We start from the raw sequence: 72,089 nt of genomic DNA, 5'->3' as shown, positions 1-72,089 counted from the left end.
AGTAACAAATGCATGTGTCGCTGTATTTGCGTCGGCGTCACCTTGTCAACATTCGGCAATGGGTCATCCTGTGACTCAAGTCCAACGACACCAGCCACATGACGTAGTGGGATTTCACTGGCCCTACATTCATCAATACTACCACACAAGAAAGACCATAGACACAACACATCTGTGTGAGTCGGAATGTTAAATGCACATTCAGTGGAGTGTTGCATCCGGAGTAGTACCGAGCCATGCAAACCCCAATTTACAATGTTGGCCCTTGGAGGTCCAGCCAGAGTCCTTCAGGGAATGACAAGTCCAAAGATGAGGTACACTTCAGTACGCAGTCTGATTGCTGGGTCATTGGTGATCAAACAGAATATGGCAGTCCACTTCGAGGTCCAATGTGAGTGTCGCAGGGTGCATCGGGGGACAGTGGAAGGTGATGATACAGAGGGCAGAACCAAGCTGAAACAGGCCATATGGCGGAGATGAATACTACTACGTCCTTCTTACCACGATGGTGCTTTCATCCACCTCTCTGTTCTCTGCTGTTCCATGTGCCTCATGTGTGGGTGGTGATGGCCTTTCTGCAGCACTGTGTGGCAGTGACACCTCAGGGGCTGGAGGTGGAATGTCTGCCGTACTGTGTGGCACTGACACTTCAGGGGGCGGAGATGTGGATGTAGTGGTAGCAGCAGCATGCATTAGCGCCTTGTGGCAGCAATGCATGATGATGGTTTTGAGGTCATTGAGGAACCCAGCAACCACTTGCTGGTGTGCAGCTGTGGCAGCTGCTCTTTCTGCATTGGCCCGATCCATGGTCTGCATGACCCTCCGCATGTTTCCCATCTTCCGGGCGAGCTCGATGGAGCCACTCTAACTAGTCAGTCATTCTTGTCTCTGAGTCAGGACTATGGCGATGTCAGCCATGGTTCATTGGAGAACATGGAGCAGACTATGGGTGTCCGTTAGGGACTGTGAGTGGTCCCTAATGGGACTTAGACACCATCATATGGCATCTAGTTTATCTGCCATGCGGTGGAAACCCAACTGCACCTGTTCAGCCAGCTGCTCCTGGCATCCCAACATAAAGCTTTGGGGTCCTGGAAGGCAGCTGTGGTGGTGAGTGCTGCCTGCTGTGTGGTATGTGCAGGGGCGTCTCCTCATAGCAGCTGGGCTGCCCTGCTCCTGGAAGTGGGGTGTGAGGGCTCTCCATGACTTGTTGGAGGGCGTCGGAGTTGAAGCTGTGGTGGTCCTCTTTGTAATCAGAGAAGAGAAGTTCTGGCTGCTTTGCAGGAGGTGTTGATTTTCCCTCTGCAATGTGAAAGAGAAATGCAGTTTAAAAATGTGTTCACATGTGTTGTCGCATTGTACATGTTTACATACAGACTGCATTACTGTGTACATCGTGGCAGTTTGGGAGGAACTGCCTATTTGATAGGGGACAGTGGACATTTCGACAACAGATGTGTGTGTTTGTACTTGTACATTGTCATCTCACATTTCCCTGCAATGCCACTTGTGATTGGCCAGTGTCTACACCCAGTCGCTTCATTTTGGGGGTGTGAACCCTCCTACTATGTTTTGCTGCCCCTTATCCATTTTCTGCAATGTGCCTTTGCCTTCTGTGCTTATACAGTGCTGAGATGTGGCATACTTGGGTACATTGGTCTCTTGGTGGGAGTTGGGGTCTGGGCATGGTTTGTCCACAGATGTGCTCAGCTCAATTGTGCATGTGTGCCATTGTGGCCATCTCCCACCGCCCCTCCAGTCCCTGGTCATTACTCACCCTGTTGCTGTTGTGTCCAGATTTTTTGAGCAGTGTCTGGTCCCCGACTCCAGTCACCGTCTCCCCACTGATGACTGTGGACACAGTTTCCTCCATTTCGTCCAGCTCCTCCTGTGGCACAGGACTCCCAGCTTCAGTCTGCATTGCTGCCTTCTGGTTGTCGCAGAGTTTCAGCTTGGTTTTGCGCTTGACATCATTCCAGCGCCTCTTGACATCTTCCTTTGTCCTCTTCAGCACTCCCACTGCATTCACCTTGTCCACGTTGGACTGTCATAGTCCATTTTTTGTTATCAATGACACAGTGGAGGTGACGAACAGTATTTCGACCACCTCCGTTATCAGGATCCAGTTTTCCTGCAGACTGAAGCGCTTCTTCCTACTCTTCTTCTGCTTGGCCTTCCCTGACCCCGAGGTCCCAGGCAGGTCCTCTGGGGGGCTTGTGGGGTTCTGGTTCTCCTCCATACTTGCTCTGGCAATATCCATTGTGCCTAGCGGTTGTTTGGCATTTGTTTGTCAGGTTTTTCTCTACTTTTATGGTGATTTTTCCCACATGACGTGTGTGAATTGCAGGCCTGTAGCTGGTTTTTGCTGATTTTAGTATCGCGATTGGCAGCTTTTTTGCATTCGCATTTTGCATTTTTGTGGCGTGGCATTGATTTTAATGCGGTCAGTGGGCGCGTTATCTGGAGACTATCGCATGGTACGGCCGTGTTCAGAATGCTTGGTTAACAAGGCGTAAATTTCCTGCGAAACACTGCGATGTTGGAAGTTGCGTTAAGTTACTTTTGCGATGGTATGATATCACACATTCTTGCGAGTGTGGCCCTCATTCTTTATTAGCATTCCACTGGAGGATGTTTGCACCTTTGAATACCTAGAATACACACTCATAGCACATTTTGGCTGTTTTCCCCAGATCGATAAGTGCACACTCCTGCTGGAGCACCGTAAAGGAGGCATTTTGAGAGCTCAGCAGGGCTATAGCTTACGTCCAGTAACCCCTGCCTTGCAAATGTGTAATCTTCAAGACATGGGGGAGCATTATATGGTGGAGAACTCTGGAGCCAAGACAATGTTAATGTTAGAGAATTGGTGGAGAATCACTTTATATGCCTCCTTACCAACCTCCCCACTAGTGCCCCACTTGTCCCACTCCGGTTAGATTTATCTGGAATTTAGATCTCCCGTTCACAGAGTCAGGCTTAGACCCTTGGTGTATTGGAAGATGGTCTGGTCCTCAGTTGATCTAATTCCCTATTGGACAGGACTAGAAAAAATCTTAAAGCTCTCGGGGTGACAGGATCCCATCGCTGGCATAGATTAAACATTGTTTTTCAGAGTTTCGGGTGTCAGAATCTTTGAGTGCACCCTGAGTCTGCATGTAGTATATCAAAGACAACACCTAAGAGTATGTACTGGAGCCATATGAATGATGGCTTCCTTTGGTCTCGGACGTTAGGCTCTTTGACTTCAGACTTTTTGCATTGTGAAGATATTTACCATCTGGAGGGTATATGTTTCAAATTGAGGCTCAATCTGCTAGAACACTGTAGCTTAACTTTTGGATAAGGACTTTGCCTCCCTGATCATCTACTGCAAGATGGAATTGTCCCTATTTCACACTACAAGCTATCCCTATTGCTCAGAAACCAAATAATACAATGGCCATGTCTTGTTCTTCTGCCTGCTATACCACACTCCCAGGAGGTCTTGGCTTCTGCTGTGTGCCATAATCAGGGTGTTAGGGACTTTAGATCTGCTCTAAGAATCTTAAAATCCAATAAATCTCAACTGATTGTCTTTGCGGTCTCCAGCTTCTTACTGACTATATGCAGATGCAGGCAGAAATGGGTTGCTTTGCTGTAACCAGCGTAGGTTTGAGGACTTGAGCAAATCTTATGAATATTATGCATCAGGCTTCAAATATATGAATTAGGTGTTTGTTTGGCATCGTGGACTTGGATTCCCCATTAAAGTATTTATTTTAAGCATTTCTAATCCCGGCCTTGTTAAATGACTACTATCCATTGCTGCTGCTATCACATATTTTATTTTGGATTTCTTAATCATATTTTTTGTGATGTTTTAATGTCTTCATGCATTGATGTATCTGATTTTCTGTGCTTTTATGGCAATGTGTCAAAACAAAGTTTGATTTGATGATGATTATTGCAGCAGGTGCCACCAGCACTGACGTTAGCCCTGCTTACTCACATATATATTTACTACAACACCTAGATGTAACACTACACTTTTTTGATGTTCACTATATCTGAGTGTAAAGTTTCCGCTAATGGTTGATTAATATGACTCGACCCCCTCAAATCAACGGGTGGAGCCATTAAAACTAGCATGAAATTACGACTCTTACACACATAAGTGGTAATATCCACCATCATGGTAGAGATTTCCCTACGGAATTGTATAGGAAGAATTCATTACGTTTATTATTCGTTAACAAATGTTAGAAATATTTTAATGTGAAATGTGAATATAAATTAATTATACCTATTCAATTGTAACCTACAAATCATATTATAAGCTTCTACAGCACATTAATTCATCTAACTAAGGGGACATTACATGATTCATTAATTTAAATACATAAATGTATTTTCTAACATTACAAAATAATTTACAATAAGCAACATTTTTATTGTTAATTCTTATGTAGTAACCATTGTTAAAAAAGACGCTCAAATAAAAGTTTTGATTTTTTTTCAAATTAAGCTTATTTTTAACTACTAAAATATTAATGATGTGTGTGTGTGTATATATATATATATATAATCCAAACAAACGATCCCGAACCTCCAACCAGTGGCGAACAGAGACCAGTGAATCCAGAAGTTAAGGCAAGATGTTTTATTTTCAAGCACCAATCTTCAAATGCATACAGCGGACTGACGCGTTTCGGGCAGATGCCCTTGATCACATTGAAATGCATGTTAAAAAGCCTGATTTATATACGTTGTGAAATACACCATGTGATTAATAGAAGTAAACAAAATACTGCAGGGTCAACTGGGATACTTCATATAAATGTTAAAAACATTTCATTACAGTTGTATAAATATTGCAAAATGGTTCCACAACTTATCACGTAGATAAATATATTTACAAATGGCAAATAATATCTGCATAAATGCATTGTATCTATTCGACTTGAGTGGGCTCATCAATTCCCATATGTATTGGTCAGAGAACATTGAAGTCTAGCAGCAAAAAATGTACTGTGCAAATTACTGCGTTATGTAAACAATATATGTAAAGTGCAACGTGCAAATGTGCAAATCACTGCATTGAGCCAATAGTTTATACAAAGTGCACCGTGCAGAGATGGTCCGGCATGTGTTAAAAAGTACCAAATAAATACCTAAAAAACACATTGAAATATCAAAATTTCTAAAAAAGCCGTTATTTCCATATTCTGAAATGTGCAAAATATCGCAATGTAAACCATTATTATATGCTATGTCTCTGGATTGAAACCTCAAACTCTGTTATGTTGCTCAGTCTATATTAGTATGCATAAATTGCTTGGGGACATCTTATATAGATGGCAACCCCTTCATGTTTATAGGCCCGAACAAAAATAGAAGGACCACCAGATATTAAAGATAAAGTAGTGCCGTGAAACCAGCAACAAAGAAATTCTAGAAGATAGTTCCCATAGACCCTGTCAATGTAAAGTGTGCCCCTACAGTTGGATTTAATAAACCAAAACTGTACCACCATATAGAAATAAAGTAAATGTGTATGTATCCATCCCTAGGTGTAAAACAAAAATTATTTTCCTTTACGAATACAAAATAGATAAGGAAAAACAAAAAAAACAGCATAGATCATTTCAATTAGTAATGTCAATTCGTAGTGCGACATCAGATGTTAAAGGCATAGACTCAAGGAGAGACATCACCACAGCATATACCTCGAGATCAACAAGTCATATCAGATAACTTCCCTTCCATATTCCCTATAGGGCCCTATAGGAAATGGTACAAATCTTCTGTTGTATTAAGCCCATTCGGGACCTTACTGTCCAGTTCTAATATAGTTTTAGATTCCAGTTGGCGTAATCTTTTATCCCTGTCGCCGCCTCTACGCATTTTTGGTACTGCGGTGAGTACATAGTATGAAAGACATTCAAGATTGTTGCCATGTACACTTTTAAAATGTCTTGCGACAGGGTAAGAACTGTCATTATTAACAATTGCCCGGAGATGCTGCAATATTCGGGCGTGCACCTGTAGCCTGGTACTCCCAACATATCTCAGGCCACAGGTGCACCCCAGAACATATACAGCATACTCCGTCTTGCAATTGTAATTGTCCCTGATGGCCACAGGAATGGTACTGAAGGGGGTGCTGTAATGAGTCGTATTAATGCCGAACTTGCAAGCTCTGCAGCTCGAGCATTTGTAAAACCCCGGCCGGGGTTTGAACCAAGATGTACTTTTAGGAAGCTCAGGGAAGGAATTGGATATTAGGGTCCGCATGGAAGGACCTCTACGGAATGCAACATTAGGATTGTTGGGAAGCTGGGGTGCCAGCACTCCGTCTGTTTTCAGAATGGGCCAACTCTTAGTTAGAATCGCCCTGATCTTTCTTTCCTGACAACTAAATGCTGTGATGAACCTGATGTTACATTCAGCTGATTCTGTGTTTGTGGGGGGCTTCTTGAGAAACAGCGATTCTCTAGATTTTTGTTTTGTTTTGTTTATCGCCATATTGAGGATTTTGTCATTGTATCCTCTGGCTTTAAATCTAGTTACTGCATCAGCAGTGCATTTCTCAAACTCCTCCTCACTGCTACAGATACGTTTTAGACGAAGTAATTCGCCATAGAGTATATTATCTATGACGTGGCGCGGATGGGAACTGCTTGCATGTAGCGTTGAGTTCCCAGCTGTTTCCTTTCTGTGGAGGGTAGTAGATAATTGATTGTTACTGGCCGAGACTCTAACATCTAAAAAATCTACAAAGTCTTTGCTGATGTTTGATGTAAACTTTAAATTTACAGAATTAGTATTAAGACTTGTGATGAATGCTCTAGCACTTTCTTCATCCCCTCTCCAGATTAAAAACACATCGTCTATAAAACGAACCCATAAAGTGACATGTTCCAAAAATGTTTGAAAGTGCTCCCCCATGAGGACCCACCTCTCCCACCAGCCTACGTGTAAACACGCATAGCTGGGGGAAAAGCAGGCCCCCATGGCAACACCTCTCTTCTGTAGGTAAACATCCTTGCCAAAGATAAAGTAATTGTGGTGGAGACACCACTTAACACATTCCAAGATCATCTTATTGTGGTTGTAACAATGGAGAGGTCGTGTGCCCAAAAAGTATTCTAAAGCCCTTAGACCTGCTTGGTGTTCTATGCTCGTATAAAGAGCTTCTATATCCAAAGTTATAAGAAGCAGATTTGTTGACCATGGAATGTCCTTGATTTTTGATAAAAAATCACCATCATCCTTGATAAAAGTGGGTAGCTTTATCACCAGTTCCTGTAGGAAATAGTCAATGAATTGCGCCAAGTGTTCTCCCATACTTCCAATGGCAGAGATTATTGGTCTGCCCGGCGTTGGTAGTACACCTTTGTGTACTTTGGGTATTAAATAAAATCTAGGCATGATGGGTTGCTCGACGTTTAGGAATTTGAATTCCTGCATGGATATTAGTCCGTCTCTTTTAAATTTATGTAGCATCTTCTTGAGGGAATCTTTTGCCAGCTCATACTGTTTTGTACTCGAAATCTGGTAACAGGTAGTATCTGATAATTGTCTGTTTGCCTCCTTAATATATTCTGCTTGAGGCCAGATTACTATATTTCCCCCTTTGTCAGAGCTACACACAATGTTCTTATGATCATTCCTAAGTTTTGAGACAAGGGCCCAATATTGCTTTTCTTTAAGACTTTTTATCCTTTTTCGGTGTTTCACTTGGTGGTAAAGCTTTTTCAAATCAGATACAACCACTTCATGAAAGGAATCGATGGAGTCCTTTGGCATCATTGGCATGAAATTTGACCCAGGTTTAAATGGGCTCATGCCTGAACCGGATTGTGGGATGTCAGCTGCCACGAGTTCTTCTTGTGTGGTCAGATTGTAATCATTTTGGCTGTTGTCACTGCCCAATTGTTGCACAGTTAGTAACGTTCTAATATCCCTAGCTTGAAGGGCGCTGGTGGACGGTTCTGTGGTCGTTACTCCACTGTTTTCAAGACCATCCTTAATGTTAAAGAATTTGCGCAGCTTTAGTTTGCGAATAAACTTGAAAATGTCTATTCTGGTAGAAGCATAGTCAAAGTCTGTCAATGGACAATGTGATAAACCTAGGCTAAGTAGCTGTTCTTCAGCTGCAGTAAGAGTCAGCGTCGAAAGATTGACAATTGTTTTGTCTTCTAGTTCTTTTTGCGCCAGTATTGATTTTTCTTTTTGGATTTTTTGTTGTTGTTTCCACTTGTGTTTGCGCCGGCGCTCCTTGCGTCTTCTGTTGATTCTGGCCCTTTTGATTGCTGTTGCTGTCGACGATTCGAAGGGCGCAGAGTTTGAAGGCGCGCGCTCACTAAAAAATCCACTTCTTCGCCCAGGTTGAGCACCATTTGTGGGCCTTCTGTGCCCATATTGGTTGAACTGCTCTCATCAGAATATATGCTACTATTAACTGAGTCTGTGTCGCTATTGCCGGGGGCGGCCTCCGCAAGGGTATTTTGCTGAATGCCCGCTGGACCAGTTGATTTGCTTGGGGGCGCAAGTTTTTGATTCATTTTAATTTGTTTTGCACTTTCAAACTTACGAGCAAAGGTATAGATCTTTCCTTGCTCATAGTCATTTTTGTCACGGGCGAATTTGTAGGCTTTGCGCGCTTTGATCTTTTCTTCATGATGCTTTAATCGTTCATTTATTGCTTTTCTGGAGGACGCTATCAAATCATTTGGTTCGAATTTCAGCAGCTCTGTGTTAATTTCCTCCAGCTCCTTTAGCAATTCGACACGATCAATTTCAGCATACTCTATGAGTAACTTGACCAAATTAGCCGATGCATCCAAATTATGTTGGCCCCATCTTTTGAGCATTTCTGGATGAGGTTTTTCATAGCTAGGTGCCAGAAGAATTCGTAATCCTCGAGGGACGCGCCCTTCCGCTATGTACATTGACAGAGATTTATGTTCCCACCACTTGGTGCATTCGCTGCGCATACACTTTTCCATGCGCTTTAAAAGTTGTTTGATTTGAGCTTCGTCGGTTGTAACATTTGCTCGAGCTGCCGATGGCAAGGCTGTACCCCTGTTGGTCACTTGGGGTAAATTACTGAATAGCTCCTTAGAGGCGGCCTCCCGCCCTCGCACTACGTCTTCCGACATACTGCCGCTGTGTGCTTTGAAGAAGATTGAAATTAGGGTGCGGTGCGATACGCACGTAATGTAAGGGGTTATATCAGCTTGCTTTTGATATCGCCCTATTCGCCTTTAGTCCTCCCTACCGCCTGAAGTTCAATGCTTGTTACACACACCACTTACTTGCCGCTGCGTTTCTCAGCTGCTCACCCGTCCCAAACTGTATTCCAACGAGACTCCGAGCGTTGATCACAGCGCGGCAAACCTGGAGAGTGGGTGTGTGGTTGCAGGCAGGGTCCGTCACAAAAGTTTTGTTTTGCACAAAAACGAAGAACGCTGGTTGATGTCGACGGACTGACTTGACAGGAGTGGATTCACGACGGAAGCAACCACCTTCCGTGAAATGAATAATCCAAACAAACGATCCCGAACCTCCAACCAGTGGCGAACAGAGACCAGTGAATCCAGAAGTTAAGGCAAGATGTTTTATTTTCAAGCACCAATCTTCAAATGCATACAGCGGACTGACGCGTTTCGGGCAGATGCCCTTGATCACATTGAAATGCATGTTAAAAAGCCTGATTTATATACGTTGTGAGATACACCATGTGATTAATAGAAGTAAACAAAATACTGCAGGGTCAACTGGGATACTTCATATAAATGTTAAAAACATTTCATTACAGTTGTATAAATATTGCAAAATGGTTCCACAACTTATCACGTAGATAAATATATTTACAAATGGCAAATAATATCTGCATAAATGCATTGTATCTATTCGACTTGAGTGGGCTCATCAATTCCCATATGTATTGGTCAGAGAACATTGAAGTCTAGCAGCAAAAAATGTACTGTGCAAATTACTGCGTTATGTAAACAATATATGTAAAGTGCAACGTGCAAATGTGCAAATCACTGCATTGAGCCAATAGTTTATACAAAGTGCACCGTGCAGAGATGGTCCGGCATGTGTTAAAAAGTACCAAATAAATACCTAAAAAACACATTGAAATATCAAAATTTCTAAAAAAGCCGTTATTTCCATATTCTGAAATGTGCAAAATATCGCAATGTAAACCATTATTATATGCTATGTCTCTGGATTGAAACCTCAAACTCTGTTATGTTGCTCAGTCTATATTAGTATGCATAAATTGCTTGGGGACATCTTATATAGATGGCAACCCCTTCATGTTTATAGGCCCGAACAAAAATAGAAGGACCACCAGATATTAAAGATAAAGTAGTGCCGTGAAACCAGCAACAAAGAAATTCTAGAAGATAGTTCCCATAGACCCTGTCAATGTAAAGTGTGCCCCTACAGTTGGATTTAATAAACCAAAACTGTACCACCATATAGAAATAAAGTAAATGTGTATGTATCCATCCCTAGGTGTAAAACAAAAATTATTTTCCTTTACGAATACAAAATAGATAAGGAAAAACAAAAAAAACAGCATAGATCATTTCAATTAGTAATGTCAATTCGTAGTGCGACATCAGATGTTAAAGGCATAGACTCAAGGAGAGACATCACCACAGCATATACCTCGAGATCAACAAGTCATATCAGATAACTTCCCTTCCATATTCCCTATAGGGCCCTATAGGAAATGGTACAAATCTTCTGTTGTATTAAGCCCATTCGGGACCTTACTGTCCAGTTCTAATATAGTTTTAGATTCCAGTTGGCGTAATCTTTTATCCCTGTCGCCGCCTCTACGCATTTTTGGTACTGCGGTGAGTACATAGTATGAAAGACATTCAAGATTGTTGCCATGTACACTTTTAAAATGTCTTGCGACAGGGTAAGAACTGTCATTATTAACAATTGCCCGGAGATGCTGCAATATTCGGGCGTGCACCTGTAGCCTGGTACTCCCAACATATCTCAGGCCACAGGTGCACCCCAGAACATATACAGCATACTCCGTCTTGCAATTGTAATTGTCCCTGATGGCCACAGGAATGGTACTGAAGGGGGTGCTGTAATGAGTCGTATTAATGCCGAACTTGCAAGCTCTGCAGCTCGAGCATTTGTAAAACCCCGGCCGGGGTTTGAACCAAGATGTACTTTTAGGAAGCTCAGGGAAGGAATTGGATATTAGGGTCCGCATGGAAGGACCTCTACGGAATGCAACATTAGGATTGTTGGGAAGCTGGGGTGCCAGCACTCCGTCTGTTTTCAGAATGGGCCAACTCTTAGTTAGAATCGCCCTGATCTTTCTTTCCTGACAACTAAATGCTGTGATGAACCTGATGTTACATTCAGCTGATTCTGTGTTTGTGGGGGGCTTCTTGAGAAACAGCGATTCTCTAGATTTTTGTTTTGTTTTGTTTATCGCCATATTGAGGATTTTGTCATTGTATCCTCTGGCTTTAAATCTAGTTACTGCATCAGCAGTGCATTTCTCAAACTCCTCCTCACTGCTACAGATACGTTTTAGACGAAGTAATTCGCCATAGGGTATATTATCTATGACGTGGCGCGGATGGGAACTGCTTGCATGTAGCGTTGAGTTCCCAGCTGTTTCCTTTCTGTGGAGGGTAGTAGATAATTGATTGTTACTGGCCGAGACTCTAACATCTAAAAAATCTACAAAGTCTTTGCTGATGTTTGATGTAAACTTTAAATTTACAGAATTAGTATTAAGACTTGTGATGAATGCTCTGGCACTTTCTTCATCCCCTCTCCAGATTAAAAACACATCGTCTATAAAACGAACCCATAAAGTGACATGTTCCAAAAATGTTTGAAAGTGCTCCCCCATGAGGACCCACCTCTCCCACCAGCCTACGTGTAAACACGCATAGCTGGGGGAAAAGCAGGCCCCCATGGCAACACCTCTCTTCTGTAGGTAAACATCCTTGCCAAAGATAAAGTAATTGTGGTGGAGACACCACTTAACACATTCCAAGATCATCTTATTGTGGTTGTAACAATGGAGAGGTCGTGTGCCCAAAAAGTATTCTAAAGCCCTTAGACCTGCTTGGTGTTCTATGCTCGTATAAAGAGCTTCTATATCCAAAGTTATAAGAAGCAGATTTGTTGACCATGGAATGTCCTTGATTTTTGATAAAAAATCACCAGTATCCTTGATAAAAGTGGGTAGCTTTATCACCAGTTCCTGTAGGAAATAGTCAATGAATTGCGCCAAGTGTTCTCCCATACTTCCAATGGCAGAGATTATTGGTCTGCCCGGCGTTGGTAGTACACCTTTGTGTACTTTGGGTATTAAATAAAATCTAGGCATGATGGGTTGCTCGACGTTTAGGAATTTGAATTCCTGCATGGATATTAGTCCGTCTCTTTTAAATTTATGTAGCATCTTCTTGAGGGAATCTTTTGCCAGCTCATACTGTTTTGTACTCGAAATCTGGTAACAGGTAGTATCTGATAATTGTCTGTTTGCCTCCTTAATATATTCTGCTTGAGGCCAGATTACTATATTTCCCCCTTTGTCAGAGCTACACACAATGTTCTTATGATCATTCCTAAGTTTTGAGACAAGGGCCCAATATTGCTTTTCTTTAAGACTTTTTATCCTTTTTCGGTGTTTCACTTGGTGGTAAAGCTTTTTCAAATCAGATACAACCACTTCATGAAAGGAATCGATGGAGTCCTTTGGCATCATTGGCATGAAATTTGACCCAGGTTTAAATGGGCTCATGCCTGAACCGGATTGTGGGATGTCAGCTGCCACGAGTTCTTCTTGTGTGGTCAGATTGTAATCATTTTGGCTGTTGTCACTGCCCAATTGTTGCACAGTTAGTAACGTTCTAATATCCCTAGCTTGAAGGGCGCTGGTGGACGGTTCTGTGGTCGTTACTCCACTGTTTTCAAGACCATCCTTAATGTTAAAGAATTTGCGCAGCTTTAGTTTGCGAATAAACTTGAAAATGTCTATTCTGGTAGAAGCATAGTCAAAGTCTGTCAATGGACAATGTGATAAACCTAGGCTAAGTAGCTGTTCTTCAGCTGCAGTAAGAGTCAGCGTCGAAAGATTGACAATTGTTTTGTCTTCTAGTTCTTTTTGCGCCAGTATTGATTTTTCTTTTTGGATTTTTTGTTGTTGTTTCCACTTGTGTTTGCGCCGGCGCTCCTTGCGTCTTCTGTTGATTCTGGCCCTTTTGATTGCTGTTGCTGTCGACGATTCGAAGGGCGCAGAGTTTGAAGGCGCGCGCTCACTAAAAAATCCACTTCTTCGCCCAGGTTGAGCACCATTTGTGGGCCTTCTGTGCCCATATTGGTTGAACTGCTCTCATCAGAATATATGCTACTATTAACTGAGTCTGTGTCGCTATTGCCGGGGGCGGCCTCCGCAAGGGTATTTTGCTGACTGCCCGCTGGACCAGTTGATTTGCTTGGGGGCGCAAGTTTTTGATTCATTTTAATTTGTTTTGCACTTTCAAACTTACGAGCAAAGGTATAGATCTTTCCTTGCTCATAGTCATTTTTGTCACGGGCGAATTTGTAGGCTTTGCGCGCTTTGATCTTTTCTTCATGATGCTTTAATCGTTCATTTATTGCTTTTCTGGAGGACGCTATCAAATCATTTGGTTCGAATTTCAGCAGCTCTGTGTTAATTTCCTCCAGCTCCTTTAGCAATTCGACACGATCAATTTCAGCATACTCTATGAGTAACTTGACCAAATTAGCCGATGCATCCAAATTATGTTGGCCCCATCTTTTGAGCATTTCTGGATGAGGTTTTTCATAGCTAGGTGCCAGAAGAATTCGTAATCCTCGAGGGACGCGCCCTTCCGCTATGTACATTGACAGAGATTTATGTTCCCACCACTTGGTGCATTCGCTGCGCATACACTTTTCCATGCGCTTTAAAAGTTGTTTGATTTGAGCTTCGTCGGTTGTAACATTTGCTCGAGCTGCCGATGGCAAGGCTGTACCCCTGTTGGTCACTTGGGGTAAATTACTGAATAGCTCCTTAGAGGCGGCCTCCCGCCCTCGCACTACGTCTTCCGACATACTGCCGCTGTGTGCTTTGAAGAAGATTGAAATTAGGGTGCGGTGCGATACGCACGTAATGTAAGGGGTTATATCAGCTTGCTTTTGATATCGCCCTATTCGCCTTTAGTCCTCCCTACCGCCTGAAGTTCAATGCTTGTTACACACACCACTTACTTGCCGCTGCGTTTCTCAGCTGCTCACCCGTCCCAAACTGTATTCCAACGAGACTCCGAGCGTTGATCACAGCGCGGCAAACCTGGAGAGTGGGTGTGTGGTTGCAGGCAGGGTCCGTCACAAAAGTTTTGTTTTGCACAAAAACGAAGAACGCTGGTTGATGTCGACGGACTGACTTGACAGGAGTGGATTCACGACGGAAGCAACCACCTTCCGTGAAATGAATAATCCAAACAAACGATCCCGAACCTCCAACCAGTGGCGAACAGAGACCAGTGAATCCAGAAGTTAAGGCAAGATGTTTTATTTTCAAGCACCAATCTTCAAATGCATACAGCGGACTGACGCGTTTCGGGCAGATGCCCTTGATCACATTGAAATGCATGTTAAAAAGCCTGATTTATATACGTTGTGAAATACACCATGTGATTAATAGAAGTAAACAAAATACTGCAGGGTCAACTGGGATACTTCATATAAATGTTAAAAACATTTCATTACAGTTGTATAAATATTGCAAAATGGTTCCACAACTTATCACGTAGATAAATATATTTACAAATGGCAAATAATATCTGCATAAATGCATTGTATCTATTCGACTTGAGTGGGCTCATCAATTCCCATATGTATTGGTCAGAGAACATTGAAGTCTAGCAGCAAAAAATGTACTGTGCAAATTACTGCGTTATGTAAACAATATATGTAAAGTGCAACGTGCAAATGTGCAAATCACTGCATTGAGCCAATAGTTTATACAAAGTGCACCGTGCAGAGATGGTCCGGCATGTGTTAAAAAGTACCAAATAAATACCTAAAAAACACATTGAAATATCAAAATTTCTAAAAAAGCCGTTATTTCCATATTCTGAAATGTGCAAAATATCGCAATGTAAACCATTATTATATGCTATGTCTCTGGATTGAAACCTCAAACTCTGTTATGTTGCTCAGTCTATATTAGTATGCATAAATTGCTTGGGGACATCTTATATAGATGGCAACCCCTTCATGTTTATAGGCCCGAACAAAAATAGAAGGACCACCAGATATTAAAGATAAAGTAGTGCCGTGAAACCAGCAACAAAGAAATTCTAGAAGATAGTTCCCATAGACCCTGTCAATGTAAAGTGTGCCCCTACAGTTGGATTTAATAAACCAAAACTGTACCACCATATAGAAATAAAGTAAATGTGTATGTATCCATCCCTAGGTGTAAAACAAAAATTATTTTCCTTTACGAATACAAAATAGATAAGGAAAAACAAAAAAAAACGCATAGATCATTTCAATTAGTAATGTCAATTCGTAGTGCGACATCAGATGTTAAAGGCATAGACTCAAGGAGAGACATCACCACAGCATATACCTCGAGATCAACAAGTCATATCAGATAACTTCCCTTCCATATTCCCTATAGGGCCCTATAGGAAATGGTACAAATCTTCTGTTGTATTAAGCCCATTCGGGACCTTACTGTCCAGTTCTAATATAGTTTTAGATTCCAGTTGGCGTAATCTTTTATCCCTGTCGCCGCCTCTACGCATTTTTGGTACTGCGGTGAGTACATAGTATGAAAGACATTCAAGATTGTTGCCATGTACACTTTTAAAATGTCTTGCGACAGGGTAAGAACTGTCATTATTAACAATTGCCCGGAGATGCCGCAATATTCGGGCGTGCACCTGTAGCCTGGTACTCCCAACATATCTCAGGCCACAGGTGCACCCCAGAACATATACAGCATACTCCGTCTTGCAATTGTAATTGTCCCTGATGGCCACAGGAATGGTACTGAAGGGGGTGCTGTAATGAGTCGTATTAATGCCGAACTTGCAAGCTCTGCAGCTCGAGCATTTGTAAAACCCCGGCCGGGGTTTGAACCAAGATGTACTTTTAGGAAGCTCAGGGAAGGAATTGGATATTAGGGTCCGCATGGAAGGACCTCTACGGAATGCAACATTAGGATTGTTGGGAAGCTGGGGTGCCAGCACTCCGTCTGTTTTCAGAATGGGCCAACTCTTAGTTAGAATCGCCCTGATCTTTCTTTCCTGACAACTAAATGCTGTGATGAACCTGATGTTACATTCAGCTGATTCTGTGTTTGTGGGGGGCTTCTTGAGAAACAGCGATTCTCTAGATTTTTGTTTTGTTTTGTTTATCGCCATATTGAGGATTTTGTCATTGTATCCTCTGGCTTTAAATCTAGTTACTGCATCAGCAGTGCATTTCTCAAACTCCTCCTCACTGCTACAGATACGTTTTAGACGAAGTAATTCGCCATAGGGTATATTATCTATGACGTGGCGCGGATGGGAACTGCTTGCATGTAGCGTTGAGTTCCCAGCTGTTTCCTTTCTGTGGAGGGTAGTAGATAATTGATTGTTACTGGCCGAGACTCTAACATCTAAAAAATCTACAAAGTCTTTGCTGATGTTTGATGTAAACTTTAAATTTACAGAATTAGTATTAAGACTTGTGATGAATGCTCTGGCACTTTCTTCATCCCCTCTCCAGATTAAAAACACATCGTCTATAAAACGAACCCATAAAGTGACATGTTCCAAAAATGTTTGAAAGTGCTCCCCCATGAGGACCCACCTCTCCCACCAGCCTACGTGTAAACACGCATAGCTGGGGGAAAAGCAGGCCCCCATGGCAACACCTCTCTTCTGTAGGTAAACATCCTTGCCAAAGATAAAGTAATTGTGGTGGAGACACCACTTAACACATTCCAAGATCATCTTATTGTGGTTGTAACAATGGAGAGGTCGTGTGCCCAAAAAGTATTCTAAAGCCCTTAGACCTGCTTGGTGTTCTATGCTCGTATAAAGAGCTTCTATATCCAAAGTTATAAGAAGCAGATTTGTTGACCATGGAATGTCCTTGATTTTTGATAAAAAATCACCAGTATCCTTGATAAAAGTGGGTAGCTTTATCACCAGTTCCTGTAGGAAATAGTCAATGAATTGCGCCAAGTGTTCTCCCATACTTCCAATGGCAGAGATTATTGGTCTGCCCGGCGTTGGTAGTACACCTTTGTGTACTTTGGGTATTAAATAAAATCTAGGCATGATGGGTTGCTCGACGTTTAGGAATTTGAATTCCTGCATGGATATTAGTCCGTCTCTTTTAAATTTATGTAGCATCTTCTTGAGGGAATCTTTTGCCAGCTCATACTGTTTTGTACTCGAAATCTGGTAACAGGTAGTATCTGATAATTGTCTGTTTGCCTCCTTAATATATTCTGCTTGAGGCCAGATTACTATATTTCCCCCTTTGTCAGAGCTACACACAATGTTCTTATGATCATTCCTAAGTTTTGAGACAAGGGCCCAATATTGCTTTTCTTTAAGACTTTTTATCCTTTTTCGGTGTTTCACTTGGTGGTAAAGCTTTTTCAAATCAGATACAACCACTTCATGAAAGGAATCGATGGAGTCCTTTGGCATCATTGGCATGAAATTTGACCCAGGTTTAAATGGGCTCATGCCTGAACCGGATTGTGGGATGTCAGCTGCCACGAGTTCTTCTTGTGTGGTCAGATTGTAATCATTTTGGCTGTTGTCACTGCCCAATTGTTGCACAGTTAGTAACGTTCTAATATCCCTAGCTTGAAGGGCGCTGGTGGACGGTTCTGTGGTCGTTACTCCACTGTTTTCAAGACCATCCTTAATGTTAAAGAATTTGCGCAGCTTTAGTTTGCGAATAAACTTGAAAATGTCTATTCTGGTAGAAGCATAGTCAAAGTCTGTCAATGGACAATGTGATAAACCTAGGCTAAGTAGCTGTTCTTCAGCTGCAGTAAGAGTCAGCGTCGAAAGATTGACAATTGTTTTGTCTTCTAGTTCTTTTTGCGCCAGTATTGATTTTTCTTTTTGGATTTTTTGTTGTTGTTTCCACTTGTGTTTGCGCCGGCGCTCCTTGCGTCTTCTGTTGATTCTGGCCCTTTTGATTGCTGTTGCTGTCGACGATTCGAAGGGCGCAGAGTTTGAAGGCGCGCGCTCACTAAAAAATCCACTTCTTCGCCCAGGTTGAGCACCATTTGTGGGCCTTCTGTGCCCATATTGGTTGAACTGCTCTCATCAGAATATATGCTACTATTAACTGAGTCTGTGTCGCTATTGCCGGGGGCGGCCTCCGCAAGGGTATTTTGCTGAATGCCCGCTGGACCAGTTGATTTGCTTGGGGGCGCAAGTTTTTGATTCATTTTAATTTGTTTTGCACTTTCAAACTTACGAGCAAAGGTATAGATCTTTCCTTGCTCATAGTCATTTTTGTCACGGGCGAATTTGTAGGCTTTGCGCGCTTTGATCTTTTCTTCATGATGCTTTAATCGTTCATTTATTGCTTTTCTGGAGGACGCTATCAAATCATTTGGTTCGAATTTCAGCAGCTCTGTGTTAATTTCCTCCAGCTCCTTTAGCAATTCGACACGATCAATTTCAGCATACTCTATGAGTAACTTGACCAAATTAGCCGATGCATCCAAATTATGTTGGCCCCATCTTTTGAGCATTTCTGGATGAGGTTTTTCATAGCTAGGTGCCAGAAGAATTCGTAATCCTCGAGGGACGCGCCCTTCCGCTATGTACATTGACAGAGATTTATGTTCCCACCACTTGGTGCATTCGCTGCGCATACACTTTTCCATGCGCTTTAAAAGTTGTTTGATTTGAGCTTCGTCGGTTGTAACATTTGCTCGAGCTGCCGATGGCAAGGCTGTACCCCTGTTGGTCACTTGGGGTAAATTACTGAATAGCTCCTTAGAGGCGGCCTCCCGCCCTCGCACTACGTCTTCCGACATACTGCCGCTGTGTGCTTTGAAGAAGATTGAAATTAGGGTGCGGTGCGATACGCACGTAATGTAAGGGGTTATATCAGCTTGCTTTTGATATCGCCCTATTCGCCTTTAGTCCTCCCTACCGCCTGAAGTTCAATGCTTGTTACACACACCACTTACTTGCCGCTGCGTTTCTCAGCTGCTCACCCGTCCCAAACTGTATTCCAACGAGACTCCGAGCGTTGATCACAGCGCGGCAAACCTGGAGAGTGGGTGTGTGGTTGCAGGCAGGGTCCGTCACAAAAGTTTTGTTTTGCACAAAAACGAAGAACGCTGGTTGATGTCGACGGACTGACTTGACAGGAGTGGATTCACGACGGAAGCAACCACCTTCCGTGAAATGAATAATCCAAACAAACGATCCCGAACCTCCAACCAGTGGCGAACAGAGACCAGTGAATCCAGAAGTTAAGGCAAGATGTTTTATTTTCAAGCACCAATCTTCAAATGCATACAGCGGACTGACGCGTTTCGGGCAGATGCCCTTGATCACATTGAAATGCATGTTAAAAAGCCTGATTTATATACGTTGTGAAATACACCATGTGATTAATAGAAGTAAACAAAATACTGCAGGGTCAACTGGGATACTTCATATAAATGTTAAAAACATTTCATTACAGTTGTATAAATATTGCAAAATGGTTCCACAACTTATCACGTAGATAAATATATTTACAAATGGCAAATAATATCTGCATAAATGCATTGTATCTATTCGACTTGAGTGGGCTCATCAATTCCCATATGTATTGGTCAGAGAACATTGAAGTCTAGCAGCAAAAAATGTACTGTGCAAATTACTGCGTTATGTAAACAATATATGTAAAGTGCAACGTGCAAATGTGCAAATCACTGCATTGAGCCAATAGTTTATGCAAAGTGCACCGTGCAGAGATGGTCCGGCATGTGTTAAAAAGTACCAAATAAATACCTAAAAAACACATTGAAATATCAAAATTTCTAAAAAAGCCGTTATTTCCATATTCTGAAATGTGCAAAATATCGCAATGTAAACCATTATTATATGCTATGTCTCTGGATTGAAACCTCAAACTCTGTTATGTTGCTCAGTCTATATTAGTATGCATAAATTGCTTGGGGACATCTTATATAGATGGCAACCCCTTCATGTTTATAGGCCCGAACAAAAATAGAAGGACCACCAGATATTAAAGATAAAGTAGTGCCGTGAAACCAGCAACAAAGAAATTCTAGAAGATAGTTCCCATAGACCCTGTCAATGTAAAGTGTGCCCCTACAGTTGGATTTAATAAACCAAAACTGTACCACCATATAGAAATAAAGTAAATGTGTATGTATCCATCCCTAGGTGTAAAACAAAAATTATTTTCCTTTACGAATACAAAATAGATAAGGAAAAACAAAAAAAACAGCATAGATCATTTCAATTAGTAATGTCAATTCATAGTGCGACATCAGATGTTAAAGGCATAGACTCAAGGAGAGACATCACCACAGCATATACCTCGAGATCAACAAGTCATATCAGATAACTTCCCTTCCATATTCCCTATAGGGCCCTATAGGAAATGGTACAAATCTTCTGTTGTATTAAGCCCATTCGGGACCTTACTGTCCAGTTCTAATATAGTTTTAGATTCCAGTTGGCGTAATCTTTTATCCCTGTCGCCGCCTCTACGCATTTTTGGTACTGCGGTGAGTACATAGTATGAAAGACATTCAAGATTGTTGCCATGTACACTTTTAAAATGTCTTGCGACAGGGTAAGAACTGTCATTATTAACAATTGCCCGGAGATGCTGCAATATTCGGGCGTGCACCTGTAGCCTGGTACTCCCAACATATCTCAGGCCACAGGTGCACCCCAGAACATATACAGCATACTCCGTCTTGCAATTGTAATTGTCCCTGATGGCCACAGGAATGGTACTGAAGGGGGTGCTGTAATGAGTCGTATTAATGCCGAACTTGCAAGCTCTGCAGCTCGAGCATTTGTAAAACCCCGGCCGGGGTTTGAACCAAGATGTACTTTTAGGAAGCTCAGGGAAGGAATTGGATATTAGGGTCCGCATGGAAGGACCTCTACGGAATGCAACATTAGGATTGTTGGGAAGCTGGGGTGCCAGCACTCCGTCTGTTTTCAGAATGGGCCAACTCTTAGTTAGAATCGCCCTGATCTTTCTTTCCTGACAACTAAATGCTGTGATGAACCTGATGTTACATTCAGCTGATTCTGTGTTTGTGGGGGGCTTCTTGAGAAACAGCGATTCTCTAGATTTTTGTTTTGTTTTGTTTATCGCCATATTGAGGATTTTGTCATTGTATCCTCTGGCTTTAAATCTAGTTACTGCATCAGCAGTGCATTTCTCAAACTCCTCCTCACTGCTACAGATACGTTTTAGACGAAGTAATTCGCCATAGGGTATATTATCTATGACGTGGCGCGGATGGGAACTGCTTGCATGTAGCGTTGAGTTCCCAGCTGTTTCCTTTCTGTGGAGGGTAGTAGATAATTGATTGTTACTGGCCGAGACTCTAACATCTAAAAAATCTACAAAGTCTTTGCTGATGTTTGATGTAAACTTTAAATTTACAGAATTAGTATTAAGACTTGTGATGAATGCTCTGGCACTTTCTTCATCCCCTCTCCAGATTAAAAACACATCGTCTATAAAACGAACCCATAAAGTGACATGTTCCAAAAATGTTTGAAAGTGCTCCCCCATGAGGACCCACCTCTCCCACCAGCCTACGTGTAAACACGCATAGCTGGGGGAAAAGCAGGCCCCCATGGCAACACCTCTCTTCTGTAGGTAAACATCCTTGCCAAAGATAAAGTAATTGTGGTGGAGACACCACTTAACACATTCCAAGATCATCTTATTGTGGTTGTAACAATGGAGAGGTCGTGTGCCCAAAAAGTATTCTAAAGCCCTTAGACCTGCTTGGTGTTCTATGCTCGTATAAAGAGCTTCTATATCCAAAGTTATAAGAAGCAGATTTGTTGACCATGGAATGTCCTTGATTTTTGATAAAAAATCACCAGTATCCTTGATAAAAGTGGGTAGCTTTATCACCAGTTCCTGTAGGAAATAGTCAATGAATTGCGCCAAGTGTTCTCCCATACTTCCAATGGCAGAGATTATTGGTCTGCCCGGCGTTGGTAGTACACCTTTGTGTACTTTGGGTATTAAATAAAATCTAGGCATGATGGGTTGCTCGACGTTTAGGAATTTGAATTCCTGCATGGATATTAGTCCGTCTCTTTTAAATTTATGTAGCATCTTCTTGAGGGAATCTTTTGCCAGCTCATACTGTTTTGTACTCGAAATCTGGTAACAGGTAGTATCTGATAATTGTCTGTTTGCCTCCTTAATATATTCTGCTTGAGGCCAGATTACTATATTTCCCCCTTTGTCAGAGCTACACACAATGTTCTTATGATCATTCCTAAGTTTTGAGACAAGGGCCCAATATTGCTTTTCTTTAAGACTTTTTATCCTTTTTCGGTGTTTCACTTGGTGGTAAAGCTTTTTCAAATCAGATACAACCACTTCATGAAAGGAATCGATGGAGTCCTTTGGCATCATTGGCATGAAATTTGACCCAGGTTTAAATGGGCTCATGCCTGAACCGGATTGTGGGATGTCAGCTGCCACGAGTTCTTCTTGTGTGGTCAGATTGTAATCATTTTGGCTGTTGTCACTGCCCAATTGTTGCACAGTTAGTAACGTTCTAATATCCCTAGCTTGAAGGGCGCTGGTGGACGGTTCTGTGGTCGTTACTCCACTGTTTTCAAGACCATCCTTAATGTTAAAGAATTTGCGCAGCTTTAGTTTGCGAATAAACTTGAAAATGTCTATTCTGGTAGAAGCATAGTCAAAGTCTGTCAATGGACAATGTGATAAACCTAGGCTAAGTAGCTGTTCTTCAGCTGCAGTAAGAGTCAGCGTCGAAAGATTGACAATTGTTTTGTCTTCTAGTTCTTTTTGCGCCAGTATTGATTTTTCTTTTTGGATTTTTTGTTGTTGTTTCCACTTGTGTTTGCGCCGGCGCTCCTTGCGTCTTCTGTTGATTCTGGCCCTTTTGATTGCTGTTGCTGTCGACGATTCGAAGGGCGCAGACTTTGAAGGCGCGCGCTCACTAAAAAATCCACTTCTTCGCCCAGGTTGAGCACCATTTGTGGGCCTTCTGTGCCCATATTGGTTGAACTGCTCTCATCAGAATATATGCTACTATTAACTGAGTCTGTGTCGCTATTGCCGGGGGCGGCCTCCGCAAGGGTATTTTGCTGAATGCCCGCTGGACCAGTTGATTTGCTTGGGGGCGCAAGTTTTTGATTCATTTTAATTTGTTTTGCACTTTCAAACTTACGAGCAAAGGTATAGATCTTTCCTTGCTCATAGTCATTTTTGTCACGGGCGAATTTGTAGGCTTTGCGCGCTTTGATCTTTTCTTCATGATGCTTTAATCGTTCATTTATTGCTTTTCTGGAGGACGCTATCAAATCATTTGGTTCGAATTTCAGCAGCTCTGTGTTAATTTCCTCCAGCTCCTTTAGCAATTCGACACGATCAATTTCAGCATACTCTATGAGTAACTTGACCAAATTAGCCGATGCATCCAAATTATGTTGGCCCCATCTTTTGAGCATTTCTGGATGAGGTTTTTCATAGCTAGGTGCCAGAAGAATTCGTAATCCTCGAGGGACGCGCCCTTCCGCTATGTACATTGACAGAGATTTATGTTCCCACCACTTGGTGCATTCGCTGCGCATACACTTTTCCATGCGCTTTAAAAGTTGTTTGATTTGAGCTTCGTCGGTTGTAACATTTGCTCGAGCTGCCGATGGCAAGGCTGTACCCCTGTTGGTCACTTGGGGTAAATTACTGAATAGCTCCTTAGAGGCGGCCTCCCGCCCTCGCACTACGTCTTCCGACATACTGCCGCTGTGTGCTTTGAAGAAGATTGAAATTAGGGTGCGGTGCGATACGCACGTAATGTAAGGGGTTATATCAGCTTGCTTTTGATATCGCCCTATTCGCCTTTAGTCCTCCCTACCGCCTGAAGTTCAATGCTTGTTACACACACCACTTACTTGCCGCTGCGTTTCTCAGCTGCTCACCCGTCCCAAACTGTATTCCAACGAGACTCCGAGCGTTGATCACAGCGCGGCAAACCTGGAGAGTGGGTGTGTGGTTGCAGGCAGGGTCCGTCACAAAAGTTTTGTTTTGCACAAAAACGAAGAACGCTGGTTGATGTCGACGGACTGACTTGACAGGAGTGGATTCACGACGGAAGCAACCACCTTCCGTGAAATGAATAATCCAAACAAACGATCCCGAACCTCCAACCAGTGGCGAACAGAGACCAGTGAATCCAGAAGTTAAGGCAAGATGTTTTATTTTCAAGCACCAATCTTCAAATGCATACAGCGGACTGACGCGTTTCGGGCAGATGCCCTTGATCACATTGAAATGCATGTTAAAAAGCCTGATTTATATACGTTGTGAAATACACCATGTGATTAATAGAAGTAAACAAAATACTGCAGGGTCAACTGGGATACTTCATATAAATGTTAAAAACATTTCATTACAGTTGTATAAATATTGCAAAATGGTTCCACAACTTATCACGTAGATAAATATATTTACAAATGGCAAATAATATCTGCATAAATGCATTGTATCTATTCGACTTGAGTGGGCTCATCAATTCCCATATGTATTGGTCAGAGAACATTGAAGTCTAGCAGCAAAAAATGTACTGTGCAAATTACTGCGTTATGTAAACAATATATGTAAAGTGCAACGTGCAAATGTGCAAATCACTGCATTGAGCCAATAGTTTATACAAAGTGCACCGTGCAGAGATGGTCCGGCATGTGTTAAAAAGTACCAAATAAATACCTAAAAAACACATTGAAATATCAAAATTTCTAAAAAAGCCGTTATTTCCATATTCTGAAATGTGCAAAATATCGCAATGTAAACCATTATTATATGCTATGTCTCTGGATTGAAACCTCAAACTCTGTTATGTTGCTCAGTCTATATTAGTATGCATAAATTGCTTGGGGACATCTTATATAGATGGCAACCCCTTCATGTTTATAGGCCCGAACAAAAATAGAAGGACCACCAGATATTAAAGATAAAGTAGTGCCGTGAAACCAGCAACAAAGAAATTCTAGAAGATAGTTCCCATAGACCCTGTCAATGTAAAGTGTGCCCCTACAGTTGGATTTAATAAACCAAAACTGTACCACCATATAGAAATAAAGTAAATGTGTATGTATCCATCCCTAGGTGTAAAACAAAAATTATTTTCCTTTACGAATACAAAATAGATAAGGAAAAACAAAAAAAACAGCATAGATCATTTCAATTAGTAATGTCAATTCGTAGTGCGACATCAGATGTTAAAGGCATAGACTCAAGGAGAGACATCACCACAGCATATACCTCGAGATCAACAAGTCATATCAGATAACTTCCCTTCCATATTCCCTATAGGGCCCTATAGGAAATGGTACAAATCTTCTGTTGTATTAAGCCCATTCGGGACCTTACTGTCCAGTTCTAATATAGTTTTAGATTCCAGTTGGCGTAATCTTTTATCCCTGTCGCCGCCTCTACGCATTTTTGGTACTGCGGTGAGTACATAGTATGAAAGACATTCAAGATTGTTGCCATGTACACTTTTAAAATGTCTTGCGACAGGGTAAGAACTGTCATTATTAACAATTGCCCGGAGATGCTGCAATATTCGGGCGTGCACCTGTAGCCTGGTACTCCCAACATATCTCAGGCCACAGGTGCACCCCAGAACATATACAGCATACTCCGTCTTGCAATTGTAATTGTCCCTGATGGCCACAGGAATGGTACTGAAGGGGGTGCTGTAATGAGTCGTATTAATGCCGAACTTGCAAGCTCTGCAGCTCGAGCATTTGTAAAACCCCGGCCGGGGTTTGAACCAAGATGTACTTTTAGGAAGCTCAGGGAAGGAATTGGATATTAGGGTCCGCATGGAAGGACCTCTACGGAATGCAACATTAGGATTGTTGGGAAGCTGGGGTGCCAGCACTCCGTCTGTTTTCAGAATGGGCCAACTCTTAGTTAGAATCGCCCTGATCTTTCTTTCCTGACAACTAAATGCTGTGATGAACCTGATGTTACATTCAGCTGATTCTGTGTTTGTGGGGGGCTTCTTGAGAAACAGCGATTCTCTAGATTTTTGTTTTGTTTTGTTTATCGCCATATTGAGGATTTTGTCATTGTATCCTCTGGCTTTAAATCTAGTTACTGCATCAGCAGTGCATTTCTCAAACTCCTCCTCACTGCTACAGATACGTTTTAGACGAAGTAATTCGCCATAGGGTATATTATCTATGACGTGGCGCGGATGGGAACTGCTTGCATGTAGCGTTGAGTTCCCAGCTGTTTCCTTTCTGTGGAGGGTAGTAGATAATTGATTGTTACTGGCCGAGACTCTAACATCTAAAAAATCTACAAAGTCTTTGCTGATGTTTGATGTAAACTTTAAATTTACAGAATTAGTATTAAGACTTGTGATGAATGCTCTGGCACTTTCTTCATCCCCTCTCCAGATTAAAAACACATCGTCTATAAAACGAACCCATAAAGTGACATGTTCCAAAAATGTTTGAAAGTGCTCCCCCATGAGGACCCACCTCTCCCACCAGCCTACGTGTAAACACGCATAGCTGGGGGAAAAGCAGGCCCCCATGGCAACACCTCTCTTCTGTAGGTAAACATCCTTGCCAAAGATAAAGTAATTGTGGTGGAGACACCACTTAACACATTCCAAGATCATCTTATTGTGGTTGTAACAATGGAGAGGTCGTGTGCCCAAAAAGTATTCTAAAGCCCTTAGACCTGCTTGGTGTTCTATGCTCGTATAAAGAGCTTCTATATCCAAAGTTATAAGAAGCAGATTTGTTGACCATGGAATGTCCTTGATTTTTGATAAAAAATCACCAGTATCCTTGATAAAAGTGGGTAGCTTTATCACCAGTTCCTGTAGGAAATAGTCAATGAATTGCGCCAAGTGTTCTCCCATACTTCCAATGGCAGAGATTATTGGTCTGCCCGGCGTTGGTAGTACACCTTTGTGTACTTTGGGTATTAAATAAAATCTAGGCATGATGGGTTGCTCGACGTTTAGGAATTTGAATTCCTGCATGGATATTAGTCCGTCTCTTTTAAATTTATGTAGCATCTTCTTGAGGGAATCTTTTGCCAGCTCATACTGTTTTGTACTCGAAATCTGGTAACAGGTAGTATCTGATAATTGTCTGTTTGCCTCCTTAATATATTCTGCTTGAGGCCAGATTACTATATTTCCCCCTTTGTCAGAGCTACACACAATGTTCTTATGATCATTCCTAAGTTTTGAGACAAGGGCCCAATATTGCTTTTCTTTAAGACTTTTTATCCTTTTTCGGTGTTTCACTTGGTGGTAAAGCTTTTTCAAATCAGATACAACCACTTCATGAAAGGAATCGATGGAGTCCTTTGGCATCATTGGCATGAAATTTGACCCAGGTTTAAATGGGCTCATGCCTGAACCGGATTGTGGGATGTCAGCTGCCACGAGTTCTTCTTGTGTGGTCAGATTGTAATCATTTTGGCTGTTGTCACTGCCCAATTGTTGCACAGTTAGTAACGTTCTAATATCCCTAGCTTGAAGGGCGCTGGTGGACGGTTCTGTGGTCGTTACTCCACTGTTTTCAAGACCATCCTTAATGTTAAAGAATTTGCGCAGCTTTAGTTTGCGAATAAACTTGAAAATGTCTATTCTGGTAGAAGCATAGTCAAAGTCTGTCAATGGACAATGTGATAAACCTAGGCTAAGTAGCTGTTCTTCAGCTGCAGTAAGAGTCAGCGTCGAAAGATTGACAATTGTTTTGTCTTCTAGTTCTTTTTGCGCCAGTATTGATTTTTCTTTTTGGATTTTTTGTTGTTGTTTCCACTTGTGTTTGCGCCGGCGCTCCTTGCGTCTTCTGTTGATTCTGGCCCTTTTGATTGCTGTTGCTGTCGACGATTCGAAGGGCGCAGACTTTGAAGGCGCGCGCTCACTAAAAAATCCACTTCTTCGCCCAGGTTGAGCACCATTTGTGGGCCTTCTGTGCCCATATTGGTTGAACTGCTCTCATCAGAATATATGCTACTATTAACTGAGTCTGTGTCGCTATTGCCGGGGGCGGCCTCCGCAAGGGTATTTTGCTGAATGCCCGCTGGACCAGTTGATTTGCTTGGGGGCGCAAGTTTTTGATTCATTTTAATTTGTTTTGCACTTTCAAACTTACGAGCAAAGGTATAGATCTTTCCTTGCTCATAGTCATTTTTGTCACGGGCGAATTTGTAGGCTTTGCGCGCTTTGATCTTTTCTTCATGATGCTTTAATCGTTCATTTATTGCTTTTCTGGAGGACGCTATCAAATCATTTGGTTCGAATTTCAGCAGCTCTGTGTTAATTTCCTCCAGCTCCTTTAGCAATTCGACACGATCAATTTCAGCATACTCTATGAGTAACTTGACCAAATTAGCCGATGCATCCAAATTATGTTGGCCCCATCTTTTGAGCATTTCTGGATGAGGTTTTTCATAGCTAGGTGCCAGAAGAATTCGTAATCCTCGAGGGACGCGCCCTTCCGCTATGTACATTGACAGAGATTTATGTTCCCACCACTTGGTGCATTCGCTGCGCATACACTTTTCCATGCGCTTTAAAAGTTGTTTGATTTGAGCTTCGTCGGTTGTAACATTTGCTCGAGCTGCCGATGGCAAGGCTGTACCCCTGTTGGTCACTTGGGGTAAATTACTGAATAGCTCCTTAGAGGCGGCCTCCCGCCCTCGCACTACGTCTTCCGACATACTGCCGCTGTGTGCTTTGAAGAAGATTGAAATTAGGGTGCGGTGCGATACGCACGTAATGTAAGGGGTTATATCAGCTTGCTTTTGATATCGCCCTATTCGCCTTTAGTCCTCCCTACCGCCTGAAGTTCAATGCTTGTTACACACACCACTTACTTGCCGCTGCGTTTCTCAGCTGCTCACCCGTCCCAAACTGTATTCCAACGAGACTCCGAGCGTTGATCACAGCGCGGCAAACCTGGAGAGTGGGTGTGTGGTTGCAGGCAGGGTCCGTCACAAAAGTTTTGTTTTGCACAAAAACGAAGAACGCTGGTTGATGTCGACGGACTGACTTGACAGGAGTGGATTCACGACGGAAGCAACCACCTTCCGTGAAATGAATAATCCAAACAAACGATCCCGAACCTCCAACCAGTGGCGAACAGAGACCAGTGAATCCAGAAGTTAAGGCAAGATGTTTTATTTTCAAGCACCAATCTTCAAATGCATACAGCGGACTGACGCGTTTCGGGCAGATGCCCTTGATCACATTGAAATGCATGTTAAAAAGCCTGATTTATATACGTTGTGAAATACACCATGTGATTAATAGAAGTAAACAAAATACTGCAGGGTCAACTGGGATACTTCATATAAATGTTAAAAACATTTCATTACAGTTGTATAAATATTGCAAAATGGTTCCACAACTTATCACGTAGATAAATATATTTACAAATGGCAAATAATATCTGCATAAATGCATTGTATCTATTCGACTTGAGTGGGCTCATCAATTCCCATATGTATTGGTCAGAGAACATTGAAGTCTAGCAGCAAAAAATGTACTGTGCAAATTACTGCGTTATGTAAACAATATATGTAAAGTGCAACGTGCAAATGTGCAAATCACTGCATTGATGTTCACTATATCTGAGTGTAAAGTTTCCGCTAATGGTTGATTAATATGACTCGACCCCCTCAAATCAACGGGTGGAGCCATTAAAACTAGCATGAAATTACGACTCTTACACACATAAGTGGTAATATCCACCATCATGGTAGAGATTTCCCTACGGAATTGTATAGGAAGAATTCATTACGTTTATTATTCGTTAACAAATGTTAGAAATATTTTAATGTGAAATGTAAATATAAATTAATTATACCTATTCAATTGTAACCTACAAATCATATTATAAGCTTCTACAGCACATTAATTCATCTAACTAAGGGGACATTACATGATTCATTAATTTAAATACATAAATGTATTTTCTAACATTACAAAATAATTTACAATAAGCAACATTTTTATTGTTAATTCTTATGTAGTAACCATTGTTAAAAAAGACGCTCAAATAAAAGTTTTGATTTTTTTTCAAATTAAGCTTATTTTTAACTACTAAAATATTAATGATGTGTGTGTGTGTATATATATATATATATATATATATATATATATATATATATTTTCTTTTTCACTGAAAAAACACAGGTTTCAAGGACGTTATTGTTAGCTGGACATTTCACTCATACAAAACTAGAGAAATTCAGCTGTTATAGTTAGTTCAGCTAACTATAACTCGTGCCCCCACAATGCACTGCTGATGACGTCACATCTTACATCATTCAAGACATGGTCAGTGACATCACTGATGACATCACTGATAACATCACTGATGACATCTCAAATGACATCACTGTCCAACTAACTATAATGTCCCTGAAACACGTTTTTTTCAGTGAATTTCTAAGGTTTTTTTAAATGCTAATGTCTAACTATAATGTCCCTGAAACCTATGGTTTTTTCAGTGATTTTCAAAGTTTTTTTAAATGCTAATTTCTAACTATGCCTACAAAGGTAGGACATGTGAAGAAACAGGAAGAAAAGCGCAGAAAGAAGCAAGACAAAAGCAGAAAGAGGCAACAGAAGTTCCGAAAGACGCAGAAAAGTGCAGGAAGAAAGCAGGAGATGTGCAAAAGGAATCAACAGAGGTACAGAAAGTCCTCCCATGCCCCCAACATTTTGCTGACGGGTACTGGTGGTAACTGACTCTGACTAACCAGGCCTAGAGCCAGTGCTATGCTAAAAGACACTTGGAATACATTGAAAACATCTACATACACTAGGGAACACTATGCGTTGGGGTACCCCTGTGATTAGCATGACCTCCTCTGTATTTGCCATGAGTTAATGCCTGGGCCATGCTTAATGACTGGATGGTTAGAGTGCTGCAAGGAGACTGCATGGTGAATTTAAAAGTGCTGGGGGTTTGGCAGAGCGATTAGATTAGTATATGGTGCTGGCAGAGTGATTGGAAGAGTGCACTGGGAGTGACAGAGATGTTGCTGGCCTTCATGGGTAGTGCTCTGGGGATTGTAGCAGTGCATGTGTTAGTGCCCGGGCCATTGCATCAGTACATGGTTAGTGACTGGATGATTACAGTACTGTAAGGAAAGTACATGGTGAATTTATAAGTGCTTGGGTTTTGGCGGACTGATTGGATAAGTACATTGTGCTGGCTGAGTGATTGGAGGAGTGCATAGGTAGTAACAGGCAGATTACTGGACTGCATAGGTAGTCCTCAGGAGATTGTAGCACTACACCTGTTAGTGTCTGGTGCATTGCATAAACACATGGTTAGTGACTGGATGATTAGAGTGCTGCAAAAATACTACATGGTGAATTTATAAGTGCTTGGATATTGGCACAGTGATTGGATAGGTATACGGTGCTGACAGGGTGATGAGAAAAGTGCTCACGGAGTGACAAGGGGAATGCTGGCGTGCATAGGTACTTCTCTGGGGATTGTAGCAATGAAGGTAGGTTGGGAAGGGAGGCACCCTCCTAATCATATACCGCAGCTTCCCACAAGCTGTTACAGCACATGCCTGGGACCCCCAACCGAATTACCTCAGTGGTGGAAATACCCTTGCCTCCATTCCTGTGCCATTCTCAAAGTGCATGAGATGTCATTCACCCAGTCCTTTGATCCCGGCAAAATAAGGAAATGCTAGAGACTTCAGATGCCACTAGCAGCCCTTAGGGTTAAAAAGGACCATCAGCTCTGGAAACAGCCCCTTGGAGGTAAACAAAGCTGACCCCAAAATCTGCTTCCACTGGTCCCAAACTGAAACGTCTGCATTCCACTTCAGGATATCAATACCTGTGCTTCATATTTGCCGGTTTTACTGCTTAGTGTGCCCAGTTCATAGACTGCTATTTCTTTACATTTTCTTTTCTTTCTCTGACTGCAACATTAAAAGAGATTGTAAGCACCAATCCCATTGTTAAAATAACTAAAATGCAAGCAGAACTTGTCAGGAGACATAGCTTCACATTTAACCTCTGTCTTTGATGCACAGCAAACATGGCAAGTCAAATACAGAGTTAAAAAGCCTCTTTATTTAACTTGAGCTTAGATGCCCCGGTACTAACTGATCCTATTACCTGGAAAGGTGTGGTGGGTCCCACTGCAGTAAAACCTATGGGTGTGCACAGACACTTGCATCATAACATGTGAAGCCCAAGCTGTTTTAGCAGTTCACTCCTGCAAATTATCCCAGACAAGAGAGTCCTGCCAGTACTCTATCTGAGTCCTTTTGAATTGGTTCTGAATAGCCCTGCCACTTTCTGATAATCAGTGGCCATCTCCTTCTCTGAACCTAACCCTCCCTAGTATGCCAATTCATGATTATTTGTGTAATTACCTTTTATTAACCTACCTATTGTAGCATTCACTATTATATTAAATCAAACCTAACTCATGGGAAGGCAGCCTACTTTCAACAATCCTTCCTTAAGCCACCAGCAAGGTGCTTTTCCAGATGTTTAAAACTTCCCTTGCATCCTTGCTTGGTGCGGCATCGTGTTCATTTTGTGTGAAGTGCACATTAATCTCGATAACAGGTCTCAAACAGGTAATGTGTGAGCTACTTGTAGCTCATGAACGCCCATGAAGTGGCTCTATCTAAATTGAATCTCAACCCTGTTTATTATACAAAGGATTTATGCACATTGAAGAAGACCACACTGTCCAGATCCGGACCCTTCAAGTCGAAACCAGCTGCCCCAATGGCTGAAGAAGACTGCACTGTCCACATCTGGACCCTTCAAGTCGAAACCAGCCGCCCCAATGACAGGTCCTCCTGCTAAGACACCAACACTACATGGCCAGTAACGTGACAATATGTGTCCACAAGAGATTACAAATAAAGACTTTATTGTATCAGCCAGGTCAAAAGTTGGAGTCAGAGCAGAATGGTCTTAGTGTAGGCCAGAATGGAAAAGGTATATGAATGGCTAATGTAGGTCCAAAGTTCTGTGAAAATTGCTGCTGCATCACAAGGATGCCAATGGCCCTGAGTATAAGAAAAGATAGTGGCCACTTCAGTTTGCACCATACATAGCTCCTGCCATGCTGCCAATACTAGTAACATCACAACTACTAACCCTGACACTTGTGCAAATGTGCTAATTCAGACTGTTCCAGGCCCCCAAAGCTATAAGAATTGCTTGGCCAGCAGGCAATAACAATTTCAAAGATATTGAATTACTCAATGCCTGTTGACATTGTTATCTCTAAAATAGACAGACAGTGCCAACTAGTGTCAGACTGTCACAAGCGCCGGTAGTTGACAAATAAGTGACAGTGCCGTGCACCAAACCACCCGGGCAACTTTAGCAAAGGTAAACTTGATGCTGCTATCTAGCATTAGCAGGCCATTGCAGCACCTTTGGATGTCCAGGGTTGACTATCTCACATTGTGGATTTATACAAAACGAGGCTGGGACTTTAATGCCAGGTACAAATCTGGAAAGTGTGTATCACTATGCTTCATATTGGCAGGGGTGAAAATGCTTGAGTCCCTCCCCCTGCAGTATACAAAACCAATTGTATATCACTTATACTGATCTGTAGCTAAATTAATGCAATAGTCATCCTTGTACCTTCCCATATTAATCCATATCAAGAGCACGCGACCAAGGTTGCATTTACACCTTTTCCTTCCTATGAATTTTTGGGGCTGTCCTTCGTGTTTTTCCTCTCTACACACTTTTGTATGGATATCCACATGAGTGAGAAGCTCTGGATTTTTGACAGTCCCACAAGATGACCAACAATCTATCACAAATTGACCTATGTGGTGTAGACATTCAAAAGAATTATTTTTTGTTGTGTACACACTAGAGCATTCTAAGCTGGGGATATGCAGGAATAGAATGCTTTAATTTCAGGATGTTTGTATTGTTCCTAAGATCCTTGTTTGTGCTACTGCAGTAAACCTAAACGTTCCACCATGTCCATGTCAGACTGCCTCCAATACTCCTTTTCTCTTCAAGCACAGGCTAGGGCAACCAACATAAAAAGCATACCTTCCCTGTGTGACATTTGGACGGCACGCCGGGTCAGCATTAGACCCCGTCATGTTATTTTAAGCCTCATTGCTCGGATGACCAACCTTGTCCTTCAAACAGTCCTGCCACGAGAAGGGACATCGTGATTCATCCGTGTTTACCTGCTCTGTACCGCGGTTCAGATTGATCAGCTGCGCGCTGAATGATAAGAGGCACATCTACCTATTGGGAGAATATTAACAAGCCAGGACTATTTGCGGGTACGAGATTCATTTTACAATGAAACGGCCGGCTTGGCCCGGCGTTCTTGTAGATGGCAGCCCCCGGTGATACCACGGCGTGTGACCAGCTATCACAGGATTATACATTCTGGTGCAGTAATCGGCTCTTTTGTAAGGAAACCAGCCCAATCTTCCCCTCCTGTTCTGAAGAAGACCCGCTCTGTAAGGGAAAAACACCCTACATGTAAAAGGGTCGAAAAGTGGACTATCTAACCACCGTGGGACCAGCTTCTACCCCTAGCAAGATTGTTACAGCTTTACTGAAGCCTGGTTATAGGAATTATCTGACCCATTGTGGCATGTTTGTGTGGCTTCTTTTGAAAGCCATTATAATAATGTATTTGTGAATAATGTAATTTTCTGACTTGCACTTAAGTGAAGAATCTTCTTTCGTATCCTACACAAACCCCTTCACCGCACAAACCCCCCCTTTTTCCTCCTTCTCTTGGGCCAACTATAATTGAAATTTGATGAGTTTTTTATATGCAAATGTATAACTAATAACATGGCTGAGTACTTTGTGAATTAAAAAACTGTACTCTTAAAATTTTTTCTTTTTATTCTTCTAATTCTATTTTGACTTTTCGATACCTCACAGTCTGGGACCCCTCGCTTTATATATAACTTTATACCCAGGTCCCAGTGACTTATTTTGGGTCGACCCTGCTGATCATAGTGTGCACACTAGAGCATTCTAAGCTGGGGATATGCAGGAATAGAATGCTTTAATTTCAGGATGTTTGTATTGTTCCTAAGATCCTTGTTTGTGCTACTGCAGTAAACCTAAACGTTCCACCATGTCCATGTCAGACTGCCTCCAATACTCCCTTTCTCTTCAAGCACTGGCTAGGGCAACCAACAAAAAAAGCATACCTTCCCTGTGTGACATTTGGACGGAACGCCGGGTCAGCATTAGACCCCGTCATGTTATTTTTCCCCTCATTGCTCGGATGACCAACCTTGTCCTTCAAACAGGCCTTTGCATGCCCAGGTGCAGAACCTGATACACTGGCATCCAGTGGGGCCATCATTTTCCATCCTTACATGCGCGCCTAAGATCTCAAGTAACAAGTACGCAAACAAGCCAGAGTTGCGTCGTTATGACAATGTATTAACATAAGAAGCTTGCAACATTCTTTTCCCCAAGACTGTGGTACTGTATTGGAGATGACGAGGGAGGAGTACTTGCAATGACCGAGCCTTGTAATGACCAACACAGCTGCACTGCGACGATTATACAGGGTAAAGTTCAGAGCTGTGCTTGTGAGTGGAAACCATTGCTTTGGAGCAAGAAGTATACATCTTTTATCCTGTAAAACAACAGAGGCAAAAGTAACAATACTGAAGCCTAGGCGAACGATTTCCACGTTGCCAATAATCTATAAATCCTGCCTAGTTTAAGAATTAACACCTGCAACAACAATGTACGGCTTACTGGGGGGTGTCCGGAGGGGCCACTCCTTACTTTAACTTTTCCAAACCGAGGTAAGCGAGATCTAAGATATCTTACCGATCATGTGTAGTCCTGATGTACTTAATTTCTCAAATCTTGAACTGGATACTAGGGCGAACAAAGGGGAGGTAATGAAGACAGTGCATCATCATTGCCCAGTATGAGCACTGGTTACACCAGCAACCCGTATTAAATAAGGGACCTTTCTGGTTGAGTTGCAAAAGTATTTGAGGAGGGCAAAGCAAGTAGGTAAATTCTCACCTGGTTTCACAACTTTTGCCGTTTTACACGGTTCAATAGTTCAGCCCCTACGAATTCAATGGGTGATATTAAACAACACATATGTGCCAAGGTATGTTTTTACAAGGTCACAGCCCAACCCGCTGTTTAACTGTTCCCCTGCTGCAAACATGCGGCACATAAAACCCCCTTACCGCACAATCAGACTGAAAGCCGGACAACTGACTCAACTCCCACGACCGTACCCCTTGCCAGGCCCAATCACGGCGGGATACTCAGTCTGGCATCCACATGCCCCTGCCCCTCAAGGTCACGTCTGGGCTGATCCCCTCCACTACACAAGCTGAGGCCGCCTGATCCCCAGGCCTGGGAGAATGCTCCAGAACAAGGTCCTGAACTCCAGCCCCAGCTCTGCCTAGAACCGGAATCCCCTTTCCGAAGGAGAACAATGGCCACCGCTAGACTTTCCCTGATAAACCTCTTGTAGGAGTCGGGGATGAGGTGAGTCCTGCCCGCTCCTTCGCCCGGCCTGACACATATGCCTGGCACACCTCTTCTCCTTCAAATACCAATTGGTGCCTGGGCCCCCGACCAAGCTGCATGCCACCCAACACATGTCCACTGTCACTATCAGCTGTTTGTGGAAGCTGTATCGTATCCTCCCGCCCCAGTGTCTGCCTCCACACATGAGGGAAACATGCAGATGCAAACCAAAGGCGCGAGGAGCATGAGCAATCATGTCAACAGGCCAGCGCCAAAGGCAAAATATATGCCCCCTAGGGCCCAGAGTCAGTGCAGCCTACCCCACAAATCGCAACCCCTCAATTCAAATACACAGAGAACGGCGTCCTGGCTACCTCACCCAGGCACTATCCTAATCATGTTTCTTCTTACGGCCGCAGTGATAGAAATTTTAAATATAAAAGAGCCTTTGAAGCTATTTGCAGAAATGCCTGAAACTAACATGCTACACCGTGAAACTAAATGTCTTTCCATGTCAACAAATCAATTTGACTTTACAGTTCCTCGCTGTGTGACGGTATGGCAATGAAGCATAATGTATTGTGTACAACAAAAGAGCAAAAGAAAATTTGGCACCCTAGAAAGTAGTGTAACAGCTTTAGGTGATCGCTATAGATGTATAGATATCGTCAGGAGTTGAGCGTTGGCCTACTCTGTGAGGTTCGATATAGTTTAGATGCCCGTTGTCTTTCATTGTTAGTCGTTCGCCTTATTACATAACGATTGAACACCAACAAGAAAACACGTGATTGGGACCTTTGTCTCTTTTACTCTCAAATTATTCAGCGCATTTCAAAGGACTTCTTCACAAGGCAAGTGGCACTTTAAAACTACTAACATTGTGTCACCCAACGCTTCTCTGCTCTGCAAGACGCATGCGGTACTTCCGACCCAGGAACCCGACACCGCTGGCAGGCGTGATGCCTCGGCACGAATGATAGAAAACCACCCCGAGAACCATGCAGCGCCTCACTATTGTGACTGTGCAGGCTGGAACCCACTTCACAAGTACTTAAAAGGAATCTGACCACCGGACCAGGGGGGCCCGGGGCCCCTGGGGTGAGGGGTGGACAGCATGTTCTTCGCTGCACCTGCCCGTGAGGCACCTACAGGGCCTGTGGGTCCCATTCCGCAGCTTGCACTATCCAGTGTCCGCAACATTCTGGGGAATGTGCCGCCCCTTCAACCCTACCAGGATTGGTGTGCGGGGAAATCCATGTGATGACCGCTGCTCCCCCCACATCAGGCATCAGATGGAATAAAAGTCTGGAAAGGTGGGCATGCGCTCACGGCCCCCCTAGTCTAGTCTAGTCTAGTCTGGACACTTGTATTGCGCACATATCACGTCCAAGGGAGTCTCATGGCGCATGCAGACAGTCCTGAAAAAGGAGGTGGGCCAAGAATATATCTAACAAAAGAGCCAGGTTTTTAGTTTTTTTCGAAAGTTCATATGTTCTACAATTGTACGAAGGCTCAGAGGTAGTTTGTTCCAAAGGGATGGTGCCATAAAAGAAAAGGCACGACCACCATTTCTGGCAGTTTGAACTCTGAGAGGCGTACGCAGTACCTTAGTGCTCGATCTTAGCTGTCTGCCAGGCATATACCATGTAAGTTTTTGGGTCCAGTATTTTGGTCCACGTCCGTACATGTATTTGTGAACCAGACAAAGGGTTTTGAAAATAGTTCTTTTTTTTACAGGGAGCCAATGTAGGATTTTCAGACACTGCAATGAGGGGGATCTTCTGGGTAGGCCTAAGATCAGACGAGCAGCCGTATTTTGTAAAACCTGCAGTTTCCTAATATGGCACTCGTTAATGGCAAGGAGAAGTGAATTGCCATAGTCTAGTCTATTTACAATTAGGCCCTGAACCAGAATTTTACGTGCTTTGGCCGGTATCCATTTAAAGACCCTGCGTAGACTCCGCATAATTCCGAAACAGGTACCCACAGTATGGTTAACTTGGTCCCTCATGGATAGCTTGTTGTCCATGTGGAACCCTAAATTGCGGACTGATTCCTTTGGGACAGGACACTCCCCCAGCTCCGTAGGCCACCAGTCCTGGGTCCAGTACTCATTTGCTCTCCCAAATAACATGACCTCAGATTTAGTGCCATTAAGCTGAAGGTGGTTTTGGCCCATCCAGTTTTTTACCTCTACCATACAATTTCTGAAACACCTTTTAGTCTCGTTAGCGTCAGGACCAAGTGTGACCAGTATTTGCGTATCATCCGCGTATGACAACACGTCGAAACCGCATGCCCTGATCACTTTGGCCAAGGGGGCCATGTAAACATTAAAAAGCGAGGGGTTCAGAATAGAGCCCTGAGGCACACCTCTTGTAACGGGCCGGGTGCTGGCCAAGGTTTTATCTACTTGTACTGTAGTCGTCTGGTTCGTCAGATAACTGACAAACCATCTCAAAACCTGCCCTCTGACACCACACTCCCACAGCCTTCTAATCAAGATCTGGTGGGAGATGGTGTCAAAGGCGGCCAACAGATTTAAAAGGACAAGAATAGAAGATTGACGTTTGTCCAGGGCAAGCCTAATGTTGTCAGCAACCTCGATCAGTGCTGTTTCCGTGCTGTGGGCAGCGCGGAAACCTGATTGTGATGGATCGAGTAGGTCATTCGTCTCCAAGTAGTTAACCAGTTGTTCATTTACAAATGCTTCCAGCACTTTCCCTGAGTATGGCAGCAAGGAAATGGGACGATAGTTTATAAAAGCATTTGCATCTGTGCCAGGTTTTTTTAATATAGGTTTAACTCTTGCAGCCTTCCAAATTTTTGGGACCTCCGCTTCTTTCAGGGATTTATTTAAGAGGCTGGAAAGAGAATCCACTAGTACTGGGGCAAGGATGGCAAATAGTTTGGAAGTTAATTGATCAATGGGGGAGCCTGATTTAATTTTCCGTCCTACTAGCATGGTTTTTTCATTGTCAAACAGTTCAAAGGTGGTCCATCTCGAAGAGGAATCATTTATACATAGAGATTCATTTATATCTAGGTCCTGTTCTAAATACTGAAAGGATGCATTATCCAATTCGAAGGAGTTGCATATGTTTGTAATTTTATCATCCAGGAATTTAGAGAGTTCTTCCGTCCATTCTCCAGTATTTGGTGTTAATTGTGGACTTTTAAAGGAAGTAAATTCCTTTAAGATATGGTAGAGCTCCTTAGACGAATTCTCTGCATTAATTATCCGTTCAGCTAAGTGCGTTCTCTTTACTGTTCTTATTTCCCTCATATATTTAGTGTGTAGGGTTTGGTAAGTTTTACGGTCATTTAAATTTTTACTTTTCCGCCAAGTTTTCTCAGCATTTCTTGTCAAGGTTTTGAGATCTTTTAATTGGTCTGTAAACCAGGGCGAGAATTTCTCCCTGCAATTTACCGTTCGTAAAGGGGCGATCTTGTCCAGTGCCTTGCCGACGGCAGACTCCAGATGCATAGCTGCTAGATTGACATTTGCCTTTAGGTCTATTTGATCTATCTTAAAATTATCAGAGAAAGCAGCAAGAGTGATCTTTTTCATGTTTCTGAATGCTTTTTTGTCTTTATTACTAATCGTTTTCAGTATACAGTTATTTATAGCGAATTTCACCAAGTAATGATCAGTCCACAGTAATGGAGTAGGGGGAGGGGAGTCAAAATACTAGGAGAGTTAGTAAATAGGAGATCCAGCGTGTGGCCAGCTTGGTGGGTGGGACCTGTAATCTTTTGCATCGGATTGAGAGTACTCATAGAAGAGATTAGTTTTTCTGTCTCAGCATTTGACTAGTCATCAGCGTGATAATTAAAATCACCCAGTAACAGAAAACTGTCCGCAGTCAGTACATGAGGGGGCTATAGTTTCTAATAAGGTATTGGCAAAATCTCCTTTATTCCCCAGGGGTCGATATAATAATGCCCCTTTCCATACTTCTTTTCCCAGACCATTCACTCTAAAAACTGTGATCTCTGACTCATTAACCACAAGGCTTTCTATAATATGAACATTCATATTCTCCTTTGCTGCTATCAATACTCCTCCACCCCTTCCCCCTATTCTATCTGACCTAACTATAGCATACTGCTGAGGGAAGGCTATATGAAGGTCGGCAATAGCATGCTCATGTAGCCTTGTCTCAGATATGAAACACAGATCTGGCTTTTCAGAGTCAAGAAGGCTCCATATATCCAGAGCTTGTCTTGGGATAGATCTTGCATTGAAGTATATAGCCGTACATTTTGCCTGTGCTGGACTAGTGGAAAAGGTCTGAGCTTCACCCCTTTCAGTCCGTCTCTCCACTGATGGCTCTATATTAAAAACACAAAAAGCTTTCGGAATGTCTGCTAATAGTGCCTCTGATGCCAGAATAAAGGGAGAGTTTAATTCTAATAGGAGTGATGAAGTGGCAGCCATTTTCGAAGGGTGATGATGACTGGGGAAGGTAAACCACCCGAATTACAATATTGGTGTGGCAGCTGGCAGCGTTCTGGTGCGGACGGGCGCAGACGGGCTTGCCTTTGGCGCGCCTCCGGCGCGCTTCGGCACGCCGCTACGCGCGTCCGCGCCTCCCTCCGAATTAAGTAGGGAAGGGGGCCGTATCAGCTAGAGCACTGACAGTCACTTCCGTGTTGGAATGCGGAAGTGAGTATGATGCCTGTGCGACCCTCCGCAACAAACGGGATACGCCGTGGCGGACCGGGGTCTAGGCAAGGTGAGTGCACTTGCTAAATCAGTGACATAAACAATTTAAAAATAGATCCAACAAACGTTGCGGCGCAACTAAAATTCCTGAAACATAAGCGATTTAAAAGTCAGTGCAGAATTCAACTATGAACACCAGAAGTGGCGTCAATTCAAATTAAGACACTAGAAGATAGACAGCCTTTTCCAAAAGCGGCTCGCCCTCTTAATCAGGGTGCCGCTGCGCGCGTCTGCGCCTCCCTCCAAGTTAAGTAGGGAAGGGGGCCAGTGAGGGCCAGGGCCCCAGAGACATGTGAGCTGCATTAGACCGCATGGAGCCTCTGACCCCCATGTCCCCTCTCTGGTCTACAGAAAGCTGAAATGACCAGGGGAGAGAGCCGCTACTCTGAGCTCCCTGGAGCTAATGTAAACACAGACTCAAAACTCGAAGTTTGACGGTGCATGATGTTTTACAGCAAACATTTGCAACAGAAAAAATGGCCAAAAGTGATGCAGGACCCCTGCCCAAAAATGTAAAAAGTAAAATGCATTTTTGGGCCTATGGACCCCCTGAGCAGGCCTGGGGGGTCAGGGTGTTTTTACCCTGCCCTCTTTTCTTGTGTTTTTTTAATCTGTCTCTCACCTTTTTCGGTCTGATAACAAGATGGCTGCCAACACTTCCTGGTTTGAAGTGTTGGCAGCCAATTAGAGCCAAGCTCGTGCTGGGGGAGTTAGGCACCACCCACATATATAAAGATTGTTTTCCTTTAATATCTCAAAAACTACTGAACAGATTTACACCATTTAAAACAAGGGCTCTTTCTGAACCAAGGACTACCTTTTTGCCAAATTTGGTGTAATTCCGTTCAGCAGTTCGGGCTGTAGATTTGTCAAAAGTTTCCTATGGAAAATACATGGGGAAAACACGTTTTGGGACCCCTTTTTTCCTAAGCCCCTGCTTGTTGAATCACCCCGAAACTTTCAAGACTGGAGCTGACCGGGCGGGCCACCAGTTTTGAAAAATTTGCAAAGATTCATTAACCAGCGCCAAAGATATTGAGAAAAAAAAATGCTTTTCATTGGAAACTAGGTCCACAGATTGTATATCTTGCCAGTAGGTAGTTATAGTTAGAAACTGGTTGCCATTGGATTTTATTTTTATTTGCCAATATCTTTGGTGCCGTTTGATGAATATTCGTGAACTTAAAAAAAAAAAAATAGGGTTGGACCGCCCAGTTTGTGTGGCGAAAGATTCGGGGGGATTCATCGAGTGTGGGTCGAGAACAAAGGGGGGTCCCAAAGCATGTTTTCTCCTTGTTATTTTCCAGAGCAACTTAATTACAGGCTACAGCTCGACCTGCTAAATGGAATTACACCAAATTTTGTAAAAAGGTAGGTCTTGGTTGGTACCCTTTTTGCTAAATGGTGTAAATCCGTTCAGTAATTCCTGAGAAATTTAAAAATGAAAAATATCGATATCTGAGCACCGAGGAGGAGCCGCAAAACCTCCCGGTCATGAGCTTCACTCTGATTGGCTGCCAACACTCCAAACCAGGAACTGTTGACAGCTTATGTTGCGTTTACGTTTTATTTACGGAGCGCTTACGTCATCTTATGATGTGCTTACGTGGTACGCACCCTCGTGAGATTAATAATTGTTTAAATAAAGTTATATATGTTGTTTAAAAGTTTAAAATAAACATGTTCCTTATTATCTCAGTTAATATGTTCCTTTATATTGTATAATGAATATGTAGATATAATGATTTAGCACCCTCGTGAGATTTATAATTGTTTAAATAAACTTGTATATGTTGTTTAAAAGTTTAAAATAAACCTGTTCTTTATTATCCCAGGTAATGTGTTCCTTTATATTGTGCAATGAATACGTAGATATAACGATTTAAAGTTTATAAAACTTTCGGAGGTAAATAATGAATTCCTGTGTACATGCATATCATAAGACCATGTATGTGTGTGACATGGCACACAAGTCAGAATCAGGGGTGCAACAGGCTGTCAAAGTGACAACCTGTCCCCCTTGTCAATTCAGTAATTTTACCGATTCGGTATTTACTGATTCTGTAATTGCCATTGATTCCTATTGGCCTCAAGACTTATAGGAATCAATGGCAATTACCAGATCGGTAAATACCGATTCGGTAAAATGACTGAATTATACCAATTTGGTAATTTCAAAAGAGAAATTTCCTACATCCAAATTACCTACTCTTAAATATTGAAGTGGTATGATTTGGTATTTATGAGTAGGTAAATCGAGATTACGTACATTTGGCCTATTGAGTTTGAACATATTTATATCCATATGTTACATTTCAGTGCCTTTGCGGCGGAGGCGCGTTCCCTGACGCGTCAGCAACGCGCCAGGAGGGGCTTATTTAATCAGGAAGCCCTCGGTGGAGCGGGGGGAACCGCATCTCAGACACTGCCCAGCGGAGTACTTACAGGCGCATTTCCAGGAGTAACATATCCCGAGGAGAGCAGCGAGAGTCCAGAGTCGCCGCACCAGAAGCCAGCTACCGCGAGCACCAGGCACGCCACCGCCGCCCCGGGACTTCAGGTCCCGGCAGCCTTTGCGGCGGAGGCGCGTTCCCTGACGCATCAGCAACGCGCCAGGAGGGGCTTATTTAATCAGGAAGCCCTCAGCTCCGCGGGACGCGAGCGGGACGCCCGGGGCTAAGCCCGGGCAAAGGGCGGGCCCTCTAAGGCCCTCCCAGGCACGAGAAGGCCAGGCAAGGCCAATCCCCTGACATCTAACGCGTGGATACTAAGGTACTGTGCTCCTGTTTGATATTTGGCATAGCCCACTGTCCAGAGAACATCCTCTGTTATTTTTATCACAGTCGTATGATCCACATTACATAGTGCTATTGCTATTTTCTGATTGCCCTCCTGAGGCACAGCACAGAGTATGGGGAAAAAACTGGTACCTGCCCCAGTTGAAACTTTGAATACTTTGGATTCGTATCTTGTTTAAGTCGTCAGTAGTATTAATAATAAGCGAAGGCAATCTCTGGGCTTGAGTCAATCACCGGTGTTGCCCGAAGATAGCCCATCAACAGGTGCAGCTAGCACTGCAATGTCTGACTCATTGCTAGACAATCCTCCGCTTATTATGGCTGATCCTGATTCTTCAGATAATTTCATCGAGGCCACTGATGATCTCGAGCCCTCGATGGGTAGAACTGATTTAATAGATTTGTCAGACAATACCCTCATTGACTCAAACAGCCAGATAGTCATTCAGAATGAAGACCAACAATCCCCGCAGCCAGAAACACGCGCGGTTAGAGCGTGTAGAAAGCTTCCTACGAAACGAGGGGGAAACATTTAGGTAGGAAAAAGCCCGCCACTCCTCCCCCTAGGCGGTCGGGCAAACATACTGTCCTTGAGGCAGATTCCGAGTCTAAACGTATCAGTGATGATGATCTTTTCAACAGGATCCAAGATATGATAGATATCAAAATTAGGACTATAATCAAACCTCTGATCGGGAAAGTGGATAAATTAACTGCTGAAGTGAGGAAGTTGAGTGGGGTCCATAATGTTCTGGCTAAGGAGGTAGAGAATCTATCTTCCCTCGTCACAGATTTAACATCTACGGACGAGGAGGACTCCCCCACTGAAAGTAATTTACAGCCCATTCAGACTATCCAACAAGGGCTGGCTCCTTCTCCTTCATTGCTATCACCACCTGTCATGGATCAGAATGTCGAAACTGGAGTCCCCCACACCAGTGTAACTGACGCAACAGCGGTAGCGCACCAAGAGACTCCCTCAGCAGAATTTATTGTGGAAGCCTCACCGGTAGTCTTGGTGTTGGCCAATGTCCCAGTCCTTGTACAAGATAAAACTGAGTCTAAACAGGGTCTAAAAGACAAAGTTCTACATTGGCTCTCTAATAATATGTATATGGCTCAAGAAGGGCTAGACAAACTGGCCGGGGACATAGTTCTGACTAGGAGGGTATCCTGGATTGGCAGCAAGCCTAAAAAGTTTAAAGGCGACTGTGTTATTTTAAATTTTGCTAATGCTAAAGTTCTCCCAGACATCTTAAATAATGTGTTTCCACCACAACGCCGCAGTGGCTCTATAATTCCACTGACTCTCAAGTTTTTTTATGATGAGATTCAGGCTGCCACTTTGCCTAATGCCACCAGGCAATATAAGTCTATCAGCACCAGTAGCTGGGGGAGGGCCACTAGTTTGCGACACCCAACCGAGTGGTTTCAGCCGATGGTACGTCGGGATGTAGGAAGATCTAGTTACCCGCACGAGCAAAATCATCAGTTTGATCATCAGCATGATTTAAGAATAAATGGGTGGGGGCCAGGTCCTTTGGGATACGACCATAGCGAGCGGGGTTTTAGGCCCACACAGTGGCAGAGATCGGACCCTTTTTCGATCCATTCAAATAGTTCATACCCCATTTGGAATGTAGCTCACAATGGTCATTTTCAGCCACCTAATCCATACGTGTGGGGTTTCGCCACAGGAAACAGATTTGGCCCCCTATCTGACTTAAATACCTGCGACTGACTTGCAATAGGAGCGGATCAGGAACGCGTGGGGCCCAGCAACCTAAAAACTAGTAGTGACGGTTTTAATATAGAAGAACACTCTAGTTTGCTAGTGTTTAAGGTAGTGGTTGAGCCTCACCCATCTACAAATCTCACCCAGCGACCAAATCTATCCGGGCTTGTGGCCGGTGTGAAACCGGGTGTTAATGGAGAAGACACACAGTGTCGCGGTCATGGGGAAATCAGAGAGGTACTTCCATCGCAAGATATACCGGAAGGAGACTCTGAGGGTGGAAATGAGCCAAGTGTAATTATTGATTCGTGCAAAATCATAAGCTGGAATGTAGCAGGACTAAATACTAAAAGCCAGGACCCTGTCTGGCGGAGCTTTATTTTAGAACATCACATTATTGCTCTGCAAGAAACCTGGGTTACATCCAGCAACATCTGGTGGGATGGGTTCACTAGTTTTATAAGACCTGCAGTCCCCAGTAGAACGGGCAGGGCTAAAGGGGGTTTGGCGCTCTTTTTTTCTCTGAACTTAAAAGGAAGCTATAGGCAGATCACCTCTGACTCTGATAACATCTTAATAGTAGAAAGGGTGATCAGCAAAACTAGTAGGACTCTATATGTTAATTTTTATAATTCTGGGAATAGTGACTATGTCGGCCGTAACATTGCTAGTCTGGACAGTATTTTAAACAAAGTCTCACAGAATATCGTATTTGCCTCCGAGTTTATTTTAGTAGGTGATTTTAATATTCATTTATGTAATCTAGACTGTAAGGGAATAGAAGTTGATGAAGTGGATGATGCGGTACCATTAGGACCTCACTTTGTACATTCTGCTGAGGGTCATGAGCTTGAAGATCTACTCGCTAACTATAATCTTTTTGAACCCGACCATGGTTTGAGAACGCCAACTTTTGTGGGTGGCAATCATGGAACGGTGATAGACTATATTTTTGTCTCAATGGGTATTTTCAATCGGACTATTGCTTACCGCACAGTAGAAACCCATTATAGCGATCACAACCCAGTATTATTGGAAGTGGCCTGGGGAGCCCAGATGGGCGCTTCACCATCAATCGTAAAAGCTTCACACTCCCTGAGGACCACCGACCAAGACAGAAGAGTGAAGTGGGCAAAAGTGATTCCGGATAATTTCTACAAAAAATGCTTCCCTAAAATCAAAGATCAGGTGGAGCTTTGTCAGAATTCGGATGCTCAAGGGAAACAGATTGTAGTAGCTTTTGAGGAGATATGCGTCCAGGTCTCTAACGAGCTGTTAGTTAAACCTATTCAGGGACCTCAAGGACACAAGCGATGGTTCGACTCAGCATGCTCGAAGGCCCACAGAGATCTGATGGTGGCTCTAAAAATTGTACCGAGGGCAACAGATGACATCGCGAGGCTAAGGAAAGTCTACAAGACAGCTATAAAAAATTGTAAAGATTCCATGAAACATGAAACATGGGAAAACCTCCAGTCCGCGGCAGTACTGAAGGATAGTAGGAGGTTTTGGGAGATTATCAAGCAGCCCCTATTCTCCGAAGACAGAAATGAACCCATGGACTGCGTGATTGCTGATGATAAATGGCTGTCTTTCTTTAAAAGTGTATATGGGGGCGACGAAGGGGATGAGGGCATCAATAAGGGTTTATTGTCCAATGGGCCCGTACACCCTATCGTCTTTAACCCACAAGAAGTAGAAAATGCACTTAAGGCAACTACAAAACACAAGGCACCCGGTCCAGATGGAGTCCCGGCTGACTTTTTTATGCACTCGCCTAAACTATGGTCGAACGTTTTGTGTAATGTGTTTAATGCTGTTACTGACAACTCAGCCCCCGCATCATGGGCAATATCTACTATCGTCCCTATTTATAAAAACAAAGGTCAGCGGGACGACCCAGCATTCTATAGACCCATTTCACTTTTGGACTCAACCGTAAAAGTTTTGGGTAGAGTCCTTTTGCATAGACTAAGGGAAAATGTTGAGGGCTGCGGTGGGCTGTCCGAACTGCAATATGGTTTTAGAGAAAGAAAAGGCACAATCGAGCAATGCATTAATTTGCATTTACTCATTTCAAAGTATACGGTGGCCAAGGAGGGGTCCGTGTATCTAGCATTTATGGATCTCTCCTCGGCTTTCGACCTCGTTAATAGGTCCAAACTATGGTCGAGCCTACTGGAACTAGGCATTGATGAAGCATTGGTCACGTTTATGGCCACTTTGCATCAGGAGCTTTTTGCAGCAGTCCGAGTGTCTAACAACGGAAGGTGTACCCCGTTATTTAAATCCTTAAAAGGGGTTCGGCAAGGTTGCATTTTGGCCCCCACGCTTTTTACCATCTATATTAACAGCCTGGGGGCATACCTGCGAGGCAGGGGCACGGACGTTCCACGTGCAGGAGATGTCCAAATTCCGGCACTCCTGTACGCGGACGATGCCGTGTTGATTGCCCGCACTGGTATTGGTCTTCAGGTTCTCCTGAACGCCTTTGGCTCCTTTATGGAGAAATTGGACCTTAAGATTAACGTGTCTAAATCGCACACGATGGTCATGGGCCGGGATTGTGCAAAAAAAAACCATAAATCATTTTTTTGCAGTGGGGTTCAAGTCTCCAAGGTCACCACATTTCCCTACCTGGGTGTTTTGTTCGACCATAAAGGGACGTGGGGTCCACAGATAAGTGCAAAGCGATTGGCGGTAACTAGATCCGCCTCAGCTCTCTTAGGTTTTGCAGGCAAGTTGGGAGCAAGACCCATGGAAGCTTTGTTAAAAATTTACAAGTGTAAACCTGTGGCCATTGCTCTATACGGATCCCCCCTGTGGGGATATGTAAATCTTGACCCCATCCAGAGAGCCGAGAATAGATTTATTAGATCTCTCTTATCTGTCCCTCAGTCAACCCCAACCTATTCTATTCACAAGGAGGTGGGTTTATCGTATCTATCAGACCTATTGAGTTTAGCGCCCCTGACCTTGTGGATGAAAATGTGGTTAAACGAAGATCTCCCATTGAATCACAGTATCATGAAGGATGTCCTATCTTTAGATAAATACAGGAAAATCCCATGGTTGGACTATTTGATTAAATCTTTTACGAATTTGGGTCGCCCAGAACTTTTCTTTTGCCCAGAAAAAATCAGGGCTCAAGATATAGGTCACATAAAAAAGTTATTCTATGAAAGGAAGGATGTGTGCCGTGAGGTAGTTGAACTGCAGAAACCAGCAGTCAGGGCCCACTACCTTTTGGTAAGTGAACCCCATCTTGCACCTTATCTCAGCTTCGTTACAATCCCTTATCATAGGTTTTTATTAATCAAATTTAGGTTCAATCTTTTACATTTTCACCTTGGTTCTTTTAACGGTTGGCAGAAGCCGGAACAAGCCGCCCCTTGCAGCTGCGACAATTTTTCTGTGCAGGACACAATGCATTTTGTCATGTTTTGTAGCCTGTTCCATGAGCAGAGAAAAAAATACTTGCTCCCCATTTTGAAAGAAGCAGGGTTCACACAGGTGCGCCCTGCGCTGCTCTTTTTACAGCTTTTGACAAATCCTCGCACTACTTTTAGTATTGCAAAATTTTTAGTGGCAGCCGCAAGGGTTAAAGCCGTTGGCAATTCTCTGTCTTAAAAATTGTCCCTATTATGGGGAAAAATGCATCTTCTTATATAAAATGTACCTTTTTTAAAAATTTGTATATAGTATTTAAAATGTGTTTTTTAGGCTGATGCTTTTTAGGAAACTGGACGCTTAAGTATGCTTTCCATGTAATGTCATATGTTTGTCTTGTCTTACTGTTTTTTGTTTCTTTGTATGACTTGGAATAAGTCGAATAAAGATATTCTGACAGTGCTTTGGAAGTAGTACAATATACTATAGGTAAACACCTTATAGGTTTATGCTGTACCACATCCTTATAGTTTTGCACTTTGAAATTCAGTATGACAAACTTTTACATACAAACATAGAAATGTAGTTCTTTTTTTAACCAGTAGAGGTAGTTGTAAAAAGAACTGTTTGGTACACACCCTTACAAGATTTGTAATTGCTTAAATAAAGTTATATATGTTTTTTAAAAGTTGCTTAAATAAAGTTATATATGTTGTTTAAAAGTTGCTTAAATAAAGTTATGTACGTTGTTTAAAAATTAAAATAAACATGTTCTTTATTATCCCAGATAATGTGTACTTTTATATTGTACAATGAATATGTAGATATAATGATAAAACTTTCGGGGGTAAATAATGAATTGCTGTGTACATGCACATCTGTGCAAGTTCCTTTTGTGCCATGTGGCACACATACATGTCGTAAGACCATGTATGTGTGTGACATGGCACACAAGTCAGAATCAGGGGTGCAACAGGCTGTCAAAGTGACAACCTGTCCCCATTGACAATTCGGTAATTTTACCGAATCGGTATTTACTGATTCAGTAATTGCCATTGATTCCTATTGGCCTCAAGGCCCATAGGAATCAATGGCAATTACCGAATCGGTAAATACCGATTCGGTAAAATGACTGAATTATACAGATTCGGTAATTTCAAAAGACAAATTACATACATCCCATTTACCTACTCTTACATATTGAAGTGGTATGATTTGGGACGCGATGTAGGTAGGCATTTACCGGTCGGTAACGGATGAATTTGGCCGTTACCGACCGGTAAATGCCTTTTCCTATGTAGGAGGCATTTATTTACAGATTTGGTATTTTTACCGATTCTGTATTTACCTAATCAGTAAAATTACCGAATTGGTAAATACAGACTCAGTAAAAATACCAAATCTGTCAATTCTAATGTAGGTAGCACTGTTGATAGTGCTAGAGGCATCTAAGAATTCGTTATTTACCACTCAATACAATTGGGGGGTAAATAAGGAATTCCAGTGTACATGCACATCTGTGCATGTACACCTGTGCCATGTGACACACATACATTCCGTAAGGGCACGTATGTGTGTCACATTGCACACAAGCCAAAACCAGGGGTGCTACAGGGTGTCAAAGTGACACCCTGTTCCCCCTGGCAGGATTAGGTATTTACCAATTCGGTAATTACCGAATGGGTATTTGCCATTGATTCCTATGGGCTTCAAGGCCCATAGCAATGAATGGCAAATACAGATTCGGTAATTATCGAATCGGTAATTAACGAATTTTACCGAATCGGTAATTAATTCGGTAAAAATACCTACCTCCCCATTGCCAGTTCTTAAATACCGAATCGGTATGATTCGGTATTTAAGAAGTGGTAATCTGGGATTACCTACAACGGGCCCTCGGTATTTATGAGGAGGTAAATCGAGATTACGTACATCTGGCCCATTGAGTTGTAACATATTTATATACATATGTTACATTTCAGTGCTTTGGAAGTAGTACAGTATACTATAGGTAAACACCTTATAGGTTTATGCTGTACCACATTCTTATAGTTTTGCTCTTTGACATTCACTATGACAAACTTTTACATACAAACATAGAAATTTAGTTCTTTCTTTAACCAGTAGAGGTAGTTCTAAAAAGAACTGTTTTTTGGGGGGTTTTTGTTTTGCTTGAAAAACGATGTAAAAAAATAAACTTTTTAAGGCAGATAATTGTTCAACCGCAACAAACTATGAAAAATAAAGAAAAAATTATGGATGCACCTGTGCTTCCTGTTTTTTTGCAGGATAACTTGAATGGACTCTTGTCCAAGGGCTATTAGTTTCTGGCAACGAATGCATTGCATCATCAAATTCTTAAGTTCTGGTTGTATAATTGCAATCGTTGATGCTTGCATTGATGGTGCTGTTGATTGAGAAAAAGTGCTGGGAGCAGAGCCCTGCTCCTCTGATGATCTTTTCATTACAGCTTTACACCAATTGTTTGGGTGTATATTCTTGACATGGCGTTCCATGCTAAAAGTTCCAAAGCTGTACTTCTTCTGTGGATCCCCTCTGGAAAGTACAGTGTCACAGATTTTACATGTGACAAAAGGGGCATTTACCTTTTTCTGTTCATCTGGGAATTGAAAAAATTTCCAAACTATGGACTCTTTCGGTGATCTAGGGGTTTCAGGAACAAACTCTTCTGAAGATGAACTAGAAGAATTCTCAAATTCCTGGTGTTCAGAATGCTCAGGTTCTTCATGTTCTGAATGCTCAGGTTGCTGCTGTTCAGACATTTCAATAGTTTTTTCCGGAGCAAAGTGCTGATGAAAAAAGGTGTTTCTTCCTCGAAAGCCAAAGAAGAATGATGAAGATGGGAGGGGTCTTTCAAGAATTGGAGTAGGAAGTATTATAAACCAATAGAATCTTTTGTTCTGAGGTCACATGGTTGGACGTAAGCTTATGAACCGTTTACGGAGCATTTACGGAGCGCTTACGTAAGCTTACGTTGCGTTTACGTATTATTTACGGAGCACTTACGTCTTCTTACGATGCGCTTACGTAGTACGCACCCTCGCGAGATTTATCATTGCTTTAATAAACTTATATATGGTCTGTAAAAGTTTAAATTAACATGTTCTTTATTATCCCAGATAATGTGTACCTTTACATTGTGCAATGAATACGTAGATATAACGATTTAAAGTTTATAAAACTTTCGGGGGTAAGAGCTCGAAGCTTTTACGTTGCGCGGACGGAGCTCTTACGTTGCTTGCACGTGCGACGTACCCTCACGAGATTTGTTACTACTTCAAAAAATAATATACTGTTGTTAAAAGTTTAAAAAAAACATTTTCTACATTAAAGCAGATATTGTCTACCTTTAAAATGTATGTTAAAAACGTAGATATTATGTTTTAGAAATGTAAAAAATGTATCGGAGTAAGAGCTCGGAGCGTTTTTGGTGTGCCCACGGAGCGCTCACGGAGCGCGGACCCTGCAATCATATAAAAAAAAAAACGTGAAAATAAAAATTATATATATATTATATTAAATATATATATTGACTGAAAAAAATATAGGTTTCAGGTCATATATAGTTAGGTATTAGCATTTAAAAAACCTTGAAAATTCACTTAAAAAACCATAGGTTTCATGTCATATATAGTTAGGAATTAGCATTTAAAAAACCTTGCAAATTCACTGAAAAAACCATAGGTTTCAGGTCATATATAGTTAGGTATTAGCATTTAAAAAACCATGCATATTCACTGAAAAAACCATAGGTTTCATGTCATATATAGTTAGGAATTAGCATTTAAAAAACCATAGAAATTGCTCCTATATAGTTAGTTGTACTAACTATATTTCGCGCACCCGCAATCCACTGCTGATGATGTCACATATTACATCATTCATGACATGGTCAGTGACATCACTGATGCCATCACTGATGACATCTCAAATGACATCACTGATGACATGACTGATGACATCTCAATTGACATCACTGATCAGATCACTGATGATATCATTCATGTGATAATACGATGCACTTCTTCACACTCTAATATAACCTTTGATACACCCAGTGTTAAACACATACTACCATTCTTGAAACCATTGACACACCAATACCAGTTACTACATACGCACACACTGATTGCTAGGTCTATACACACATCCAATCATTTACCCATAAAATCACTCATACATACAGTCACTCATCAATACAACACTATCATCTGCACTCAAACACCTATACAGACACTCACATTCTGCCACTCATCCATGGTGTTACTCACACATCTAGTCAGTCATGCAAAGAATCGATCACACTTTCATTTCCTCAACTCTACAGTTATACACACACGACCTTACTTATTCAAACATATACTAACACATACTTACTTTGTTATACAATTACTGATACAAGTACACAATGATCCATACAGCCACTCGCACAATCAGTGGCTCTTATGTATAGTCATTTATATATGCCAGCTACCCACACACACACTCAGTCTCCCATACACATACTCGGGAAACCAATCAATAACACATATAGCCACTCATATAGCTACTGATCAACACATGCAGTTGCTTACACAACAACAAACATAATGATGCACACATTCAGACAGTTTAGTCACTAACCCATGCATTCAGTAAGACACATTTAATAACTCACTCATACATTCAGTCATGTACCTACTAAATCTTTCATCCAGACACTTATACATCCACTCATTCTTCAATATGTAAAACATATTTAAACTTTACAGAAACACACAGTCACTGGATGATGTCATCAGTGATGTCATCAGTGATGTCATTTGAGATGTCATCAATGATGTCATCAGTGATGTCACTGACCATGTCATGAATTATGTAATATGTGACATCATCAGCAGTGGATTGCGGGTGCGCGAAATATAGTTAGTACAACTAACTATATAGGAGCAATGTCAATGGTTTTTTAAATGCTAATTCCTAACTATATATGACCTGAAACCTATGTTTTTTTCAGTGAATATATATATATGCACACTTTCACAGTCTCCAAAATGCCGGAACTCTTCTAGAAGCGGTGCATTCCAGGGTCGGAGATAACCTGTGTGACATTACCGGATTCACCAAACGCCACGAAGAAGCGCGAATGCACTCCTCCCATATGTGAATAAAAAGCGGCAGTCCATTGCAGTGATCAAGGCGGTTATCCGCTGAAACGCATAGGGCTTTTTCTGAAATCCTGATGCATATAGAATAAACCTTCATGTATATGTCCCAAAAGTGCCTCAGGGCTCAAGCTCGTCACTCCACAGTAGATTGTTTGAACACAAACATTTTATTGTTGAAATCAGCACCTCAATTCTGATATTTCAAAGTCCCTGATGCGTTTCAGAAAATCTTTCACCTTCCTCATAGGGCAAAGGCTGACAAATACAGAAGCAGACAACCCTAATTTCCGCTATTTACATGCACTCTCCAGTGAGTGGCATGCCGGTAGTTGCAGTGACAAACTCAATCCCTTTGGTGGGGTTGTATATTTGCCAACAAATATTGCTTTGTTTTTCACTTTCAATTGTACAGCCCTCCAGTGGGCCTCAGGCATGATGTCTGGTTTCCGATTTGGATCTCGCCGTGCTGTTCACAGAATGTACGATTACAACTTTGTAGTCCTGTGTCATATTTCCAACAGGTGGTGCATCCTCCGTGGCCGAGGCCGCCAAGTGTTAAATGTCCCAAAAGTGCCTCAGGGCTCAAGGACGTCACTCCATGGCAAATTGTTTGAACACAAACATTTTATTGTTGAAATCAGCACATCAATTCCGATATTTCAAAGTACCTGCCGTCTTTTGGAGAATATTTCTCCTTCCTCATGGGCAAATGCTGAAAAATACGGAAGCACACAACCCTAATTTCCGCTGTTTACATGCACTCTCTAATGAGTTGCATGCCGGTAGTTGTAGTGACAAATTCAATCCCTCTGGTGGGGTACTTATATTTGCAAACAAATATTGCTTTGTTTTTCACTTTCAACTTTACAGCCCTCCAGTGGGCCTCAGGCATGATGTCTCATTTCTGATTAGGATCTCTCCGTGCTGTTCACAGAATGTCCGATTACAACTGTGCAGTCTTGTGCCATATTTCCAACAGGTAGTGCATCCTCCGTGGCCGAGGCCGCCAAGTGTTACATGTCCCAAAAGTGCCTCAGGACTCAAGGACGTCACTCCATGGTAGATTGTTTGAACACAAACATTTTATTGTTGAAATCAGCACCATCATTCCGATATTTCAAAGTCCCTGACACGTTTCGGAGAATCTTTTTCCTTCCTCATAGGGCAAAGACTGACAAATACGGAAGCAGACAACCCTAATTTCCGCTATTTACATGCACTCTCCAGTGAGTGGCATGCCGGTAGTTGTATTGACAATTTCAATTTCAAACCCTTTGGTGGGGTCCATATATTTGCTAATAAATATTGCTTTGTTTTTCACTTTCAAATTTACAGCCCTCCAGTGGGCCTCAGGCAGGATGTCTGGTTTCCGATTAGGAACTCGCTGTGCTTTTCACTGAATGTACGATTAAAACTGTGCGGTCCAGTATCATATTTCCAACAGGTGCTGTATCCTCCGAGGCCCCCCATATGTTACATGTCACAAAAGTGTCTCAGAGCTCAAAGACGTCACTCCATGGTAGAATGTTTGAACACAAACTTTTTATTGTTGAAATCAGCAAATCAATTCTGATATTTCAAAGTCCCTGACGCGTTTCCGAGAATCTTTCTCATTCTTCATAGGGCAAAGGATGACAAATATGGAAGCCTGTCGGTAGTTGTTATGAGATATATATATATATATATATATATATATATATATATATTACCTACTGGCGGTCGCCAGTAGGTATATATAGTTAGGATTTTTTCTCTATGGGATTTTTGAAAATTCTATGTCTAATAACTTTGGCGTTTGTGGACGGAATTGGCTGAAATTTTCAGGAAAATTGAACATTTTGTTTCTGAGCAGCCCCTGAAAATTTGGGGGGGGGGTTCGTCAAGAGGGGGCCGAGAAAAAAGGGGGGTCCCAAAACGTGTTTTTAACATTGAGTTTTCCATAGGGCGGTTGGCCTCACTTTTAGCCCGAACGGCTGAATGGATTTGCACGAAACTTGGCAAAATTGTAGGGACTGGTAGCCCGATGTGCCTTTGCTAGGTCTCAATATATGTGTTCCAGTGGATTTTGAGAAATTAACGTTCAAAAAAAGATATATATCTGTAACAGCGGACCAGGCAGCGCTCCGGTTCGCGGACTTTACGCGTTACGGGGCTTTGTGAAGCGAAGCTGATTGGTTCTCCGGCGTCTGTAAACATTCCAAACAGTCCGTAGCGGCCGCCATCTTGTCTCTCGGTAGGATCGAGAGACAAGAGGAGGCCAAAGCGAAGGGGCAAATGCCCATAAGGGGGCATAGTAGATCCTCCCTGACCCTCTAGGTTTGATGTGGAGGTTTTAAAAGGGCCCCGCGGGGCAAAAAAAAAATAATAATAATAATCGAACGGCTGAATGGATTTGCACGAAACTTGGCAAAATTGTAGGGACTGGTAGCCCGATGTGCCTTTGCTAGGTCTCAATATATGTGCTCCAGTGGATTTTGAGAAATTAACGTTCAAAAAAAGATATATATCTGTAACAGCGCTCCGCTTCGCGTACTTTTCGCGTTACAGAGCTTTGCGAAGCTGATTGGTTCTCCGGCGTCTGTAAACATTCCAAACAGTCCGTAGCGGCCGCCATCTTGTCTCTCGGTAGGATCGAGAGACAAGAGGAGGCCAAAGCGAAGGGGCAAATGACCATAAGGGGGCATAGTAGATCCTCCCTGACCTCTTAGGTTTGATGTACCATTTTGCCAAGTTTGGTGTAATTCCGTTTAGCCATTCAGGCTGTAGACGTATCTAAATGTCCTATGGAAAATTGCATGGGGAAAACACATTTGAAAGTGTTGAAATTTAGAACCAATTAAAATGTTACTTTGGTTTTGTATTTGTGTGTGATGAAAGTTAATTGGTTATGTATATATCTAAAATGAGAGGAAACCACAGCCATTTTGTGATACTACTGTCTGAGGTACATTTGTGAGGAATTTTTGGTGGTCAATTGCTGGTGTTTGATTTACACAGTACTAACACTTCTCCTACTTTTAAAAAGGTGAGTTGTTAATTTGTAAGGGGAACTATGTTGTACACTTGAAGATAATTTGAAAAATGTTTTCTGTTATTTATTTACAGTCCTTCTGTTATACTAAATACTTGATAAAGTTAGTTTTATATTATGTATTACTAAAAACGATAAATGAAAGTGATTATTTTTTTCTGCAATTTACAGCAAGCAATTTCAAAATAAAATGGCTCACAATGAAGAGACCGTGGCAATTTCTTTTGAATTATCCACTACATGTATTGAAATTGAGAGCACCAATAATGAAATATTGTCACAAGGAGGAGATGACTTGAATGATTTTTTGGATCAATCTGTTGATGGCGAATTTATCGAATGTTTGGAGACCATAGAGTTAGAAGAATCATCATTGCAGACTTTTCATGAGGAGATTCCAGATGAGATGATTGAAGAGGAAATTCCTGATGAGGACATGTTACTAGTTCTTTCAAATTTTGAAAATTCAGAAGAATAAATTTATATTTAGAAATCAAAAATTGTTTGAGACATTATTCATTTTTATTTTTAATTTATGAGGTTGTAGCGAAGTGATTGTAGTATAAAATGAGACTTATAGTATAGAGTGCAACATTTTTATGTTACATGGTAAGTTTACTCATATTTACTTTCCTTCTCCCACTATATTATCTCCATTGTGTATTTGACATCTCTTCTTCATCTCCGGCCTCCTTTCTCTCACTGTCTGTCTCCGATGCATCTTATCGCTGCCATTTTGTGTAATTACAGAAGAGAGTAAAAAAAAATAGTTCGGAACGTGAAAAGGGGGCAAAGTAGAGTACCCCTCACCTCCTAGGCCTTCTCAGGCGGTCCCAAAAGGATCAGTTTCTGCTTTCCTGAGAGATTATGGTATGAGTTCCATATACCACAATAACTTGCATTACAACATGCAAGATATCTATCTCCTATTACCAACTTTTGGAGATATTCGCGCTAAGCGCGAATATCTCCAAAAACTAACACCTGCCCTGAGCAGTTCTTAGCCATGTTATCCAATGGGAGGTGGATAACATGGCTAAGAGCATTAGCTCGGTAATGCATGAATATCGCTGACTTTTTAGCGATATTCATGCATTGCGGCCGTTTTTTATCGCATTTGCGATAAACCTTGATAATAGCAAGGTTTATCTTCGATAATTTCTGACGATGCTTAGCGGTAAAAAATTCGTTGCTAAGCATCGTTAGCGATAAATATCGCTTAACTTTGGTAATATGCACCAACGTCTGTTAACGTTCGATTCGAAGGAAATGAGGAAGTGTTGAAAAACATTGTCTGCGCCATCTTGCCTTTTTTGAAATGCCACACTTTTGTCGTGCACGGCAGCCATTTTAGATGCCTTGACCAGACCCACTCTCTGCACGCTGTCGATCCTTAGCATGGCTCCCCACCTTCGCAAGCATCTTCCCCAGGCACTGGTCCCCCCCGCTCTCTGTGTTATGCATGGGCAATAAACCTCCCCCCATCTGCGCTGCTCTTCCTTGAGAATCACACTCTGTGCCCGCCCGACACCTCCCTTTCGCCCTATTCACTACCGCACCCTCTGACACTCCTCTTCCTCTGTGTCCAATTGTCCAGGCTATCAGCTAGCCCTGCAGATGTAGTTTATGGCCCCAGCTGTAAAGAATCACCCCTCTTCAAAGGAGTTATAGTAGATCAAGGCCCACACCCGATGAGATCCGTCACACCACACGTGTTCCTACTATCTGAAAACCATCCTGTATTGTGATTGGGGAGGGGACCAAGCCTGAAGCGGAAGATTCCAGGGATGACTCTTTGTACATCAAAGTTTTTACAATTATGTGTCATATTAAAAATATATAGCACTCCAACAAAGTAGTAGGATTATAAAACTTTAATAACTTTTAAATATATACAACAAAACAAAAACAGTAAAAACATTTAAACAACGAAGAGACCGTGGCAATTTCTTTTGAATTATCCAATACATTTATTGAAATTGACAGCACCAATAATGAAATATTCTCACAAGGAGGAGATGACTTGAATGATTTTTTTGATCAATCTCTTGATGGCGAATTTATCGAATGTTTGGAGACCATAGAGTTACAAGAATCATCATTGCAGACTTTTCATGAGGAAATTCCTGATGAGGACATGTTACTAGTTCTTTCAAATTATGAAAATTCAGAAGATGTTGCCTGGGTGCCGCACTGATTTGGGTATCCGGCGTGGGGCGTCCCGGGGGGTGGATTGTCAGTAGCGGTAGTGGATGTCACGAAGGTGATGTCTAGTAAGTTGCCGCCCAGCAAATAACGGCGTGGGGCGCCGCGGGGGTGAGTGAGTCCAGTAGGCACCACAGCTATACTTATCGGCATTGCAGAATTACTGCTGGGGACAATGCCTGTGCTGTAGCAGGGTCACAGCAGAAACAAAAAGGATTCTGTTGAAGATGTTGTTGGTTTTCAATTTGAAAACAGTTCTGGTGTCAACTGCTATGCTAATGTAGTGGTTAATGTTTTGTTTTCTCTAGAAAATGTAAAAGAGGGGGAGGCAGTCCATAGTTCCGGTAAAAGGGCAAAGGAAAGGATCGGTGGTTTGAACTATCAGTCAAAAAGGGGAGGGGGTGCAACAATTTTTCCTACCAGGTCACACTGTGCTTTCACCGGAACTGAGGTCTGCAGGATTCTAGTCATTCAAACTGAGGCTGGTGGCAGCATGGGAGCGCCGACGTCCCGCGGATACAGTTTCGTCACTCCACGGGCGATCATGGCAGTCATTCCCCATCGGGGGTGTCTGCGGGGGTCGGAGACTCCCGCGGCTCCTCTAGAATCTTCAAGGTCGTGGAGGACTACGGTGGTGGAGTCAACCAGTGACCGGGCCATTTCTTTATGCTGGGCCCGCTCTTGCCAGGTCGACCGCCATTTTGAGAGTTCGGTAGCTACTGGCGATCGCGGGGTCAAATGAGCAGACGGGCTCCACCCTGCCGGGCGAGACGTTGCAGCATCGCCACAGTGGAAGAACCCTTTTCCGGGCGCCTGGAGCGCTGAGGGTGCAGCTGGGAAGCCTTCACCTGGGGAGGCGGGAGAGGCCTGTTCGCATCGTCTCTCCCTCCCAGTGCACCCCACGGCGTCTCGCTTGACATTTGTTATGGCCGGAACAGGCGATGAGGATGAGGGGGGGGGGTCGGAGGCATGTGCAAGACATCCCCCCCCAGTGTTGTCGCAGCCATTATAAAAGAAAGAAGAAATGTCCCGTCCGTCTTTGGGCCGCACCTCCGGTGGATGGCGGCCGGACGCCCTTTGCTCTGGCCCCATGAACGGGTTCCTTGGCTCATCGGCTGCAGCCGGATCCCGTCGGCCCCAGCCCCCGGCCGTTGGTGGCCGGACCGGGAGAGAGTGTGGAGGGACAACCTGCAACTCTCAAGGGCCACCGCGGCCGGACTGGGAGAGAGAGGGGAGGGTCGAGGACACGGACATTCCCCCCCCTGAAACTCTCCAGTGTTGTCAATCCCCCTGGCCGGGTCCCGCTGGCCTCGGCCTCTCCTCCGGCTACACCCTACGTGATGATCTCCTGGCCGAGGCGTGGCAGCAGGACCCGCCTTATATGTGTTGCTTCCGGCTGGGCGTAGCCGAAAACCTGTTGCCCTTTACAAGTTTCTAGAATGGGGCGGATGTCTGCTGACTTCTATCTTTCCCAGTTTGCCGTTATTTGGCCGTGGCAGGCAGTGGGACAGACACGTTTTGGGGCAGTGAGGGGCGATGTTTTCAGGTTTCTTATTACGGGCTTACTTCTAACGTTTCTTGTTTCTAGGACAATAATAGGTTTTATCATTACGTATTGTTATCGTTTCTTTGTTTGTTATTTAATAAAAAGTTCATCAGTGGCCTACTGATTTTCGTTTTCCTATTCTTTTCTTTCCAGGTTGTTTCATGCTAAAGTTTCTGTTAACAGGATACAGTGATCACTTCGTTATTATTGCATATGTCCTTTTCACTAGGGGTGCTCTCTGGTTGGGCCAGATGACCTATCTCTAGTAAATGGTCCGGGTGAAACAGGTGCATCAATCAGTGGGGAGTAGATAGGCATGACAGATTACAACGGGGGAGAAAGGTCCGCATTACGTACCCTTTCACTACTTGCAAAGATTTTCCTACGTTTATTTGCAAACAGGGAATACCTCCAAAAAGAACTAATTCCCAAACAGTCAATGTTCGGACAATCAATCAATCAATGAGGAATGAAATAGGTACGACGTGTTAAAGGCTTGCGTTACCTACCCTTCACTATCTGCAAAGGGAGAGAGAATATTCCTATTCTTCATCGTTTGCAGGCAGAGAAGATCCTTAAGAGAACCAACTTCGAACAATTCAATGCTCGATTCAAACAATCAACAAGGGGTACTGTGAACAGAAATGAACGCCGCTTATGTACATACACATTGCTATTTTCAACAGGTTGTTCCTAATGTTTCTATTTTAGCGAGGTCAAAAAGAGATCCCATTAGTGGCCTACTGATTTTGCTCGATTCCTTTTGTTTTTTTACACGATTTTTCGCTATCTGCAAAGACTAAACAGAGTATTGCGACTCTGTGCTTGTTTGTAAATAGAGAATGAACCAAAGAGAACAATCAATCAAATGGAGAGAGAAGCAGGCACGACGGATTACAACGGGGGCAAAGGCCTGCGTTAACTACCCTTCACTATCTGCAAAGAGAGAGTACTCCTAAAAGAAATGAGGGGTGGGGGGCAGCATTCAAAGCAGATCAGTGTGCATAAACACGAAAATGTTTTTACTTACCACGTACTTGACATTCGACAGTGTATGATATTTGCTAATAAAAAACCATTGAAATTCACTTAAAAAACCATAGGTTATAGACCATATATAGTTAGGAATTAGCATTTACAAAACCTTGAAAATTCACTGAAAAAACCATAGGTTATAGACCATATATAGTTAGGAATTAGCATTTACAAAACCTTGAAAATTCACTGAAAAAACCATAGGTTATAGACCATATATAGTTAGGAATTAGCATTTACAAAACCTTGAAAATTCACTGAAAAAACCATAGGTTATAGACCACATATAGTTAGGAATTAGCATTTAAAAAACCTTATTTTACTCACACAAAACCATTGAAATTCCATATATAGTTAGTTGCACTAACTATATATCGCGCACCCGCAATCCACTGCTGATCATGTCACATATTACATCATTCATGACATGGTCAGTGACATCACTGATGACATCACTGATGACATCTCAAATGACATCACTGATGACATCAATGATGACATCTCATTTGACATCATTCTTGTGCTAATACGATAAACCTCTTCAGAGTCTAATATAACCTTAGATACACTCAGTGTATACAGACACTCACACACTGTCACTCATCCATGGAGTTACTCACACACCTAGTCAGTCATGCAAATAAACAATCTCACCTCCATTTCTTCAACTATACAGTTATACACACCTTACTTATTCAAACATATACTAACACATATTTACTCTCTTATACAATCCCTGATACAAGTTCACAATGATCCATACAACCACTCACACATTCAGTGGCTCTCATGCACAGTTATTTATATATGCCAACTCTCACATGTACTATGTTTTACATATGTACTTACTATGACATGTAGCATTGAGATATCCATTCACTCATCAATACACTCATGCACACAGTCAACTGCCCATGTAGCTGTTTCCACATGCACTCTTGAACTCATACACCTAGTGAATCAACTGCTCACACATCTATGCACAGAGTCACACACCTCCCAGCCACCCCTACACAAACTCAATCTCCCATACAAATATTTGGGCAACCAATCAATAACACATATAGCCTCTCGTATAGCTAATGATCAACACATGCAGCAGTTTACAGAACAACAGACATAATGATGCACAAATTAAAACAGTTTAGTCACTAACCCATGCACTCATGAGACACATTTAATCAGTCACTCATACAGTCAGTCATGCACCTAATAAATCCTTCATCCAGACACTTATAAATCCACTCATTCTTCAATATGTAAGACATATTTTAACTTTACAGAAACATACAGTCACTGGATGTTGTCATCAGTGATGTCATCAGTGATGTCATTTGAGATGTCATCAGTGATGTCATCAGTGATGTCATTTGAGATGTCATCAGTGATGTCATCAGTGATGTCACTGACCATGTCATGAATGATGTAATATGTGACATGATCAGCAGTGGATTGCGGGTGCGCGATATATAGTTAGTGCAACTAACTATATATGGAATTTCAATGGTTTTCTGTGAGTAAAATAAGGTTTTTTAAATGCTAATTCCTAACTATATATGGTCTATAACCTATGGTTTTTTCAGTGAATTTTCAAGGTTTTGTAAATGCTAATTCCTAACTATATATGGTCTATAACCTATGGTTTTTTCAGTGAATATATATATATATATTACCTACTGGCGGTCGCCAGAAGGTAGTTATTGTTAGGACCTTGTTTCTATTCAAAAAGCATTTTTTATTTTCCCAATAGCTTTGACATCGTTTGACGAACTTTCGCGAAATTTTCAAAACTAGTGGGGTGCTCTTGTCAGCTCCTGTCCTGAAAGTTTTGGGGTGATTGGTGAAGCGGGGGCTTGAGAAAAAAGGGGGGTCCCAAAATGCATTTCCCGAGCTCGAACTGCTGAACGGAACTACACCAAATTTGGCAAAAAGGTAGGTCTTGGTTCAGAAAGAGCCCTTTTTTGTTAAATGGTGTAAATCTGTTCTGTAGTTTTAGAGATATTAGAAAAAGAATAATATTGATATCTGAGCACTGAGGAGGGTTCGCCAACTCTCCTGGGCACGAGCGTCATTCTTATGCGCTGCCAACACTCCAAACCAGCCATCTTGTGACACTGTAGAACCGAGTCACAAGAAAACAGTGAAAAAGATGTTAAAGATAAGAAAAGACGACAGGGTAGACACACCCTGACCCCGTAGGCCTAATCAGGAGGTCCCTCAAGGACCCACAGGACCGAAAAAAGCATTAAAAAAACACCAGCTTAATTCGCGCAGGGGTCACAAATCTGGCGGAGAAAATAAAACAAAAACATAGGGCATGCTGCCTCGCTTCATTGTATTTAAGCCCCCGGGTGGGCCAGGTCCCGGGGGCAATGGCAATTTAATTTGCGGGGGGCCATGGTGGCCCCCACAGCCCCGGGGACTGCCACCTCCCCAGGGCTTTGTAAAATAAACAGGGGGGTGCGTGGCTCCCCCCCACAGCCCCGGGGCCGCCACCTCCCCGGGGCTCTTTTTATTTCACAAAATACATGTGTGTGGGCGGCTCGATCCCCCCACATGCTCCGGGGACCTCCACCTCCCCGCGGCTCTCTTCATTTTAAATCACGTGGGGGGGCTCCAGCCCCCCCCCCACACACCCCGGGGACCACCACCTTCCTAGGGCTTTGTACTTGAAGGGAGGGGTGCCCCATGACACCCCTCCTGGAGCCCTTGATGGCTCTGAGGACTGCCACCCCCCAGGGCCAGCTTCTGCAATGTCCCAGGGTGCTCACACGTGGGACATTGCTGTTTGCAATGACGGGAGCTCCCGCCCTGTCATTGCAAGGTCAGCAGCTCCACTTGCTCAAAATCAATGCCGGCTTCCACAGGAGGCAGGGAGCCGGTGGGACCGTGGGGGAATTAGGGCTTCCCCCACGGTCCCCAACCATGAGGCCAGGCCCAGGGGATGGGGTCCCCGGGGCCAGAAGTGGCACGGGGACCCCCCTCCCCTGAAAAAAAAGAAGAGAGAATAAAAAAAAAATGAAAAGGCCGGCCCAGGTGATGGGGTCCCCGGGGCCATAATTGGCCTGAAGAGGGGGCCATCTGGCCCCCTTACTAATAAAAAATAACAAGTATACAAAAAACTGGCCATTCCCCGGGGGATTGGGTGTCCTGGGCTGAAATTGGCCACAGGATGGGGGCCCCCAGGTACCTTCAGTATGTGCCACAGAGCTGCGTGGCAGAGAGGTGGTCCGAGGCCACGCCACTTTTTACACCTCTCTGCAACGCAGCTCTATGGCGCTTACTGGAGGTGCCTGGTTGGCTAGTTGGCACCCAGGAACCCTCAGGATTCAAGGGGACTTAATCCCTCAACTTACAATGCGCCAGAGCGTGCGTTTGTACAGTGGTGCAGGGAAGGGGCCTGATATAACAAGTGTGCAAACACACCCCCTGGCGCATTGTAAATTGGAGAATTAAGTCCCCTCGAATCCTGAGGGTCCCTGGGGGCCAACTAACCCACCAGGTACCTCCAGTAAGTGTCACAGAGTTGCATTGCAGAGAGGTGGTCCAAGGCTATGCCCCTTTTTACACCACTCTGCAAAGAAGGCTTCTGGAGCACTTCCGGATGGGGCGATGAGGTCCTCTTCTGTCCTGAGGACCTCATCGCCTCTGATTGACGGAATTACACAATCATTATCAGAAAGGGAGCTTATGGTCAATAAAGCATGCTTTTTGTTATTTGGTGTAAATCCATTCCGTAGTTCTTGAGATTTTTAAAGAAAAATAAATTTACATATCTAGGGACACGGACCCTCGCCATATCCACACTTGGTGGCTTCACAAATCTACGTGCCAAAGCAAATTCCTGATTGGCTGCCTGCATCTTGGCAGAAAAGTTGTGGCTGCCATTGTATATATTAGGAAACTTCCCTGAGGGCTGAAAATTAGCATGTAAACTAAATGAAGGTGTCACGTTACAGCTTTCCTGACCCCATGTGTTTGTTATAGATGTGGGAAAAGCAAGCACAAAGGGGAGAAAAAGGGCAGAATTTTTTTTCCATGCGCGAGATCCACAGATCTGTCGTGGGGCTCAGTGTGCCCCCTGTGTAAATCCATAATGGATCTGTATATCTCAGCACAAAAAAAAATATATATATATATATACTCACCCACCCAGTCAAAACAGATACTCTCACACCCACTCACACATACAGACACTCACGCTCCCACTCAGTCACGCATACAGATATTCCCACACCCACTCTGACACCCATACAGTCGGACACCCAACAATTCACCGATACAGACACTCCCACACATACTCTGACCCCTACAAAAACAATCACACACACTCACTCACATAGACACACCCACTCTGACGCCCATACAAACACTCACACGCACTGAAACACCCAGACAGATACTCTCACATCTACCCTAACGGCCATACAAAGACTCTCATACACACAGACACTCTCACACCCACTCTGACACCCATACAGATATTCTCATGCCCACTCACACACAGAGACAAACATTGTCACACCCACTCACACCAAGACAGACACTCTCACACTCACTCTGATGCTCATAGAAACATTCTCACATACACAAACTATCTCCTATGTGACAAACAGACACTGTCAGACCCACTGAAACACACAGACACTCTCACACCCACTCACATGCCCAGACACACACTGTCACACCCACACTGACATCCATGCAAACACTCACACCCACTGACATATCCATACAGACACTGCCATACTGACACTGATTCCCAGACAGACACTCTCACACCCACTCCAACACCCATACAAACACCCTCACACCCAGTGACACACCCAGATAGACACTTTCACACTCACTCTGATGCCTATACAAACGCTTTCACACCCTGTGGCACACTCAGGCAGACACTCTCACACCCACTATGACAGCCAGACATATACTCTCACACCCACTCACACATACAGACACATATATATCCACTCACACACCCAGACATATACTGTAACACTCACTGTGACACCCAGACAGACACTCTCACATCCACTCACACCAGACAGACACTCTCACATCCACTCACACATACAGACAGACACTGCCACACCTTCTCACACACATAGACAGACATTCTCCTGTCTGTTAAAAATAAGTGTCTCTAGTTAGCAAATGTATCTACCCCGTCCAAGTAGGGACCCTTCCTTCTAGTCAAGATTAGGGATTTACACACCTAGGAGAACCCCTGCTCACCCATTTGATAGCTTGGCACAAGCAGTCAGGCCCATCTCACAGGCAATGTGCAAAGTATTTGTACATAACACACACAGTAACATCGTGAATGGACTGAAATGGACACCACAGCTGTTTAGAAAATTAAAGTATCTTTATCTAAACCAAACAAGACCAAAATGACAAAATTCCAACATGCAAAACTCAAAATATGACTTTTCAAAAGTTTCAAGCAATTCTATTCATAGAACTCTGTGGATATGGTGATTTTACACAACCTACCTTAGGTGCATTAAAATCCACAAATAAAAACAGCCAAAGAAGAGGGAAGTTTTGGAAAACACAGCAATGTTTTGGTTCCTGACTCACTGTGGAGACGGCGTGTCAATTCTGATGAATGAAAGAAAAGTGTTGTATCAAATCGGGACTGTATGGGGAAGCAATGCATCAAAATCCAAGACCGTTCTGGTCTGCGGGTGATTATGTGATTAACTTGCCACGCACGTGCAATGCATTAAAATCCGAATGCGCTGAAGGTTGATGCGGCGGTAGTAAACAGGTGCTGCGTTGATTGCTTCACCCACAGTCCCACAATGCATCCATTCTTTCAGCCGCACAACAGGGCCTGCATTCGAGTCAGTGCAGGGTTCTTTGACTTTGGAGACGTGGTGCTCTGAACTCAGGCTGCAGTGTTTTCTTCTTCTGCAGGCAGGCACTGTGTCAATTTTTTCAGCAAATTGGCAGCAGGTCAGGGAAATTTTATCCAGTACGGTAGTGCTGTGTTGGAATAACAAGGAAACAATTGACCAGATAGGTTATTTATACAGCGAAGTCTGGTACCACTTACCAAATTAATCTAAGTGGACACACTTGTGGTTTAGTATTTTTACTTATTTTTCAGTTTTTAGCACTTCATTTCATAAATGGCTGAAGAAGGGTACATTAAGTGACAACAAAAATGCACATAAAATGTATGCTCATTAAACATAAACTGTACAATCACCATAAGTGAGACATATTTACAAATATACATTAATACAAACCAAACAGTATAAAACGAGAAATGCCTCTCCTCATTAAATGTTCAAGGCACCAGTCCTAACCTACAAGCCAGCAGGAGGCTTTTTTGATGTAGTTATTAGCCCGCTAGCTTGCCTATACTGGAATGCACAACTTTCTAGGGTCAAAAAATCAGGTTAAATAAATCTTGAATCACACTCCTGATATGCCCTTTGTGTAAATTCTTCCAGTATCGTGCCAACGCGTTTCGGACCCACACGATAATCTGGGGTAGTCCTCAGGACCTGGACTGGAAACTTGTCCTGTACTGAACTGTGGCGTGTTTAGCACTGTGTTCCTTCTTGTCAGGGAAATTACGAATCTGTAGGCGGGATTTTCAGTGTTCACCCTTGTAATGTCTCCACGCTGAGATCGCTCGCATTTTACTCGGCGGTGTCTCTTCAGCGTCTGCCTTTCGGATCTTCAATCTTCGCCTCTGTCTCACGATCAGCTTGCAATTCGGCGTCTGACGTCAGTTAGTGTGGGCGGCCCAGACGCTGAAGAGACACCGCCGAGTAAAACGCGAGCGATCTCAGCGAGGAGACATTACAAGGGTGAACACTGAAAATCCCGCCTACAGATTCGTAATTTCCCTGACAAGAAGGAACACAGTGCTAAACACGCCACAGTTCAGTACAGGACAAGTTTCCAGTCCAGGTCCTGAGGAGTACCCCAGATTATCGTGTGGGTCCGAAACGCGTTGGCACGATACTGGAAGAATTTACACAAAGGGCATATCAGGAGTGTGATTCAAGATTTATTTAACCTGATTTTTTGACCCTAGAAAGTTGTGCATTCCAGTATAGGCAAGCTAGCGGGCTAATAACTACATCAAAAAAGCCTCCTGCTGGCTTGTAGGTTAGGACTGGTGCCTTGAACATTTAATGAGGAGAGGCATTTCTCGTTTTATACTGTTTGGTTTGTATTAATGTATATTTGTAAATATGTCTCACTTATGGTGATTGTACAGTTTATGTTTAATGAGCATACATTTTATGTGCATTTTTGTTGTCACTTAATGTACCCTTCTTCAGCCATTTATGAAATGAAGTGCTAAAAACTTAAAAATAAGTAAAAATACTAAACCACAAGTGTGTCCACTTAGATTAATTTGGTAAGTGGTACCAGACTTCGCTGTATAAATAACCTATCTGGTCAATTGTTTCCTTGTTGTTTCAGTTAGAGTGGTCTAGGCCAGATAGTGTAAAGACCCAAGCCTCATTTGTTTCTCGTGTTGGAATAACAGGCACTGGAAGGGTGGTGCATCAATTGTTAAGTCTTTTGCAGCATTTTTTAGCAGGAACAACCGTGAAGGGCCTAGAACTGGAGTGGCCACCACATGGCCTGTCCGAACTCCCAGTAATGGAGTTCAGGGATGCTGCAGCTGAAGTCTTTGATGGCCCTGAGACTTTGAACAGGAGGTAAGCACACAAAAGCCTTTGGAGAAACTTGGAAAAGCAGAATACAAAGCAAAGTACAGTCCTTTTACTGCCCACAGACAGAAGCAGGCCAACCCAGCAAAGCAACAGACAGCAAAGGGGCAGTGCTTATCCTGACAACTCTTCAGCTCATCTTCTAGGCAGAGCCCTCAGTTCCAGAAGTGTTCTAAAAGTCTGGGTTTTTGGGTCCAATACTTATACCGCTTTTGGCCTTTGAAGTAGGATTCTTCAATGGATTGTTTTTGTAGTGCACAAGTTCTTGTCTTGCCTGGTCTTGGCTCCGGACACACTCCAGGGGGGTGGAGACAACATTCTGAAAGGCTAGGTACAGCCCTATTCAGGTGTATGTGACAACTCCTCCCACCACTCTAGCTCAGGAAGGCCCATCAGCCTGATGATGGCCCATTAGGACATGCAGTGCACACCTCAACTCCCTTTGTGTAACTGTCTAGCGTGAATGCAGAAACAGTCCCCTGTCAGTCTAAACCAGATGTTGCTTCCTCTGGCAGGCAGAGGCACAGGCTGGTTAAACAAGAAAGTGCCCACTTTCTAAAAGTTGCATTTTCAAACACACAATTTAAAAGCCATCTCTGCTAAAAGATGTGTTTTTTTAATTCTGAGCTCAAAGAGTCCAAACTCCAAATCTCTAGCTATTCCCAATTGAAAGTTACAATTGTAAAATGTTAGAAGGCAGCTCCAATTGAGCCTGTGGAAGATATAGGCCCAGATGTAGGTAATAGCAAATTACCGAATGGTAAATACCGAATTTTACCGATTCGGTATTTACTAATCGGTAATTGCTATGTAGGAAAAAAAATCGGTAAAAATACCGATTCGGTAAGATTCGGTAATTACCGATTCGGTAATTACTGAATCAGTATTTGCCATTGATTCTTATGGGCCTTGAAGACCATAGGATTCAATAGCAAATACCGATTCGGTAATTACCGAATCGGTAAAATTACCGAATTTACAAGGGGGACAGGGTGTCACTTTAACACCCTGTTGCACCCCTGTTTCTGGCTTGTGTGCCATGTGACACACATACATGCCCTTAGGGCATGTCTGGGTGCCACATGGCACAGGTGTACGTGCACAGATGTGCATGTACACTGGAATCCATTATTTACCATGTAATAGTATTACATTGTAAATAACAAATCGGTAATGGCCTGTGACACTGTTTTCAGTGCCACCTACATCTGTATTTACCGATTCTGTATTTTACAGAATCGGTAAATTTACAGAATCGGTAAATTTACCGAATCGGTAAATATACCGATTCTGTAAATTTCCATGCCCCTACATCTCCATTTGCAATTACCGGTCGGTAACGGCCGAAATCGGCTGTTTCCGACCGGTAATTGCCGACCTACATCTGGCCCCTAGTCCTTTAAATAGTGAAAAACAGAACAGGCAGTATTTCACTATCAGGACATGTACAGCACCCCAGTACATTTCATACTTTTCACATGCACTGTACCCTGCCCATTGGTGTACATTGGGCCTACCTTAGGGGGGCTTACAGGTAATAAGAGGAAAGGTAAGGGCCAGGAAAGTGGGTGCACATACCAGGTCGACATGGCAGTTTATAACTGCCACTCACACTCTCTGCAATGGCAGGCCTGAGGTACGTTTACAGGGTTACTCATATGGGTGGCCCAATCAGTGCTGCAGGCCCACTAATAGCATTAGATTTATAGGCCCTGGGCACACTAAGTGCACTTTACTATGGACTTACCAGTAAATCAAATACATAAATCATGGATAACTAATTAGCAGTGGTAAAGCGTCCAGAGTTCTAAAGGTAACAAAAAGAGTGTCAGAAAAAATAGGAGGCAAAAGGTAAAGTCAGAGGATAAACCTGCAAAAAGGGCCACGTCCAACAACACCCACTGTAATGCCCATACACATACGCTCACACCCACTCACATACATAGA

The sequence above is a fragment of the Lissotriton helveticus genome, chromosome 2_1 (genome assembly GCF_964261635.1).
Source record: "Lissotriton helveticus chromosome 2_1, aLisHel1.1, whole genome shotgun sequence".
In the NCBI taxonomy this organism is placed as follows: domain Eukaryota; kingdom Metazoa; phylum Chordata; class Amphibia; order Caudata; family Salamandridae; genus Lissotriton; species Lissotriton helveticus.
Note: the sequence above shows the minus strand (reverse complement) of the source record.